Here is a 70307-nt window from a genome sequence, read left to right on the forward strand (position 1 = left end):
CTACCTGTACAGTTCTACGTGCCAAGTGTGGTGTAGTGATAAAAGTCTCAGAGCAGAAACGGAGAAATGCCAGTTAAAATCGAGCTGTGAAATCTCGGTGATGTTGCGCCGCTCTCTTCCACACCGCAACCTTCTTTACGGGGCTTTTCTGGGGTGAAAACTGGAGGGGAAAAATGTTGCCTTGAGCTCTCCTGAAGGTATAGAATGATGATGGTGATGATTTCTTGTACCTTAATTGGACAGTAATAAAAAAAACGGTCCAGGCAGAGCTGGGGAAACATATCTGCGGTCCACGGAGGGAGGTCTTTCAGGGAACTTTGGGACATGAGGTTGAATTGGTAGGAGAGTGAGGAAAAAGGGGGTCGGCTGGAATTGGGGCCGTCAAAATCATTTGATGAGATAAAGCCAATGCTCAGGAAGACGGCAGAAGAGGTCAGAAGCCACAGGTTGTTGGGGAAATGGGTGGGTGGACTGGATCTTGGTGATGCTGGAGGCTGGAGCTTCGCAAAGTGGAATTTGTCCATCTCAGTTGCCTCTGGGGACCACTTCTCCCCGTCCTGAATACAGGCAGTCCTCGACTTACGACCACAATTGAGGCCCAGAATTTCTGTCGCTAACCCATCTTCCCCACTGACTTTTCTCGTCAGAAGGTCGCAAAAGGGGATCTCGGGACCCTGGGATGCTACAGCCATCGTAAATATGAATCAGTTGCCAAGCACCTGGCTTTTGATCATGTGACCCCGGGGGATGCTGCGACGGTCGTCAGTGTGAAAAACGATCGTAAGTCGCTTTTTTTTTCCCCAGTGCCGTTGCAACTTTAGACAGTCACTAAGCAAACTGCGGTAGGTCGGGGACTACCCGTATTCCGAACCCTCCCATCTTCTCCCCTGCAGCTGCTCCAGCGCGATTAAGTAACCTTGTAATGTAGTCGCTGAGATATTTTGGTGCCTCAGATTCAACATCCTGATCGCACCCCTTCCTTTCCCCGGGGTCACAGTGCCATTATAAATTAAGCAATCACCGTCTGCTGCCCTTTAACACAACTGAATGCATTAGGCAACGGCCTGGCTCGGCCTAAATGGCTTCTCAAGAGGTCCAAACTCAAGCCAGCCTGGCCAGGTCCGTTCTCTACACCCCGTCGCATGCCCGGAAGGAGCAGAGGTTTCTCCTGCGGAAGGACAGTGCTGATTTGGGGAGCCAGCAGGCGTTGGGGGTGAGGGGGTACAACTCTGCATCTCCGGGTTGGATGGGAGAAGCAGGAAGGAAGAATCGGGGTGCAGTTCTCCCCACCCATCCGTCGTAGGCGTTTTGGTGACCTTGGCCGAGTTCCGGTACCTGTACGCTGGTGGCGGTTACTGAGTTCTTTGTCAATGGCTACAAAGGCTAGTGAGGAAGGTTTGGGTGGTTTTTTTTTTATCTCTTGGTTCTCTACTGTGTGTTTTAATTTAATGGGGCTGGGGGCGAGGGGTGGTGGTGGTGGAGTTGGGTGAAAGGAAAGAAACCCAGCTGTTCCCCCAGGTTTTGTTGCTGTTATTGCTTTTAAAAAATTATTATTACTATTATAGCTTTGGCAAGGCATGCTGAGAACTGCGAAATTGTGACACAGAGAGAGAGAGAGAGAGAGAGACCAGACAGGGTGGGTATGTCACCTCCTCCCCCCATTCCAAGCAAACCCCCCCCCAAGTCTGCTGCAACGCAGAAACCAGGGAATGGAATAGGAAAGAAAATGAAATGCGTCTGAAGCGAGGAGAAGGGAGAATTCGCTGGGTGGAAAGGTGTGTGGGGGGGGGAGGGAGGGAGGGAGGGAGAGAGAGAGCCAGCAAGTGAACGAGAGGCCTGGCCCTGCCTTAGCCAACAGCCCCCTCTCTCTCCCCCCGCACAGTATCGATCGGGCAGCCGTGGCTTGAAACCATTTTCATTGTCAGGCGCTTGGGCTGACGGATGCCCCCCCCAGCACAAAGCGCAGCCGCTGGGGGATGGAAAGGGATGCTGCAGCTCGGGGGCCGACTCCCCACGCCCCATTATATTAATCCTATTTATCATCCTGGCTTCAGTTTTATCCTTCCAAAATAATAATATCTCACTGAGAATTCCAGGGTCCCCCCCCCCTCTGTATTTCTCTTTCTCCCCTGTCCTTATCCATGCCACCCCCCCCCCAACTCGGTTCGTTGAGTAGAAGCATTGTTCGCTGTAAGGTGCGCCCCTCCCCACCTGCCCTTCCTGTGTTTCTGAAATTCCCCTTATCGGGGGTGGGGTGGGTGGGGGGCACACTCCAGATCCCTTAAGGTAAATTAGTTGCCTCCTTAAAGCATATTAAGCATCCTTCCTTACTTCCGAGCAGAGCTAGTCACAGTGGTGAAGAGGTCGGGACATGCAGTTGCCCACACAACTATACGGCGTGTGTGTGTGTGTGTGAGAGAGAGAGAGAGAGAGGGAGAAGAAGGGAGGGAGCGGAGAGAGAGAGAGAGAGAGAGAGAGAGAGAGAGAGAGAGAGAGAGAGAGAGAGAGAGAGAGAGACTGTTTCAGTGCTTCAGATCCTATATGATCCTAATCAAGTCTGGAGACTGCAAGTATAAAGCCAGGAAATAATTCATTGTAAAATTAACCTGAAGGCGAGTGTGAGAAGATGCAGAGATGTTCTCTGAACCCACCATGCATGATGATATGATGGAGTGTTTTCCAGTACTAATCCTGCCCTGTGTGAGAATGAATATGTAACTTGACTGAAGATTTATGGTGCTGAATCTGTGCGTAGAGTTTTCAGGGGTAGATGGTGCCGTGCTTCCAGACCCAGGTTAAAAAAAAAAGGTGCAGCTTTGTGAGGACTGGAAATAAAAGAAAATGTTGGAAGACAGTAAAAATGGAGGTTTTGTAAAAGCAAGTTTGGGACTTCGAGAAGAAAAGGGAAACACTCAAGTATCGTCCATGCGGAGACGAGAGCTCGTGTCCCGTAGTGTCATTTTTACAATCAGTGGTACACACTGTGTGGAGATGCAACTATTTACAGCTCATTTGTGTTGTGATTAAGCTTAGACAGAAATGAAAAGGCAGGATAAGTATTGTATTGTCAGCTCACCTTTTTCTCCCATCTTCAGAAAAGTTCTCAGCATGGATTGTTTTAATGAGATATCAATACCGTCTTCAAACAATTCAGGAAATTTACATCCTTACAGAGGAACGGAGGGGTTGGCTTGCCACCTCACCTTTCAGCCAGAAAGCATTTGTGTGAATTGACTCTGGAACGTGCTTCTCCTTTCACACGGTATTTTTTGGAAAATTCTGCATCTGTATTGATTTGCTTTGCAAGGTTTAGAATTTGTCTCAATATTGGTAAACTCGAAGCAAAATAAAATACAAACCAAACGTCAACAGTAAAAATAATGTCATAAAAAAAATATCCGTAAGATTCCGTGCCTCTTTTTCCTCATTCAACATGATGTCCAGTTAAATTCTGACACCTGCCTTCCCTGTGATATGTACGCTCCCCCAATTCCATACCCCATTTGTTCATTCATTCTCCCGGTGAATGTATTGTAAACAGGTGGTGGCCCTTTTGAGTTCCCTCCTTCATTTGCACTGGTGCCGATGACATCGTCAAAACATTTTTTTTTTACGTGGCAATTATTCCTGTGCACACAAAGACCATGTCTGTGTCTGGCACTCTCCCAGCTCCACAGACACCGTCCCACAGACACGTCGTCAAATCACGTTGTTACTTTTACCGCGCGAGAGAAGGTACAAAAATTATTTTTGTTCACTCCCTACGAACACAAATGTTGTAGATTGCTCTCTCTCTGTGTCTCTCTGTCTCTGTCTCTCTCTCTCTCACACACACACACACACAGACACCATTTCTGTACTTACAAAAAACATTTGCCTGGCGGTACTTTTTCACCACATTTTAAAAACACATCACAATGAGGAAAAAGACTTTCCTCCCTTGAAAAAAACAAGAAAGGAAAAAAAGAAGCTATTGAGGATTTGTGTGAATAGGCACGGCATTGACAAACAACTCAGTGCTCTGAATATAATATAGGGGAAATGTGGGATTGTTACATCTTAGAGATTCTTTTTTTGTAAAAATGGAATTTATTGTAGGTGTCGAGCCCCCCCCCCAGTCTTCTTAATCCATTGTGTCTTCATGGAGGAGGTTTTAGGGGTGTCTCACAAGGAACGAATCACTGTCATGTATTCACTTCTAGAACTGGGTACCGATAGGCTGACTTGGAGACCCCTCTGATCCAAGCAATTTTGGAGGAGGAACGGGCTGCGGTTTGTTCTTTGGTAAGGGGAAAAGCACTTAGACCACGTTTAGGCTCGATCTTTATTACTGAGCCAAGCAATGAAACGAGAGTGCCAATTCTGGATTCTGATTAATGTCAAATTATCTTGTGTTTCACCCTCATCTCATAAATCCCCCCACACACACACACAAACATGGCCTTAGAATTTGTCTCTCCGAGGAGTCGGCGTTCGTTATTTGTTATTCCTCTAGTTTTAAAATAAACAGAGCATTTCAGAGACCCTGGGAAGAAAAAAAAAGACACGTTCTTTATAATTATTGACAAGGTGCAAACGGAAAGAGCGCGCCGAGGGAGATTAAAAAAAAAAATCTAATAAATGTCATTTATACACACACAGCAACTTGATGACCCCTTTTCTTTCTTCCGTCTTTCGTTACTATATAAAAATACTGCAAAAAGGAGAGAAAGGATCAAAAGTATTTTTTTACAAAGAGAAGATCGGGAGAGACTTGGGGAAAAGCCAGAGAAAGCCTCCAAGACAAATGAGCTTTTTTCCACTTAGCTAACAGGCGTCTCCCAGATGTTAGGCGTACGCAAGGCTGAATATAAGGAAGACCATTTATGTTTATTACAATAAGAAGAGGCTAGCACGGATGTAAAAAGATAACTTAGGTGCACACAGGTTGTCCTCGACTTACAGCCGTTCACTTAGTGATTCGTTCGAAGTTAACAACAGCACTGAAAAAAGTGACTTACGACCACTTTTCAGGCTTTCGACCTTTGCGGCATCCCCAGGGTCGTGTGATCAAAATTTGGATGCTTGGCAAGTGGTTCATGTTTAGGACAGTTGCAATGTCCTGGGGTCATGTGATCCCCTTTTTGTGGCCTTCTGACGAGCAAAGTCAAAGGGGAAGCCGGATTCGTTTAACAACCAAGGGATTCACTGATCAGCTGTGGCAAGAAAGGTTGTAAAATGGGGCGAAGTTTACTTAACTGTCTCGCTTAGCGATAGAAATTCTGGACTCTGTTGTGGTCGTAAGTGGAGGACCGCCTGTATAAACGTGTAACATATGAGTGTGTAGGTCTGTGCCAAATGTGTGTGAAAAAGTTGGGAACTAATGTGAGTGCAAATGCAAAAAAAAACCAACCATGCATATGTGTGCAAAGTGAAGCATTTTGCATAAGGTATACTCACTCAAAGTGTAATATCAAGATGGATATATTTCCTTCCATGTTTGCTTTGTCTCCTGAGCCCTGAAAATCCCGATGGGCTTGATGGTAAGACTCTTCAAGTTCTACAAGTCCATTCAAATTTATCTTGGTTGCAATAAGGTCTAGAAATCTGCTTTTTGATTTGTGGAGGATCTACAGAACTATGGACATTCTATGCAGCATTCCTGGCCAATTTTTTACTGGCTGAAATTAATCACTAACTATAGTTGTTCCCAGTTGCAATGTGTGGCTGTGAAAGTTGGACCATAAGAAAGGCCGAGCGCCAAAGAATGGAGGCTTTTGAACTCTGGTGCTGGAGAAGACTCCTGCGAGTTCCTTGGACTGCAAGGCGATCAAACCGGTCAGTCCTAGAAGAGATCAACCCCGAATGCTCTTTAGAAGGCCAGATCCTGAAGCTAAAACTCAAGTACTTTGGCCACCTAATGAGAAGGAAGGACTCACTGGAGAAGAGCCGAATGCTGGGAAAGGTTGAGGGCAAGAGAAGAAGGGGACGACAGAGAATGAGGTGGCTGGATGGAGTCACTCAAGCAGGAGGTGTGAGCTTAAAGGGACTCCAGAAGATGGTAGAGGATAGGAAGGCCTGGAGGAACATTGTCCATAGGGTCGCGATGGGTCGGACACGACTTCGCAGCTAACAACAACAACAACAACAACATAGTTGAGATTAGTTTTATGTCCTGCACAAATGGGTAGGTCAAATGTGTTGCTTTGCAACTTAGCAGGCTCCAAGAGCTGTTGCATAGGTGTGCAGCTGGAATCATCAATAAACTGCTGGTTTATTGCCAAAATAATATCTTTTAATATTCATCTGTACCCTGACATGGAAAGCTTGCATCAGTTGTCCTGAAACTGATGCTCTCCTGATGTTTGCATTGCAGTTCCCTCATCCTCAAACAGCAGGACCAACACACCTGCAGTGCACCACACAACATCAAGTCTATTGAAATATTACAGTTTATGAAAATATTACAAGTTTTGAAAAAAAAGTGAAGATGTATTTCTCCCATCACTCCTGTTTAACAGCTCAAGAGTTTTTTTTCATAGGCCCACAATTTTAGCTAAAATACTCCTAATTGCCAATTATTTTCTCTCTTCTCATCATGATAACCATGTCTCCCTTTTGAAATAGTTACATCTCTGCGATTTGATTTTCCACATCCTCTTCAGCCTCTCCTTCCTTAAGATCTTCCAGGAACATCTTCACCTTCTCTTTTCCTGAATACTTTCTTCCAGGCTAATTCTTTCTTTATCTTTGCTGTTGCATAATCCCCGTAACAAATGCTTTTGATTCCCCTTTCTCTCTAAAACTTTTGGGCAGAGACTCTTGTCTCTTCTCTGCGCTGCTGCATCTAAAACCGACCAACTTGGTGGTCCTACCTGCTTGAATGTAGTGTGGCTTGGTCACTCAGTCCTTTAAAATATGGAGCGGTTCTTTTATAGTCATCACACCTCAAAACAATTGGCACTCTGTCTTTGGTACTACATCAGAATAACAATAAGAGAGTTGGAAGGAACCTTGGAGGTCATCTAGTCCAACCCCTTGCCCTATGTTGTGTCATGGTTCCAACAAATGAAACTCTTTCAGGCAAATGGCTGTCCAATCTCTTCTTAAAAACGTCCAGTGTTGGAGCATGCACAACTTCTGGAGGCAAGTAGTTCCACTGATTAATTGTTCTAACTGTCAAGAAATTTCTCCTTAGCTTCTCTCCTTGATTCCTTTCCATCCGTTGCTTCTTGTCCTGCCTTCAGGTGCTTTGGAGAATAGCTTGACTCTGTCTTCTTTGGGGTAGCCCCTGTGATAATGGATCCTATGACTCCACGTGGATCATATCCTATCATCAATACCACTTGATATTATTGTTATTCATGATTTGTGCCTAAGGGCCAGAAATGAATGCTGTCTCCAGATGGTCATCTCCTGCCTGTAAGGCTCACCAGTCCTGCCCTTATTGTCAGCGGAAACTCTTCCAGACTGAGTAGTTTTTGGTGTTACCTACTCAGGGACATGGTGGCTCAGTGGGTTAGGACGCTGAGCTTGTCGATCAGAAGGTCGGCAGTTTGGCGGGTCGAATCCCGAGTGCCGCATAACAGAGTGAGCGCCTGTTACTCGTCCCAGCTTCTGCCAACCTAGCAGTTCGAAAGCACGTAAAAATGCAAGTAGAAAAATAGGCACCACTACGGTGGGAAGGTAACAGCGTTCCGTGTGCCTTTGGCATCTAGTCATGCCGGCCACATGACCACAGAGACGTCCTTGGACAAGCGCTGGCTCTTTTTGAAACGGAGATGAGCACCGGCCCCTAGAGTTGGAAACGACTACCACGCATGTGCGGGGGAACCTTTACCTAGTCAGGCAATTTTTCTGCATTCTTAATGTATGTGCTCAAAGGCAGATATTCCTGTGATAAGAATGCAGAGGCCCGCAGATAAGCTCTAGTTTACTTAATCTAGGTTAAGTTGACATCTCTCCCACCCCCAAATCTGCTGGAATGGCAGTTTCTGGTATTTCTGCCCCGGAAACAACCAGAAAAAAATATGGAGAAAAGAGCTTCAAAAAATAAACAGGAGGCTAGAAAAATTCTACTCTGGAGACATTTTACGTATAATATCTTAAAAACAGAAGAGGGATCATAATAGAAGCTTATACAAATTTTGCATAGTGTGGGAAAAATGAATGTGTTTACATTTTCTCCTCTCCTAACAGACTCCTCAGCGGAAAGTGAATAGTAAAAGGTTCAGGACAGACAACTTGTTTTCACAACATACAGACACAGAGTTAACCTGTAGAATCTCATAGGAATAGGTTGGTGAGAAATGCTAGCTTCTGAGGCTTTAAATAAAGGAGAAATAGAATATTCACGGACAATAAAGTGATTGTCATCGGCTCATCAGGATGGCCAGATCTACTTCCTGGATCAGTGCAAAATGTCCCTCGATGAGTCCATTGGCCATAGGTCCTTGTAGATTCCTACTACTTTGGTCACCATGGGAACAGATGATAATGTGGAGCATCCCTCATCTGACCCGGGAAGCTTCTGCCCAGATTCTCATGTAGCCTACCTGAGAGAGTGGTGAAGGATAACACCCCGTTGTAAAAAGATTCTATAAATGGGCATGAAGGGAAATCAAAATAGCTAAGGAAACTTTGTCAGATCCAGCTGCAGTGGTTTTACCTGGTTCATTTTGGCTAATGCTGTAGCTCAACGGTCCCCAGCCTTTGCGGCTTGGCAGCCCAGCCGGGGGTGGGGTGGGGGAGAGGGGATCTGGGCCGCGAAAGCAGCAGGCCGCCGTGCACATATGCAGCTCAACTTGCCTGAGCAGCAGGCTGCTACACACGTGTGCAAGTGCCCACTGGGCCGCCGCTCACACGGGTTGAGCTGATAGTGGGCCACGGCCTGGGGTTGGGGACCCCTGCTATAGATGCAAGAATTCCATGTTCAGTCTCCAGCAGTGTCTCCATGGTTGGGCTGACAAAAAAGTCATGTTTAAGAATCTGGGGAGCGCTTCCAGCCATTGTGGAGCTGAGGCTAGTCATCTTCATACTATAAAGGCTTGGAAATTAGTGTCACTATTTCCATTTGTGGTTGAAGATGATGAGCATTGCCATCTGTCTCATCTGGAGGGCTTTGGGCTGGGAAAAATGTACATCCTGAACTAGATGAATTTCCTTGTGACAGGGTACCATAAAGAGGGGCGTGTAACCAGCTGAATCTTTTGGATATCTGCAGACTCCATTTCCAGAAGAATATTGACGGAATTGGAGAGCATTATGAATCAGGAAACAAAGATGACTTCAAAGTAGTTTAGGGCATGCACTATATGGGGACAAGCTGAAGGACCTTGAGATCTTCAATAAGATACATAGACTCAGCAAAAACGGAGACATAAAAGTCATGTTTAAATACATACAAAGGGATGGCTCCAGGGAAGACGGTCACGAACGGTTGACCCAAAGGTGCTTTTTAAAGAGGCAACTGGACTTTTTCTTCTTGTTGTTTTTTCTTTTCTTTAAAAACATTTTGCTTCTCATCCAGGAAGTTTCTTCTTCTCCTCTGAATGCTTGTAGCTGAAGAAGCTACTTGGATGAGAAGTGAAACGTCTTCAAAGACAAACAAGAAAGTCCAGTTGCCTCGTGAAAAAGCGCCTTTGGGACAACCATGACCTGGATGACCGAGAATCTCCATAGGCATGGTCATGAACTGTTTTTCGCGCCCTCAGAAACTAGCACCGTGAATAACAGGTACCAGTTGCAGCTACCTAGACTTCATTTGACTACCGAAGCATCCTGATGGTAAAAATCTGCTCAACCCTGCAATAGTACTTCTAAATTGTGGCTGTCTCATCTCTAGAGGTTTTTAAGAAGAGGTTGGGCAGTCCCCTTGTCCCAGTGAGTTGAAATGCTTTTCTTGTACAGTGTAGAGTGTTGTGTAGTGGGTCCGACGCAAGGAAGAGACGCCAGCCGGTGTGTGAGTTCAGCTCTTTATTGGATGGGGGGGTAGCGAACTGGGGAATGAGGGTTACCTGGCCTCCTTAAATACCTAGCCAGGTAAGCGGACAGCCAATGGGGTTGGCCCTAGGTTTCCCGCCGAAACTGGGCTTCCTGCCAAAACCGTTCAGGCCAACGCCCCCTGGTGGCTGTTGCTATGCAGGTGCCTGCATACATAACATAGAGAGAGAATGTTGACTAGTGCAGACATGTCAAACACAAGGCCCGGGGGCCGGATCCGGCCCGCAAAGTGGTTTTATGTGGCCCGCAAAGCCATCCTGGAAACATTGAGGGAACGGCCCCCACTGCCTTAGCCCTGAGACCCTCCTTCTGCCAGAGACCCTCAGATCTGTCCCACTCCTGCCCAGGCCCCCATAGGCACCCTTGATGCGAACGATGTAGAACTGGCCACGCCCACCCAGTAGGCCATACGCGCTCTAGCCACGCCCACCCAGTAGGCCACGCCCACCCTGGCCATACCCACCCGGCCCCTTGAGGGCAACCGCAATGCTGATGCAGCCCTCAGTGAAATTGAGTTTGACACCCCTGGCACTAGTGGATCTTGGTGGTCCTTTCCAACTCGATAATTCTGCAGTTCTGTGAGAAGAGAGAGAAACTAGGAACCAGGAGGAAGGTTAAGCAAGAATTCCTACCGATGGGATTCCCGGATCACCAGAGTTTCTAATAGAAAATCGGCTTTGCAGCTGAGTGAGAATAAATTGGCTCAGTTGCCAAACATAGAAAAGCAAAATAGGATTGCACCAATGCAAAAGCTCATTTGGAAGCTGAAGACCCCCCTCCCGCCCCCTCTGTAGAGTACCTTTCGTTTTGTTGCTTGGGTTCTCTTTTTTTCATTTCATGTTATTTCTAGCATGAATCTCCCACCCTTTTATTCACAGTGGCTTTGAGTAGAAATGCCAAGGCCTGAGCTTGCATTATTCCAGAGTCACTTTGCTGAGAGATGGGTGGTGTAGAAATGTAATGAAATAAATACATAAATAATTCTGCGTGCAAATTCAAAGTCAGCCAGTGAGCTATGGACATTGGCATAGATTCGGTGAAAGTCTCATCCAGGCAGGTGACTTTATAACTTTACAATGAGTAGGGGACTCTGAAAAGAGCTCCCTTGCTTATGGACTAGCGGCTTAGGTGAGAAGGGTGGGGGGATGGTGTGTGTGTGGGGTCTTCTAAAAGAGTGTTAGCCTTTTAGCTTTCCTCCTATCTGTTCAAGAGACTTAACTTATTTCAGCCCTGAGAGGATCCTTTTTTTTCCCCTTTAAAAAGTAAGGAGCTACAGTTGCAGCTTTTTGGAAAAGTGGATTTGGGTGAGAATCATGGAATCGTCAGTTTGGAAGAAGACCCTTAGGCTGTGAAATCCAACTTGCAGCTTCGTGCAGGAATCGTTCTTGAAGAAACTCCAACGTCAAGAGATTTCTATAGTTGGCCAAAAGGGGTTTTTGCGTGCCACTCTTAAAATAATGAAATACTTAATCAGCTTTTGGGCTTTTTCCCCCCCCCCTCACATTTCCAGGTTCTGGCCACTCACCGATGACCACTCTGATGGAGTTAGAATTGTCTACCTCAGGGGTGTCTAAGCTCGGCAAGTTTAAGACTTTTGGACTCCAACTCCCAGAATTCCTCAGCCAGCCATGCTGTTGAAGTCCACCAGTCATAAACTTGCCAAGCATGGACACCCCTGAACTGCCTTTAGTCAAGGGTCAACTTCTCAGGCAGGAGAGCCCATTTGCCAAATGCCCCTTGTGATGCATAACCCTTCAAAAGTGCCCAGAGATTTCTTTTTCATGTTGATAACCCTTAAATCTACAGTGGGATGCGTATTTCCGCACACACACACACCCCGCTTTTCTCTCTTTAGGCATGATTACTTTACCTCTGACTCCATCTCAGATGCGCGAGAACATAGTGAGGTTGTTGACGGGTTCTGCACATGCTTAAAAGTGACCTTTTTTTCACAGCCTCTGATGTTCTGTCACAAAACAAATCTGTCAACACAACTGGGCAGACCTGAGCCACAAAGCTAGTGTGATGATGAACTGGTTACATAGGTATAAAAAGAGGACAAGTGTTAAGAGTAAGACTGCCTAACTTGCATATAAATAGCTTCTTGTTGACCTAAGAAGACAAGGGGTTGGGGGATTGGGGAAGGGAGAGTTGTTGCTGCCATTTGCAGCATCTGAGCAGGCTTTAAAATTAGGATTAGGCCACATTCAGGCAAGCTAAAGCGTAGTTTAGTGGCTTAGGGGGAAAGACTAAACCAGATTGAATCTTGGAATCCTGCCCTTCTCAAAGCTGCTTTTTCAAAAGGCAACTGGACTTCGTTTTTCCTTGGAGACATTTCGCTTCTCACCCAAGAAGCTTCTTCGGTTTTGAAGCTTCAGTTCAAAACTGAAGAAGCTTCTCGGATGAGAAGCGAAACATCTTCAAGGAAAAATAAAAGTCCAGTTGCCTTTTGGGGGAAAAAAAGCATCTTTGGGACGACCTGGAGACTCCGCCTAGGCATTCTTGCCCTTCCTTTCTTCTCTGGCCTAGCCACAAAGATGCATTGGGAAGCTGTCACGTGCCTTTCACATTTACCATATTGTCGGAAGCTGACAAGCCATGTCCATCTTAATTAAGAATCGTGGAAACAACGACTTTTAAACCACGCTTGGTGAAACTGGTTACTTTCAGCCGAGCCTCGTTAAAATTAATCACCATCTCAGTTTGGATGGCACGCTGAATTGTGCTTACTGCTCAAAATGGAAGCAGAAACGGCGTCAGAGGAGCGAAGAAGCGTGCTGTGGATCAGAAGCAAAAATTGGAACGGCAATCTCACCTGGAGCAGATCTTGACGTGTGTGTTCCCTTAGAGTTGGAGTGGGGAACTATGGCCCCCGTTATGACCCGTGGACATCAACTCCCAGAATTCCTGAGCCAGCATGGAGCCCACAGCTCCTAAAGGGCCCATAATTCCCCACTCATGCCATAGAGTGAAATATATCGGTGGGGGGGGGCGCTCTTTCAAAAGGCAACTGGACCTCCTTTGTTTTTTCCCTTGAAGACATTTCACTTCTCATCCAAGAAGCTTCTTCAGTTCTGAAGCTCGGATGAGAAGTGAAACGTCTTCAGGGGAAAAACAAAGGAAGTCCATCTGCCTTTTGAAAGAGCGCCCGTGGGACAACCGTGAGCTGGATGACTGAGAATCTCCATATATTGGGGGAAATTACAAAAATCCCGAAGTGCTGAGCGAAATTTCCCCGCAAAGCTTCTGAGCGTTCCTAGTTTGCCACTTAGCAAGGCTTGAATTTTGAAGTTTGGGCATGGATCCTTAGGTGAAATCCAGGAGCACCTTTTAAGGAGGGCCAGATGTTTCAACACCTGGAGCAACACTTAAGGGACTTTTGCGCCGGTTTAAATGAGAAGCGCAGTCACGACAAGTCCTTGTGGGCTGTATTGGAAAAACTCATTTCTCCTTACAGGCAAGAGAAGACACAAAGGTTCTGTACTTTGTTCCCCCCCCACTTCCGCCCCTTTTCAAACTTGTCCTGCCATCCTGCCCCCCTCCCAACATTTTCTCTACCTCCCCCCCCTCTCTTTCCCTCTTCTGCCCACCCTGCTCCTTGGTCCCCTGGGAGCGCACTCTAATAATGTATTTGATCGACTGGCGGCCGCGGACAAGCGATTATTGTCTTGTAGGGAGTCAAAAGTATTGATCGGGGGAGAAATATGAGCAGCGCGATGGAGCCGGCGCGTCACATACAATAACCACAGCCCCGGGGGAGCGCCCGCGACACCGGCCGTCTCCTCTCATTACCGCCTGCCTCAGCCAGCCATGGGAACAGGGAGACGGGCTGGGCAGGGTGCCTGCCTCTTGGACCTTACTACTGACCTGTAGGCCTATTGCTATTCTAGCCACAGGTTCCTCATATACTGCACTGGGGAGGGAGGGTGGGGAGGAAACATGGGCCAGTTGTTTAATGCAGCTCCCCCTTTCGCCCAAGACGCAGCTCCGCTCTATGCCTTACACGGGGCTTCCAACCTGTAGCTAAGTCACCAGCCAAATACCGAACAGAAAGGCACCCTCATATTTTGAGTGGGCAGCAATTCCGAATGGCGAAGGGATGATCCGTGGAGATGCGCACGGAGAAAGCGTCACCACAAGGCCGATGAGCCAAACCGTAGATCAGAGGAAGACGTGGCTGAGATCGCTTTTCCGAAAATTGCTCCACGTCTGTCTAATTCCCTTGATCTATAACTTTGATAGTCAACTCAAAACAGCTTTCTGTGCGCTTTGGGGGTGTTGGGTCATTGCACAAGAGTCCCCAAAACTTTGGGTGAGATTTCTTTTTAGCCTGCCGCTAGGAAAGCAGCAAGGCTGATCTCAGCATGGGGTCTGTCTTCACAGCAAAGTTTTAAAATAAGCATTGGAAGAGTTCAACTATTAGATCCTAGATTGTTCTCTCAGAATAGAGCTAGGTGGCCATCAGTGGCTTATACTGCAATCCTAGACATCTGATTAAGACATAAATCTTAGAAGGATTGGTTTCCAGGTAAGTGTTTTAAAATTGGGCTGCTAAAGCCAAAATTGGTTTGTTTTAGTTTTTCTTTCTTTCTTTCTTTCTTTCTTTCTTTCTTTCTTTCTTTCTTTCTTTCTTTCTTTCTTTCTTTCTTTCTTCCTTCCTTCTTTCTTTTTTTCTTCCTTCCTTCCTTCCTTCCTTCCTTCCTTCCTTCCTTCCTTCCTTCCTTTCTTTCTTTCTTTCTTTCCCTCTCTTTCCTTCTTTTCTTTTTTCTTTCTTTCCCTCCCTCCCTCCCTCCCTCCCTTCCTGTCTTTCTATCTTTCCTCTGTGGAGATCAGCAGTGACCAATTTTACAGGCCTAAATGGACCAGAAACATTTCCCAATTCACAGATAGTGGACTGAGGTGATTAAGCTGAATATATAAATATGGGAAGCTATCTCATGAGAAGGCCAATAAGAGTTCCTTCCCAAGTTTGCAAGCTTTAAATCTTTAAACAGGAAGACGTGGGCATTGGGAGAAGGGACTACACATTGTTTTCCTCAGGACAACATATGTTTTATGCAAGATGGATTATTACCGATTCTGTAGCTTGGTAAATTTCCCTGTTACTGAGTTAAACTGCTCTCTATCCACTCTTGAGTCAGCGAAAATTATAGCATAATACAATTTGAGGTTTCCATTGCAGATCCCCATCCTGCCTCTGTCGCCTCTGTAGCCAAGCGCATCAGTCACTTGACTTCCTTTCAGGTTAATGGGACATAAAGCCTCACAAATTTTAGACACCTTGAGGCTGCCCTTGACTAATGTTGGAAGAGAAGAATAACAACACTGGTACTGCTTAAGGACAACTTAAAACTGGCTTATCATGGGTTGTGGACAACAGCATGGCAACATCATCGGGACACAGCAGGAAAGATGTTGCCAGGTGTGAGTGTGGTTAAAGTCCCTGAGTCTGAATGCTGTGGGCATAGATAGCAGATTTGCATAGACGTGAGCAGCTGTACGTGTGAGCCCCCAGTTGCCAACTTCAGTAGAAAATACAGCATTGTATAAGTCCACTACTATATGTGCCACACTGAGATGTGACAATTTGGTGTGCACAGGCCAGTGGACCTGGTCTTGTGTACCTCTGAGTTGTCAAACGGCAACTGGATTTCTTTGTGTGTGTGTGTTTTTTCCTTGAAGACATTTGGCTTCTCATCCAAGAAGCTTCTTCAGAGAATTGAAGATGCTTCTTGGATGAAAAGCAAAATGTCTTCAAGGGGAAAAAACACACACACACAAAGAAATCCAGTTGCCATTTCAAAAAGCACCTTTGGGACAACCATGGCCGGAAAACCTCCATCGATACCCTCTGAATTGGGTTACATCTGCAATGTGGTTGTTTCCCAGATAGGCCTTTTGTGCATTTTGTGGGTTAATTCTGAATAGGACAACTGAATGCTCCCAGCTAGAAACCCTTCTGTTTCTACATGTAGTAGGGGAGATCAGGAGTAAAATTTAGGGAATACCGTAGAGGCCTCCGTGTCTGATGTTGAGAATAGACGTGATGATCATAAGTCTGCTGCTACTAACATGGTGTTGCTGTCTCTGGACTGTGGCGGATTGTACGGCCACAGGTGAGTTGGAGAATCTGTGGCGTTCTGCTTCCCCCAAGTGTTGAGTGGACAAAAATGCAAGTCTAATCGCTAACATACAGCTGTTCTCAATGGCCGTCTTACAGATGGTAAAGACTGGGGCGGCTTATCGGAACTTAGCTCCAAACCATGTTTTAAATGCTGGAGGTCAGCCCTAAGGTGTATGAAGTAATAAAATGTTCCATGGAGCATGAACAGAGAGCTTTTCTCCAGCCCAGCTCCTTCCCATTCGATCTTTTAAGATTTCCTGTGCTGAAATTTCCCCAGATACAAAAGACAGGTGAACAATTCTCTTCTATATACTATAAATATTTTAGATCTAACAGAGCTGAATCCATTTTGGGTCCTATGCTATGAGTTGTGTGGTTCTCTGCAAGGAAGATATTCATGAGTAGGGTTTTTTTTGTATAAGCGATGGGGATGGAGTTACTAGGGCTGCCAGTACAGAGTTTGTGGGGAGAGTGGTTGAGTTCATGCACCATGCTAAGTTGTGAGGGTTGTTGAATAAGCCACAGTGACTGGACCCACATAAGCCAAGCCATAAACCTGATTTATATGCTACACCAGCTGGGTTTCCACAACACACTAAGCCGGGGTCAAACAGATCAAGGCGTGCGTGCTAGGCTAGGCTATCGGGACCACCATTTCCACTGCTAAGAAAATGGCTTGTTAGGCAAGTTGTTCCTGATTTGGCAACCTTTTTTTGCCACAAAAAAAAAGATCACGTCATTAAGCGAACACGCCTCTCAGAAGCCCTCTTGGAAGGTGAACACATGCTGCAATTGCCATAAATACACGCCAGTTGCCAGGGACCTTGAATTTTGATCATGGGGATGCCACAAGGGTCATGAGTCCGAGGACCGGTTCCATTGCTGTTGTAACGGTTGCTAAATGAATGGTTGTAAGCTGAGGACTCCCTGTAGCTCACAACATGCTAAGAGCACTCACTGAAGCATAAAATGCCCAGCCGCATTTTAGCCTGAATACACGTCACATAGATCCTGGGTCGTGCCGATCCTTTGAACTCAACTAACTGAGCTTTGGACGCAGCAGACTGAAGCACGGGCACCTGTGGGTACCATGGCAATTGCACACGTATATATATGTATTTGCCGTATGGCAGCCCTTGCAGTGTTCTTTGCTCCCCCCCCCACACACACCCTGCCATGTCTTCTTCCTCCCAGCTGCTTCCTGCCACATTCACTGTTCTTGCTTCTCAAGCGCCCGGGGACTCCCCAGACCTGCCCCTAAGTTTTGAGGCCCTTCCTCCTTCTGCCACCTGCGTTTTCCTCCCTGGAACAAGTACCATCCGTCACTGGCAGGCAGGGCCCTTTGGGGCTGTCTCTTCCACATCCGAGGAATTATCGCCATGGTGAACTTGGGCCCGTGGGCAACAGGTAAGCGATCAGGGGTGGTACTGCAACTGGGGAGGCATCTCCAGTTCTCCCTCTCTCCCCCGCTCCCCCACCCCCACCCCCAGCTCATGCATTGACAGCTTCTTCTGGAGATATCTCGGATGCCAATCAAAACCTGAATATGAGGATGGGCTGGCGAAAGACAGGGGTGTGTTACAGGACCGAAGCAGTGTTGCCTATTCTGGCTGCCCCTCCTCCCGCCGTGTCCAAAGCTCGGGGGGGAGGGGGGGAGGGAGGGAGGGAAGGGGCTTAGTTGAGTTCAAAGGATTGGCATGGCACAGGATCTCTATATCACATGTATATCAGCTAAAATGTGGTTGGGCTCGTGATTGCCCTGTCTTAAGCTTCAAGGCTGATTGAAACACAGCCTGATCTACAGACAAATAAATAATACATTTTGACTGCCTCCCATCCTGAAGGGAGAGAGGGGAGAACGCTAGTAAACCTAAGATCGTGGGGAGGGGAACAGGGGGGGAGAACAGGGATAGGAAGTGGGTGTAAAGGAAATTGCACCACGCAGTAATGCCTGAGGAGGAGAGGGCTTGGGGAGAATGGAGCAACCTTACCCTAAAGATCTGCTAGAGATAAAGCAAAGTGGACAGCTCTTACCCAGATAGCAGAGGGCAAGTTATCTCTACTGGATTCCTATTGAAATCGCTGGGCCTCTGGTTGGAAAAGGGAGGGTCCCAACGAGGAGCACTGCCAAGGGTTTGACCAGCTTGTAAACCAGCCCCTGTCCCTGTGCTTTAAAGAGCGTTTCAGTAAACAGTCACGCTTCCTTTCCTTGCTGTGAACTTTTGCTGCTGATCTCTGCAGATGTGGAAGTTTGTTAAGGGCACATCAGCAAGTCAGATGTTGCTCTGTAGGCAAGCTGCCTCCTACGAAACAACGGTGGTCTTTCGGCAGAGCAGTCAGACTGCTTAAGGAGAAGGCAGAGGGTTTGCCCTTTGGAAGATAAATCATTTGAGTAGCAACTATAAATATTTGGGGAGGCAGGCAACAGTGGAGGTTTTTTTGGGAAAGTAGATAAGGACCTACCTCCTTACTGTTGCTCCGGTGTTTTTATTCCCAGCTGTGTCTGTCACTGGGCAGCCACAGAAAGCAAGGCAGAGGAACTAGGACGGGCAGGGCAGAGGAGGGGAAGGAGGAGCTCTGCCCGGAGCTGCCAAGGGCAAAGGGGGGGGCTGGTTCTGGGGCTTCTGTTTTTAGTTTGAGTTTCAGTAAATGGGAGGCTTTTTTTAAGCTATCTAAAAATGTGAAAGGGAAGCAGAAGTGAAAGCCGACAAAGAGTGGCCAGCAGTTTTGAAGAGAGGGGGGGTGGTGGTGGTGGGAATAACAAACTGGCCAGCACTTCCTGTATTTTCTGGAGAGAGGGGGGGAAAAAAACCACACACACCCTCTTAAAAAGAAAAAAAAAACCCACCAGATTACAGGTTTTCCAACCTGTGGTGTATTCCACCAAAAATAATCCAAACCCAGTCGATGCAAAACTGAAGGTCTCCAGGAACTCTGGATTTCGTCACAGACGTTGCCGCTTTGCTTTTAGCCTCTCCGCTTGTGATTTGGGACCCTCGCTTGATTTTCAGACATGTTCAAACAGTGTCCCCCCATCTGGCCATTTCAAAAGAATGGAGGAAGCTCCACTTGGTCTGTCTATGCCTGTCAGACCGGTTGCTGCTCAAGGCTCAGGAGCAGAGCGGAAAAAACGGCCTAGTGAAAGCATCTGAATTAAGAGACAGCCCTCGGCGTAACGACTGAGCCCCAAATTTCCGTTGTTAAGTGAGACATTTGTGAAATGGGTTTTGCCCCGTTGGATGACCTTTCTTGCCACAGTGGTAAAGTGAATCGCTGCAGGTGTTCAGTTAGTAACAAGGTTGTTAAGTGGATCTGGCCTGTTCCTCATTGACTGCTTGTCAGAAGTTTGCAAAAGGTAATCGTATAACGCCAGGACACTGCAACGGTCATAAATATGAGCAAGTTTTGATCACGTGACTAAGTGTGGCTTAAGTCACTTTTTCCCCAGTGCCGTTGTAACTTTGAATGGTTGCTAAATGAACTGTTATAAGTCCTACGTTTTCGAATCTGAATACATCTACACAGGTTCAGCCCAGTGACCAACCCTAACCTACCATTTGCTTATTTAAATGATGTGGGGTCCTTCTTTAGAGAAAAACCTTCACAAGGTGGCTTACGTGATACAAAAATACAACTAATGCTCATAGTTAAGGGATAAAAGTGTGAGAAATAATAATAGTATAGGAAGGAAATCCACAATATGGGCAACTACGGCACAGAAATAATGACATTCAGTTTTAACTGAAAGCAGTTGCTGCTGACCTTCCTCAAACCAATCAACATCCTTCTAATGAAACAATGAGCTGTTTTGTGGGGGGTTTTTTTTAATCCAGAAAGAGGTTGAACTAGTATGGGAATTCCAGAATGCAAGGGGAAAACATGTAGCCGGCGTTCAACTTTTGCTGCATTTCTGTTTTGTTTTTTTTTAAAAAAAAATAGTACATTGACTTTTAATAGTGCTGTATTGCAGACTCTAGTGAAAAATGAACAAAAGATTCAGACACATCCTAAATTCAGCATTCTAATACTGAGCCATGCTTTAGAGAATAACATCATTTGAAGGGGCTTCTGACGCGAATAAAGAATCTGCACTGATAGTCCTGCTCAAAGAGCAGGTAGCAGCTGTAGCAGAATAAAAGAATTAACAGCTGGAAGGGACCTTGGAGGTCTTCTAGCCCATCCCCCTTCTCAGGCAGGAGACCCTATACCATTTCAGGCAAATCTTTGTCCAAGCTCTTCTTTAAAAACCTCCATTGTTGGAGCCCTTCCGAAGGCAGGTTGTTCCGTTGATTAATTGTTCTCACTGTCAGGAAATTCCTCCTTAGTTCTAGGTTGCTTCTCTCCTTGATTAGTTTCCATCCGTTGCTTCTTATCCTGCCTTCAGGTGCTTTGGAGAACAGATTGACACCCCCCCCTCTTCTTTGTGGCAGCCCCTTAGATATTGGGACACGGCTATCAGTGTTCTCCAATCAGGAATCAGCTCTCCATTAGTTTTCTGCGTCTCAAGAAAAGCTTCCGCCTGTTGAATGTCTGCATGTTTCAGAAATCTTGAGCAAACAAACACACAGTTCCAGATGAAAAATTTGCTTAAGAAAATCCACTGCTGGATGGTGCTTTTATCCCAAATGATCCTCAGAGTCACGCTTGGATTTCTTTCAGCTCTGAAAAAAATGAACAGTTGAGGACATTGCCGATGAAAAGAGGAGTTTAACTTGAAAAGAGGCTCCATTCTATTGTGACTGTGCATTAAACAATATTCACACCTAAGAGGTATTTTCATATCTCTCATAAAATCCTCCCGTTCAGCATTTATTCAGAATCTCATAATCCAATTTGATTCTCATGTGCATAACGCCTCTCTATTATCTTTGATCACAGATTATAGATTGACATTTCTGGGTGTGTTTCCCCCCCCCCCCCGCCAGCTGTTATCGTACCTATGATCGCTCCCGTATTACCAAACGCTTGCAGCAATAAATGCCAGCTGTGCAGATTGTGGTGGATATATGAGAATGCCATTTGCCCAGCGTTACGTGCACTGTGTCTTTTGTGTGGGCTTGAGAGAAAGAAAGTGGAGTATGAACTTTTACCTTCATTATACCAGGAAAAAGCTCTCTTGTTTGCTATCTCTCTTGGGGTCAGTTAAAAAGATAGCAAATATAATTCCTTGTGTTGCTGAAGTTCATTTATTAGGTGGATTCATTTCTTCCAACTACGGGGCCAGATTGGCCGAATTACATTAAAGAATGGGGTGACGTGGTGGATCCAGGTAGGATTCTGATAGGGAGAAGAGCAGAAATGTCTCCTATATCAGCTGTTAGCTTTCCGAAAGAGAAGTGAAATGGAAAACCAGTCCGGAAAAGGAATAAATCTGAATATCTTAGAATACAGGTAGTCCTCGACTTACGGCCACAGTGGTGCCCAAAATTTCCATTGTTAAGCAAGACAGTTGCTTAGTGAGTTTTGCCCCATTTTACGACCTTTCTTGCCACAGTTGTTAAGTGAATCAGTGCAGTTGTTAAGTTAGAAAGAAGGCTGTGAAGTGACTCTGGCTTCCTCACTGACTTTGTCAGAAAGTCACAAAAGGGGATCACGTGACCCTGGGACGCAGTGACTGTCATAAATATGAGCCAGTTGCTCAGCCCCTGAGCAGGGGGTTGGACTAGATGACCTCCAAGTTCCCTTCCATCATCATCATCATCATTATTATTATTACAATTATTATTTCAATCACATGACCATGGGGATGCTGTGGCGGTTGTTAAGTGTGAAAATGGTCATAAATGACTTTTTTTCTGGTGCTGCTGTAATTTGAACTAAAAGTCACTAAAAAAACTGTTGTAAGGCGAGGACTACCTGTACTCAGGGCAGAGTGGGCTCTGGGTAAGAATAGTTTTATCTAACAACCTTTAGTTACATATTTCAACCCTTTAGTTGCAAGTTATGAAAATATTTTGCTGCTTCTTTTTTTTTGCATGGTATAACCTGAAAACTACTACCGGTAGAAAAGGCGGTGGGGTGGGGTGGAGCATAGGAATGGCATTATCTCCTAAAGATTGCATATTGGTACGAAGTAGTTGAAGAAATGTAATGGGAGATGCTGAAAAGGATTGGTTCTTTCTTTACTGCTGTGTTTTTAATAGGTGCATGTTTGGCTAAACCGGTTGGGCTTACCCTTCTCATTATATGAAGGTAAAGTCAGCGGTGACACTGCTTGAACTCCTGCTCTGATGTCCAATTTTTTAAAAGTTTGCTTATAGACCAAGTGGGATTCCGACTGGCATTGAATGAAAACACAGAGAAGCATTTATCACATTGAACAAGTGACCTTCCTTCCTTCCTTCCTTCCTTCCTTCCTTCCTTCCTTCCTTCCTTCCTTCCTTCCTTCCCTCCCTCCCTCCCTCCCTCCCTGCCTTCTTCCTTCCTCCCTCCCTCTCTCCTCCCCGTCCTCCGTTCCTCCCTCACTATCCTTCTTCCCTCCATCCCTCCTTCCCTTCGTCCCTCACTATCCTTCCTTCCCTTGCTTCCTCCTTTCTTCCTCCCTCCCTCCCTCGCTCCTTCCCTTCCCTTCCCCTTCCCTTCCCTCCTTCCCTCCTCCATTGTGCTAGGTTTCAAAAAGTGGCTATGAAACTATAAAACGGAAGATCATCTTTGATGGAAAGAGGGAATTATCATGGCTGACGATGACGTCACAATACTAACCTGTAGATTCTTTTGCCTCTAATGGATCTTGAACAGACGTTTGGTGGATTCTACTGGTAGGACGGTGCCCTTTTCCAATCCTGGTACTACTCTATTACAATGCATAGTTTAGATTAGGCTACAGCAGGTTATTTAGCATGCAGTGTATTATTAATATCTAAAACAGAAGAACAGCCAAGACATCCAAGCTGCTGGATAACCAGAGTTGCCCACCTCCAGCATCTGCTGCCAGAGACCATCGTCTTACTTTATCTTTTGAAAGGACCAGCAGTATGGACAATATCAATAACCAGCTAGCATAATTCCTTGAAAAGAAATCACCAAACGAAGCTTCACGAAGTCCATGTTCAGGGCTTTTATCTCTACCCACTGAGATGAGCAGACTTAGTGTAAAAAAGAGGCTTATTTGGTATAAATTCCCTGCCTCAGAAGGGGAATAAACCTGGCTCCCAACCATGGAAGCAACCTGCCAGGTTAGTTTTCTCAACGTAGGGTATAATGGGAGAAGATGTTTTAGAACAAGGATCTCCAAGCTTGGCAACTGTGAGACTTGTGGACTTCAACTCTCAGAATTCCTCAGCCAGCTTCTGGGAGTTGAAGTCCACAAGTCTTACGGTTGCCCAGTTTGGAGACCCAAAGAGCAAAGATATATCAGGGCCAGAGTTCTCTGGATTAAGTAACCAGATAATTCGGGGAAAACCCCAAGTAAGACTTGAAGCAACAACCTCATCCTTGTGTTTCCTCTCCATCACTAATCTTAGTGCCATTTGACAAAGCTAATAGGCAGTGACATAACTTCCCTTCTCCAGGGCGGTCTTAATCCTCTGTTCAAGTCAGTGATTGTGACTCTTATTGCACAACCACAGGTTCCTGAAAACAGAAGTTGTCCTAGGACGGGTAGGCAACCTTGGCTCTTTTATGACTTGTGGACTTCAACTCCCAGAATTCCTGAGCCAGCCTGGCTCAGCATGGAAACCCCTCCCTTTCCCCTCAGCATGGCTGGCTCAGGAATTCTGGGAGTTGAAGTCCACAAGTCATAAAAGAGCCAAGTTTGCCTACCCCTGTCCTAGGAAGATAGCAGGCAATGCTTTCTAGAATAGGATGTGTCCATTTAGTCCTGATATATGGAGAGGGCCTGTTGAGGGGTTTACAAAATCGTATGGGGTGTGAACCAGACAACAAGCCTTCCAAGTGCTGGCCCCCATGTTTGGGGTACCCTCCTGCCAAAGCTGTGGATGATCCCAATCCCTGCTTGCATTTCACAAACAACTGAGAATTATTTGGTTTGAGCATCTTTTGATTTGGGTGACTTCTGAAGCCACTGGATGTTATTTTATTTATTGAGGTTTTGTATTATTTTCTTGCATTGTTATCTGCCCACCATGGAGGAGGTGTTTAGATATTGCATGCATGCATGCATGCATGCATAAATAAGTAAGGAAGGAAGGAAGGAAGGAAGGGAGAGAGAAAGAAAGAAAGAGAGAAGGAAGGAAGGGAAAGAAGAAAAAAGAAGAAAAGAGATGGAGGGAAGGAAAGAAAGAAAGAAAAGAAAGAAAGAAAGAAAGAAAGAAAGAAAAAGAAAAGAAAGAAAGAAAAAGAAAGAGAAAGATTAACAAATTCTTGACAAAGTTACAGGTACCCTAAGTGATCTGCAATAATTTAGATAATTGCTGCATGGCAGCAAAATCTTATGGTGCTCTTCCATATTTCTGTTTAGCCTTTGCCAAATATACATTCATTTCTGTATGTTCCTTTTTCCCATTTATCCATCCACGCATTCATTTGCCCAAATGTTTTAGAACATTTAATCTTTTAAATATCTGTCATTCTGGGCTCAGCAAAACGCTTGGATTTAGGCGAGGGTCTCTAATGGGGGGTGAGAGAAAGAGGTCTCCTTTCTTCCAAGCAGGAATATACGGCGTAGCCTAGATCTCTCAGGGATTTTTTTCAGCTTGCTTTGCTGAATTACAGTTTTCATTAAAAGAAAACCAAGATTAAACCATTTTATTTCTCGGAAGAGATTTAGAGAAAAAAAATATGCAGGCAATAATCTTTTTTTTTTAATATAGCTACCCATCTCACACCAGTGACTCTAGGCAGCTTACAAAGATTAAAACACTGAGAACTCACGAGCAATAGTTTGGGAAGTTTTGAAGTTATGGGATGTTAGAATAATTTGACATCTATGAGGCATTCATTTTTGGATTTTATGCGGTTTGAATTCTGCAGTGTCACATTAAAATGTACCAATGGGAGAACCCAACAGTGTCAAGCTTTTTGTTTCATTTCTTCCTTTTTAAATGCATGTGTTGGCTTCTCTCCATTTCTCAAGTTTTCCATTGGTTGGTTTGGTGCGAGTCATGTTATGTTGCATAGATTTGGCACATAACACAGGCATGGTGGTGCAGTGGTTAGAATTGCAGTATTGCAGGCAAACTGTGCCCTAAGCCAGCAGTTTGATCCTGACTGGCTCAAGGTTGACTCAGCCTTCCATCCTTCTGAGGTCGGTAAAATGAGGACCCAGATTGTTGGGGGCAAATATGCTGATTCTGTAAACCGAGAAGGCCATAAAGCACTGTGAAGCAGTATATAAATCTTAAGTGCATCTGCTATTGCCCTTCCTTCCTTCCTTCCTTCCTTCCTTCCTTCCTTCCTTCCTTCCTTCCTTCCTTCCTTCCTTCCTTCCTTCCTTCCTTCCTTCCTTCCTGTGGTGGTGAAGTGGTTAGAATACGGTATTGCAGGCAAACTGCCCATAGCCTGGATTTCGATCCTGACCGGCTCAAGGTTGACTCAGCCTTCCATCCTTCCGAGGTCGGTAAAATGAGGACCCAGATTGTTGGGGGACAACACGCTGACTCCGTAAACTGCTTAGAGGGGGCCATCAAGCACTATGGGGCAGTACAGGTAACCCTTGACTTACAACCACAGTTGAGCCCCAAATTTCTGTTGCTAAGTGAGACATGTGTTAAGTGAATTTTTTCCCCGTTTCACGACCTTTCTTGCCATAGTTGTTCAGTGAACCACGCCAGTCGTTAAGTTAGTCACAGAGTGGTTCAGTGACTCTGGCTTCCCCAATGGCTTTACTTGTCACAAGGTCACAAAGGGGGGGGGGAATCACATGACCCCGGGACACGGCAACTGTCATAAATATGAGTCAGTTGCCGAGAACTCTGAATTTCGATCATGTGACCATGGGGATGCTGCAATGGTCATTAAGTGTGAAAAGTGGTTTACAAATCCCTTTTTTCCCAGTCCCGTCGTCACTAAATGACCGGTCAGTAAACGAACTGTGGTAAGTCAAAGACTACCTGTATATAGGTCTCTGTTGGCACTGCCTTTATGGTCTGGTTCGACACTCACCTGCGTTGTCCTTTCCGTTTTTTTGGGTCCCTTCCTTTTTTTTTTCCTCACAGAAGTAAGAATGTCTAAGCCTTTGGAACTGGAAAAGATGCGCCTGGAGCTTCAAGAAGACCACACAGGTAACTGGGTTTGATGGGAAGGCTAAGAATGTACCTATTCATTCATAGAAAGGCTCTTGCAGAGGCTGGTTGGAATAAGAACCGCTGCAGCGGTGGCCTCTTCGAAGCTCATTCATTTTCTTTCTCTTTTTAAATTTAGGTAAAGGTAAAGGTTCCCCCGCACATGCGTGCTAGTCGTTTCCGACTCTAGGGGCCGGTGCTCATCTCCGTTTCAAAGCCGAAGAGCCAGCGCTTGTCCGAGGACGTCTCCGTGGTCATGTGGCCGGCATGACTAGCCTGGAACGCTGTTACCTTCCCACCGTAGTGGTCCCTATTTTTCTACTTGCATTTTTACGTGCTTTCAAACTGCTAGGTGGGCAGAAGCTGGGACGAGTAACAGGCGCTCACTCTGCTACGCGGCACTCGAGATTCGACCCGCCAAACTGCCGACCTTCTGATCGACAAGTTCAGCGTCCTAACCCACTGAGCCACCGCGTCCCCTTTTAAATTTAAGAAGGTATTAAAAATACAGAATGCAAGTGAATGAATAAATAAAAGAAGATTCCTGTAGTAGGGTCACACCCCCTTCTTCCGTGGGAGAGCCTTAATCGAAAAGTCAGTCTTGAAGCAAGAAATTGGCTTTATATATATATATGAGCACGGAGACATCCTCGGACAAATGCTGGCTCTTCGGCTTTGAAACGGAGATGAGCACCTATACACACACACACACACACACACACACACACACACAATTTTTTCCCAGTCATCTTCAAGATATAAAGGAGCCATTAGGCCTAATAAATAGTGTTAATATACTCCTGAGACAACTCGGTGCTACTGTATTGCATTAGCCAGTTTGGGCCGTGAATCAGAATTCGTATCCGAAGCAGCGGGCGAAGGGGAACAAGAGAAAACGATGAAGAATGGGAGAAACCAAGCAGTGGGGGGGAAAACCCGATTAAAAGTTACTGTTCTGTGAAACATAAAGGCACTAAGCAAAGGAGAATGGACCAAGTAGAGGCATCAGGCCAGGTTTAGTGTAAAATATTGTTATTCAGAAGAAAGGGCAAGGAAAGAACACACTGGCTTGAGAACATCAAATCTGGTGCAAAATTGATCATCCAACAATTGAAAGAAGCTATTCTTGACAGGGTAGCATGGCGAGCACTTGGTTATAAAGCCAGCAAGAGTCAAGATACGACTAAATGGTTAAAAACAAGCCAACCAACTAATTGGTATTCATTGGTTTGGGTGCCACTTCAGCCGTTGAAGCAGCGATGAAAAATCGGCCTCTGGGCCACCATCAGCAAATAAATAAAATAATAAAATAATAAAATGAGGGGCTGCCACAAAGAAGAGGGGGTGGGGTGGGGTGTCAGGCTATTCTCCAAAGCACCTGAAGGAAGGACAAGAAACAACGGGACAGACAGAAACTAATCAAGGAGAGAAGCAGCCTGCAATTAAGCAGAAACCTCCTGACAGTGAGAACAATTAACCAGTGGAACGACCTGCCTCCAGATGTTGTGAATGCTTTATCACTGGAGGTTTTTAAGATGAGACTGGACAGCCGCTTGTCTGAAATGGTATAGGGTCTTCTGCTTGAGCAAAGGGTTGGACTAGAAGACCTCCAAGATCCCTCCCAGCTCTATTCTGATTGAAGTAAATAAGGCAGTTCTGCTCCCTTGGGCAGTCCCCATTCTCTGGTCCGTGGCCCAGTCCCGATGATTTCACATGTTGATATAAGGCTGCAATCTGGTAGAAACATCTTCACCAAAAACGGAATTCTTCCGGTCACTGTAAGCCGCAGAGGTAGGCACAGGATCTATCCAGAGATGTGAGAAAGAAACAAATGGATCAGCTTCTGAGAATCTCTTATGGAGATTGGGAGACAGGTGGATTGTTCAGATCAGGCTGGGGGTTCTTGAGGGTCCCTATTTTAGTATGGACCCTATGTGATGAATTTAACTTTTTTGCTTCTAGATACAGAAAGAAATGGACCTGACACAAACCATCAGGTGAGAACATTTGGACAGAAGCAGTAGGATTATGGAAGCATTTGTTTCTTGAGGTGGGCCACAGGTGGTCAGTTGTGATGTTGCATTGTGTTCTTCCTTCTAGACTCAGCAGAGCAAATCTTCCCCGTTCTCCCCATCCCCAACCATCACGGGCACCAAGGTAAGTCCCACCTTTTCTCTGCCTACCTGCAGATCCACTAGGCCAGGGGTAGGCAACCTTGGCTCTTTTATGACTCGTGGACTTCAACTCCCAGAATTCCTGAGCCAGCCACGCTGAGGGGAAAGGGAGAGGTTTCCAAGCTGAGCCATGCTGGTTCAGGAATTCTGGGAGTTGAAGTCCACGAGTCATAAAAGAGCCAAGGTTCCCCACCCCTGCACTAGGTGATCTCATTTCTTCTCCGAATTCCCAATGCTTCTCAACCTTGAGTGCTTTCACACGGGTGGACTCCAACTCCCAGAATTCCTCACCAGCATTTCTGGCTGGGGAATTCTGGGAGTTGAGGTCCACATCGCTTAAGGTTGCCAAGGCTGAGCAACATTGCTCTAAAGGCATCTGGCATTCAGACTGGCTTGGACTGACTTGGGGTCAGAAGCTGTGTTGAGGTGGTCTTCAACTTCAGTCCAGGGCAGAGGAAAATGGTGGACTCTTGGGGACGAGATGATAGGAGTGGTCACCTTTTGTTCTGGGGAATTCTGGCAGTTGAAGTCCACCCATTTTCAAGTTGCCATAGTTGAGAAGCACTGGTCTAGGCTAATGCTTCAAAACTGTAACTGTGCACTAAGTGTTTATGACAGAGACATCTTTATGAACAAACATCATATTTGTCAATGATTATATACATAATCTTTTAAAGTCTTGGAGGTATGATGAAAGGGGAGATCCTAGCCCATGATTCAGCACCCCAGTTTTTAAATTGCCTGTCTAGGGTCTGTCAAGCTTTAAAATGAGACAAAAACCGTTGAAGCTTGCTTAAATGATGCTATGACAAAACTATAATCTCTCTCTCTCTCTCTCTCTCTCTCTCTCTCTCTCTCACACACACACACACACACACACACACACACACACACACACTGGATTAATCACTTGCATTTTGATTAACTGATTGCACAGAAAAAATTTGCATATTGCCCAAACCACAATTTGTTCCCTTCTTTTCTCTCTCTCTCTCTCTCTCTCTTTGTGACATAGAATTAGGTAACTTCAACTGCTCAGCTTTTAACATAATTTTAAAAGTTGCCCTTTCTGCAATATTGCAAATAATTCTGGTCTGGCCCTTCAGGCTGCTCCCCTGGAAATCCCGAAACTCCCCCTCCCAACGAGGGCCAGAGCTGGACATTGTAGGTCAAAATCACGCTTACAAAGAAAGACCCCAATGGGAAGTGCGCTGCGCTTTTGTTATCAGCTTGATAGGAACTTGTGAATCGAGGCTGGTTTAAGGGGGGGAATTCCCTGTGCCCCAAGCCTGCCAGCAAAACAGGAAGTCAAGTAACGATAAATCATCTTGCATTGGTCAGTGGGCGGGATGTGAATGTATTGCAGTGCATTGTTTCTCGTCCCTACAAAGAGCCCCCTACTCAATTTCTGCTGTGCAGCAGAGATTTAAGTTGGAGGGTTTGGATCCCCTTGCTTGGAATTCCTCAAGTCGAGGCGCACAGGATTTTGGCTGAAATTCAGAGTCTCCACTGAATCGCCCTCTTTTTCCTGCTGCTGGGAGAGAGGGCTGAATCCATCCAGTGCAAGATCTTTCTGACAGCTACCTCATTTCCTTTCTTGAGCCTTGGTTCTAGATTGAGACGTAGCTATTCACTTCAGAGGAGGGTTTTTAAAAAAAAAATACCAGAAAAGAGCTATCTGTCCTTCTAATAGTGGAGTTTGGGCACAGCAAGAAAAGAGTAGTGTCAGAAAGACGTATGGTATGCGGGGTTGGAAAGCAAAATTGCCTTTATTGGGTAGCCCTTGCCTTTACAACCACAGCTGAACCCCAAATTTCCGTTGCCAAGTGAAGCATTGGTTCAGCCATTTTGCCCCATTTTATGACCTTTCTCGGCACCGTGGTTAAGTGAATCATTGCAGTTGTTAAGTTAGCAACACGGTTGTTAAGTGAGTCTGGCTTCCCCATTGACTGCTCGTCACAAGGTCCTAAAATGGGACCACGTGACCTCAGGACACTGCGACCGTCCTAAATAGGAGTCGGTTGCCAGGCATCTGAATTTTAATCACATGACCATGGGGGAATGCTGCGGCAGTCGTAAGTGTGAAAACGGTCATGTCACTTTTTTCAGTGCCATTGTAACTGTTGTAAGTCGAGGACTATCTATATTGTGGTTGGTCCCACAGTCAGCCAGATGTTTGGACTGGATTTGGCATTTTTATCTACCTATCAAGTCCTTCCCAAGGACCCGAGATAGGCAGATGTGGATGGTTGATGATGTTTGAAGTTATCGTGGCAGGAGGTCAGTTGTTCCCGGTAAAGCTGCCTTTTGCAATTGACTGATGGCGATTGTGTCAATGCTGAGGGTGTTCAAGTGGTGCTCCAGATATTTTATAATTGCATGCAAGGCGCCTATTGCCATTACGCTATATGGGTAATCTACAGTGAGATTCACAGTCTGGTGGAAACGCAACACTTCAATGAAGAATAATAATTAATTAATAACTAATGGATCATTCAACTCAAGATTATTATTATTATTCTTCCCTTCCAGATCAAAGCTGAAGACTCTGCAGAAATGCCTCCAGCTCCAGCGTCAGCCCCAGCCTCTCAAACTCAGCAGCCACACCTTCCCCAGGCCCAGCTCATGTTAGCAGGCAGCCAACTCGCTGGGGTAAGTGCAGCTGGCAATTTGGGCAATTCACCTCTGGGTGAAGTGAGGCGAGGTGGAACAGAACAATACTGAAACCTCTCGAATTATTTCTGCCCCGAGGATCAAAGGTTGAGGAAAGTGGAGGTTGCAATCCAGGCTGGCAAGTTCAGACATTCACTGTAGGATTATTAGATCATACAATACGTGCAACCTTCTGAAAGGAGAATGTCCATGCTGAGTGTACTTAAATAGTGCATTGTTATCTACAGTAGACATTACTTAAATAGATGTTTACACAAGTATGATATCCTCGACTTACAGCCACAATTGTTCCCACAATTGCTGTTATTAAGCGAGACGTTTGTTAAGTGAGTTTCGCCCCATTTTGCCCCACTTTTCTGGCCACAATGGTTAAGTGAATCACTCACTGCAAGTTAGTAAGTTAGTAAAATGGAGGTTAAGGGAATCTGGCTTGGCCGTTGACTTTCCTTGTCCGAAGGTCACAAAAGGGGATCACGTGATCCTGGGGCACTGCGACCATCAAAAGTACCAGCCAGTTGTCAAGCGTCTGGATTTTTTGATCACGAGACTGTGGGGATGCTGCAGCGGTCATAAGTGCGGAAAAATGGTCGTCTGAATCACCTTTTTCAGTGCCGCTATAACTGGTCACTAAACAAGTAGCAACAGCCCTTAGACTTATATACCGCTTCACAGGGCTGTACAGCCTTCTCTAAGCAGTTTACAGAGTCAGCCTGTTGCCCCCAACAATCTGGGTCCTCATTTTATCCACCTTGGAAGGATGGAAGGCTGAGTCCGCCTTGAGGCAGTCAGGATCGAACTGCAGGCAGCCGGCACTCAGCAGAAGTAGCCCGCAGTACTGCATGCGAACAAATGGCTGTAAGTCAAGGACTGCTTGTAATCCCCAAGTACCTGGCCTACATCACGCTGGGAGAGGTTGTCTGACCTACACAAGGAAGGGAAAGAAATGGGTAGTTTGGGCACCCCTCGTTCTCTTCCGTTCTGCTCTGGGGGGGGGGATGGATGGAGGCTGGGGAAGCAGATGGAGCGAACTTAGCCTCTGACCCGCAAGGCTGTTGGAGAAGGAGATACGATTCCACCCTGCCTAGTGACACTCGGCTGATGCTTCCCTCTGATTAGCAACCCTCCCCATCCCTCCGGTGCCTTTTCCAATGGACAAGGAGGAATCCAACAGGGACACCTTTCCTTGAACCTCCACACATGGCCATGAGCAACACCCCCCCCCTTCTCTCCCTGTTGTGCATGAGCCTCTGCCCAAAGAAGAACTGCCTGGCAGTCTGTCTGAGAAGGTTTCTGGCTCTGCTGAGAGCAGGGAATGTAGTTGACTAACTTGCTCCTTCCTTCCTTCCTTCCTTCCTTCCTTCCTCTTTTCTTTTCCCTTTTTTCCTTCCTTCCTTTTTTCCTTCCTTCCTTTTTTCCTTTCTTCCTTCCTTCCTTCCTTCCTTCCTTCCTTCCTTCCTTCCTTCCTTCCTTCCTTCCTCTTTTCTTTTCCCTTTTTTCCTTCCTTCCTTTTTTCCTTCCTTCCTTCCTTCTCTGACACTTCCTCCCTTCCTTCCCTTTTTTCTCTCCTTCCTTCCCCTTTTCTTTTTCCTTCCTTCCTTCCTTCCTTCCTTCCTTCCTTCCTTCCTTCCTTCTGACACTTCCTCCCTCCCTTTCCTTTTTCTCTCCTTCCTTCCTCTTTTCTTTTTCCTTTTTTCCTTTCTTCCTTTTTTCTTTCCTTCCTTTTTTCCTTCCTCCAATTTTTCCTTCCTTCCTTCCTTCCTTCCTTCCTTCCTTCCTCTTTTCTTTTCCCTTTTTTCCTTCCTTCCTTCCTTCCTTCCTTCCTTCCTTCCTTCCTTCCTTCCTTCCTTCTCTGACACTTCCTTCCTCCCTTCCCTTTTTTCTCCTCCCTTCCCCTTTTTCTTTTTCCTTCCTTCCTTCCTCTTTTCTTTTTCCTTTTTTCCTTCCTTCCTTTTTTCCTCTCCCCTTCCTTCCTTCCTTCCTTCCTTCCTTCCTTCTCTCTGACACTTCCTCCCTCCCTTCCCTTTTTCTCTCCTTCCTTCCTCTTTTCTTTTTCCTTTTTCCTTCCTTCCTTCCTTCCTTCCTTCCTTCCTTCCTTCCTTCCTTCCTTCCTTCCTTCCTTCCTTCTCTCTGACACTTCCTCCCTCCCTTCCCTTTTTCTCTCCTTCCTTCCTCTTTTCTTTTTCCTTTTTCCTTCCTTCCTTCCTTCCTTCCTTCCTTCCTTCCTTCCTTCCTTCCTTCCTTCCTTCCTTTTTCCCGTCCCTCCCTCCCTCCCTGTCTCTTTGCCTCCTGCTTGCTGCCCGCCCTGCTGCCCCCTCTCTCGTACAGCTGACTGCCCTGATGCCTGCCCAGCAGCAGCTGCTCCTGCAGCAGGCGCAAGCACAGCTTTTGGCAGCTGCCGTGCAGCAGTCTAACGCTGCTGCGGCTGCCGCGGCCTCCTCTCAGCAACCTGGGGCTGAACTGCCAGCGCCACAGAGCCAGCCCCAGACGCCCCAGCTGGCCTTGTCCCAGCCAATCCAGCTGACGGCACAGGTAAGGGCTTGTGCACGAAGCAGGGCGCTTTGCGGTTCTCTACGTTGCCAGGTCACCTGCCCTTGGAAGGGAAGGAGGGATCTTTCAGAGGAAAAACCGCTCCTCCCATGGCCTGAGACATGGCCACCCTTGCACTGTCCGTTGAAACTGTTCCCCTAGTCAGCACCTCTCTTCTGGGAAGCTCATGGGAGCCGTGGTTCCAGGGGAGAAAGGTGACTAGTGGTCTCAGGGCAAGTATAATTCTCAGGAATCTCTCCAGAAGTTCAACCGCGTTGAAAATAGGGTATCTCCGTGTTGTGGCGGAGATGTTTCCGCCATGTTTCTCCTCCCGGTTGTTTCTCTTCTAGGATATCCAGCAGCTGCTGCAGCTCCAGCAGTTAGTCCTTGTCCCAGGGCACCCCCTCCAGCCACCTGCACAGTTCCTGCTGCCACAGGCCCAGCAGGGGCAGCAAGGTGAGAAGATCATCTTTTTTTTATTTTTAAAAATCATCCCTCCTTTATTATTTTAATAAATAACTTGAGGTGGCAGACGTACCTAATTCCTCTTCCTATTTCCCACAACATAACAACCCTGTGAGGTGGGTTGGACCGAGAGAGAGTGATTGTTTCAAAGTCACCCAGTCGGCTGTCATGCCTAAGGTGAGACTAGAACTCACTGTCTCCTGGTGATTGGCCCAAAGTCACCCAGTCACCTTTCATGGCTAAAGGGGGACTAGAACTCACAGTCTCCTGGTGATCAGCCGCAAAGTCATGCCTAGGGCGGGACTAGAACTCACCGTCTCCTGGTGATTGGCCCGAAGTCACCCAGTCAGCTTTCATGGCTAAAGGGGGACTAGAACTCACCGTCTCCTGGTGATCGGCCCCAAAGTCACCCAACTGGCTTTCATGCTTAAGGTGGCCCTAAATTTTAAGCTGTTGCTGCTTATCACTTCACTGGGCTGTAATTTGGCCCACAAAGGACAAAAATATGTTGGGTCTTTCCAGAGATAAACCCAGTCTTTTCCTCCCTCACTTCCCCCACAGGGCTGCTTCCGACACCAAATTTATTTCAGCTACCTCAGCAAAATCCAGGGAGCCTCCTGACGAACCAGCCTCGTGCAGGACTCCCAGCACAGGTGAGCAAGGAAGGAAAGAAAAAAAAAAGGCTTCTCTGTGTAAAACGCTCGTTGAGGTAAAGAAGGAAATCAACGCCATGCAAATATTGTGGTTTGCCCTCTTTTTGTTCCCTTTACTGGTTCATTTTCTCCAGGGTTAAATTAGTTGCAAGCATTGAAGCCCTGAATCTCAGAGAGCAAATAACATCCATTCCTAACCCGCCAAAGACTGAAAGAAGTAAACGGCTTTTGCGGCTCACGAAGGGGGGGGGGCGGGAAGCGCCTCCCGCCTTAGCCCAGGCATCGCCTTGGCTATTAAATAATCCGTTAGATTTATTTTTGCGCTTGAGTTTGGTCATACGGTCTGCCTGGACTTACGTTCGGTCCTTCAGGGGGTCTATTGGATTTCCATCTTATTTTTTTTTTTATTTCTTCCTCTTCGCCAGCAAGTGACTCGGCCTGGCCTCCCCGAGTCCCACCTCACTCACTCACAGCCGCCCAAATGCCTGGAGACCCCTTCGCACCCCGAGGAGCCCAGCGACCTGGAGGAGCTGGAACAGTTCGCCCGCACCTTCAAACAACGCCGCATCAAGCTGGGCTTCACACAGGTACAGCTCGGACTGCTTGGCTGGGAGGAGGAAGAGTAAGGTGTAGCTCTGCCTAATGAAAGAAGAAGAGTGGTGCGCGGAGTGGAAATATATTTGCAGGGAATCGTGGAATACACACGGGGTTGGCATTCTCTCCGTGATTGCCTCTCTCCTTTTTCTTCCCTCCATCTTTCCCAGGGCGATGTGGGGTTGGCTATGGGGAAGCTTTACGGGAATGACTTCAGCCAAACGACCATCTCGCGCTTTGAGGCACTGAACCTCAGCTTTAAGAACATGTGCAAGCTCAAACCTCTTCTGGAGAAATGGCTGAATGACGCCGGTAAGGAAAGCCAGGTGGAGTGTGATAAAGCTGAGCTCTGCTCAGGATGATCCTCCTGGGAGTTGGGACAAAGGAGGTTTGTGAAGAATGCCAGAGAAGGAAAAGAGAGTTTGGTCAAGGAGGTTATTCTGAAAGTGGCAGTGAAGATAACAGGGAAGACCCAGCTGCATTCACCCATAAGCTATTGCTCCAGTTTTGGTCACCACAATATACAAAAAGGTGTTGCGGGCCTGGAAAGAGTGCAGAGAAGAGCAGCAAAGATGATGAGGGGGCTGGGGGCTAAAACATATGGAGTACTGTTGCAGGAATTGGATATATCTAATCTACTGAAGGGACGCAGTGGCTCAGTGGGTTAGGACGCTGAGCTTGTCGATCAGAAGGTCGGCAGTTTGGCGGGTCGAATCCCGAGTGCCGCGTAACAGAGTGAGCGCCTGTTACTGGTCCCAGCTTCTGCCAACCTAGCAGTTCGAAAGCACGTAAAAATGCAAGTAGAAAAATAGGGACCACTCCGCTGAGAAGGTAACAGCGTTCCGTGCGCCTTTGGCGTCTAGTCATGCCGGCCACATGACCACGGAGACGTCTTCGGACAAGCGCTGGCTCTTCGGCTTTGAAACGGAGATGAGCACCGTCCCCTAGAATTGGAAACGACCAGCATGCGTGTGCGGGGGAACCTTTACCTTTACCTAATCTAGTGAAAAGGAGGACTAGGGGAGACATGATAGTATTGTTCCAATGTCTAAGGGGCTGCCACAAAGAAGAAGGGGTCAACCTATTTTCCAAAGCACCAGAAGGCAAGACAAGAAATAATGGTGCTTGCTCCCTCGACAAAGGATGCAGTCATACATACATAGCTCCAATTAGGTGGGAGAGAAAAGTGATGCCAATTCCTGGAGTGGATGAAGGTTGAGGAAAGCAGGCAGCTGAAAAGAGGGAGATGGAAAGAGGAGGGGTCGAGTCATAGGGGCGACGTGCCTCGTGGCTGTTACTCAAGAGGTGCGTCAATGTTTGTCCTCAACATGTTACAGAGACAATGTCTGTGGACTCCACGCTTCCCAGCCCCAACCAGCTGAGCAGCCCCAACCTGGGTTTTGATGGGCTGCCGGGCCGACGTCGTAAGAAACGGACCAGCATTGAGACCAATGTCCGCTTTGCATTGGAAAAAAGCTTTCTAGCGGTAAAAACAATCCCCCCCGAGCAATCTGCCTTCCCTCGTCTCTTCCCTCTTCAAATTAATAGGCGTTGCGCTGGGCAGTGGAGAAGAAACTTAAGTAAAGTTTTTTCTCCTGGGCTGCTTCCTTTAATGCTTCCAGTTAGAGTGGGCCATTTAAAATGGGTTTCCTATACAGGTGGTCCTCGACTTACAGCCGTTCATTTAGTAACCATTCAAAGTTAACGACGGCACTGAAAAAGGGACTTAATGACCGTTTTTCACGCTTGCAACCACTGCAGCATTCCCCCGCGGTCACATGCTCAAAATTCGGATGCCTGGCAACTGGTTCATATTTATGACGGTTGCAATAGTCCCGGGGTCATTCGATCCCTTTTTGTGGCCTTCTGACAAGTAAAGTCAACTGAAGCCAGTCTCACTTGAACGGTCTTGTTATTAGCTTAGCAAGTGATTCGCTTAACAACCGTGGCAAGAAAGGTCATAAGATGGGACAAAATTCCCTTAACAAATGTCTGGCTTAGCAACCGAAAGGTGGGGGGGTCCATTGAGGTCATAAGTCGAGGACGACCTGCATTTATTTAAAACATTTACATAGTTGCCTATATTATACAGGTAGCCCTCGATTTACAACCACTTGTTCAGTGACTATCTGAAGTTACAACGGTAGTGAAAAAAGTGACATGACTGTTTTTCACACTTACCACCGTTGCAGTTATCCCCGTAGTCACATGATCGAAATTCAGAGGTTTGGCAACTGGCTCATATTTATGACGGTTGCAGTCTCCCGGAGTCTCATATTTATGACGGTTGCAGTCTCCCGGAGTCTCATATTTATGACGGTTGCAGTCTCCTGGCGTCGTGTGATCCCCTTTTGCAACCTTCTGACAAACAAAGCCAGTGGGGAAGTCTGATTCGCTTAACAACCACTAACGGAACAGCTGCAGTGACTCACTTAACAATTGTGGCAATAGAGGTCATGAAATGGGGTTATACTCACTTAACAAGTGTCTTGCTTAGCAACAGAAAGTTTGGGCTCAATTGTGGCCCTAAGTCGAGAATTTTTTTTTAATACAGGTAATATGGGCGGCTATATGATCAGTTTTATCCATTTTGCAGACCCTGAAAGAATAGTTCCCTGTCCTGCTGCTCGCTATTCACTTCTCACTTCTTATCCTTCCCTCCCCCCTGACAGAACCAGAAGCCTACCTCAGAGGAGATCCTACTTATTGCCGAACAGCTGAACATGGAGAAGGAGGTGATTCGTGTCTGGTTCTGCAACCGCCGCCAGAAAGAGAAACGGATCAACCCTTGCAGCTCTGCTCCCATATTGCCTGCCCAGAGCAAGCCTGCTGGCTACAGCCCTCACTTGGTAAATTCCCATTTTTCCCTCCGATGTGACAGCAGCTCTCCGTTGACCCGCCGTGTGGCTTTCTCACGGGATGCTGGCATTTGCAAAAGTCCCTCGAGGGATACGTCTTACATTATTTTTGCCTGCTGTCTTCTCGTTTTGTACTTCCCTTACCCCTTTCTTTGCCCTTCTTCTACAGCCCTACACACACACACACACACACCCCAAAAGGGGTACGGGACTACAAAACGAACAAGTGGCAGGTGAGCATCTGCACCACTAGACCACCATGCCACTTATTCAGAATCTGTCTGTCTGTCTGTCTGTTTGTCTGTCTGTCTATCTGTCTGTCTGTCTGTCTGTCTGTCTGTCTGTCTGTCTGTCTATCTATCTATCTATCTATCTATCTATCTATCTATCTATCTATCTATCTATCTATCTATCTTACTATTTGTTTATTCTATATCTATATCTGTTTATTCTATCTAATCTATCCATTTTATCTTATTGTCTATCTATCTATCTATCTATCTATCTATCTATCTATCTATCTATCTATCTATCTATCTATCTATCTATGCCAGGAGTGTCAAACTGCTGGCTTGCGGGCCAGATGCGTCACGCTGAAACCGTGCCTACCCCATTGCCAGCAATGTAAAAAAGCCGTGATACATCGAGATACGTCACGTAACGTTGCGAGTTTGACACCCCTGATCTATCCTATCTATCTAGAGTTTATACTGCATATACTTTACACACACACGCACACTCAAACCAAATGAATGAGCAGCTGGTGGTCTACTGATGAAGACGCTTGCCTCCCACTTGGAAGGCTAGAAATTTCAATCCCACGGTAGGTAGCGACAGTTATTTCTCTCCTAGGGTGAAAAGGAAAAATATCTGCTGTGAACTCTGCCTAGGTGTCAGGAAGGGCATCTGGCCAGTAAATGTTCAACTCCATCCAGTCATCCCAACTCTACCCCAATTAGGGACTACAGGGTCATAAAGCAGGGCCTATCAGTGCAGATACTTTATTCGTGTTAGAAGCACCTTCAAATTATAGACATATAACGTTCAACCCTGAGCAAGTAAACCAGTGCAGGTAAACCCCCAAACTCCATGCCACTTCCATCTGGGGAAATGCAACCCAAGAGAAAACTAAGCTTGGAAAATCGTCAGTACTGACTGGTCCATGAACCTACAGCTACTGAAATAGAGGTTAAGCCAAATGTGCCTCCCCATCCAGACTCCCAACAGCCTCCAGGCCCTAGGACAAGGGTAGGCAACCTTGGCTCTTTTATGACTCGTGGACTTCAACTCCCAGAATTCCTGAGCCAGCACGGCTCAGCTTGGAAACCTCTCTCTTGTCCCTCAGCGTGGCTGGCTCAGGAATTCTGGGAGTTGAAGTCCACGAGTCCTAAAAGAGCCAAGGTTGCCTGCCCTAGGACATGGCTTGGCAGCATCTCTTGGCCAGCCAGGGTTTCAGAGATACAATTGGTGGTCATCAACGTGCTCTCCACTATGGCTGATGCTTTCTCCTCCATTCAACAAGTCCTGAATAGCACTTTTGGAAAGTCATTCCTGCCCCCTGGTGGTGCACGAGAGAAAGCTTGCTAACGGTTACATGTGTCTACCCATTATGTCTACCCAGTGACAGATTCTCATCTCTATATTTCTGTTCCTCAGGTGACCAGCCCAGGCACCGGCACAAGTTTGCCCCTCTCCCAGGCTTCCAGTAGTCTGAGCACAACAGGTACACGTTCCCCCTTTTTTGAGGAGGAACCTTATTTGCCTTTCCTTTATTTCCCTTTAGAATAAGTTTGCCGGGGTGGAATGTTGGGACTGTGCAAAAATGATGTTCATTAAACGCAGGCACATAAGAGCATCCTGATTTTTGACCCACAAAGGGTTGAGGGGCTTTTGAGATGGTTGGGACCCTGGACTGTAAGAGGACAAAAGCAGAGGCTGATCGTGTTGGATGCCTGAAACCAAGGGGCGGGGGATGGGCGCTTGGTTGCAGTCTTCTGGAGGTCATCTGATCCCCTTTTGCAACCTTCTCACAAAGTCAGTGGGGAAGCCACATAACAACTTGTGTTACCTGCCACAACTGCAGGGGTGCACTTAACACCCATGCCGAGGAAGGTCGTAAAAGGGAACTAACTCGCTGAGCAACTGTCTTGCTTAGCAACGGAAATATTTGGGCTCCATTGTGTGAAGACAGAATGCCTCGCTTGGGGTTCTCTGCGCCAAGCTCTCGTTTTAACTTCCTGTTCTTATTTTGGGACAGTTACTACCTTGTCCCCGACAGTCTGCTCCCTAACCCCCAGTCGGACAGCGGTTGGAGCAGGGGTCACCACCCTCAACTCGGTCACTCCACCCCCAAGCAACAGCACAAATCCCAGTCCTCAGAGCAGCAGCCATCCAGCTCTCAGCTTGCAAGCCCTGAATCCCAGTACAGGGTAAGTGGCACGACTGGAAAAGCTTTTAGAGGGTTGAGTTCCTTCAGAGATTGGGCTGGGATCCTCGGTGGGGCTTCTTTAACACCCCGTTAACTGAATGACAGAGATGGAAGGGACCTTGGAGGTCTTCTAGTCCAAGCAGGAAACTCTGTACCATTTCAGACAGACAGCTGTCCAGTCTCTTCTTAGAAACCTCCAGGGTTGGAGCACCCACAACTTCTGGAGGAAAGTCGTTCCACTGATTAATTTCCCCCTTAGTTCTAGGTTGCTTCTCTCCTTGATTAGCTTCCATCCCTTGCTTCTTCTCCTGCCTTCAGGTCCTTTGGAGAATAGCTTGACCCCCTCTTCTTTGGGGCAGCCCCTGAGATATTGGAACACTGCTATCATTTTTTAAAAATTCCATTTATATCCCGCCCTTCTCCGAAGACTCAGGGCGGCTTACAAGCTTAGCAGTAGCCTTCATTCTATGTTGAGTCACGGGGATGAACTTCTGGGTTTCTGTCTTTATTGAACACGTTTACAGTATACAGCCACCCAACTCACACACAGATGATGCTGGGAACATTTTAAAATCCACCTATTAACCCCACTCCCACCCCCATGCCAGCAATCACACAATCAAATCAACTTGATTGGCCCCGTCTCCATTGGAGGTCCCCAGGCCCACTGACAAACCCACATTTTTAGGGCCTTTCAGAGTGTGGGCCAATCATACGTTGAGGGGAATGATATTCCATAGAGAAGGGGCCACCTCCATGAAGGCCCTTTTTTGTGGTCCCACCAAATGTAGATTCCTAATCGATGGGACCCGTGACATGCCCATCTTTCATTTAAGGTCCCCAAACTTTTTTTTTAAGAGGCTTGGGATCCTTAACTGTTCTTCAAGATCTCTGCTTTTACATTGGGGTTTGTTGCATTTATGGGTTTATTTTTATTGCGAATTTCTATGCCACTTCGGTAACTGACAGGATAATAAGTAGGTAAGTCAATCAGTGTGAGAAAGAGGAATTATTATTTGTTGCATTTATTTGCCACCTATCTTGCTGTGAGGTTACTCTAGGCAGCTGACAACAATAAAAAGGAAGACATGAAAAGAGTGTAAAGAGAACAGCAGTAAGATAATAGAACAATGCAACAAACAGTAAAAAAGAACACAGTGAGAATGCATCAATATCATCGCTGAAAAAGATGGACGGGTGGAGAACAGAAGGGGAGGGAGGTGGAAACTGCCATCAATCCAGCAGCCACCTCCAGAAGGGAACCCCGCCATTTGAACCCCAGGCCATCCAGCAGAGCCAGGACTTTGGATAGGAGGCTGGGGGCAGACCTTACCGTAGAGCACGGGTGGGGAACTATGGCCCTTTTATGACTTGTGGACTTCAACTCCCAGAATTCCTGAGTCAGCCAGGAGAGTTGAAGTCCACCAGTCAGAAAGAGGCCATAGTTCCCCACTTTTGCTCTAGAGCAGGGGTGTTAAACTGCCGGCCCACAGACCGGTTGCATCATGTGGAGGTCGCGCCCACCCCAGCTCTGGCAATGTGAAAAAAGTCACCATACGTCACGACACGTCACGTGACGCAGCGAGTTTGACACCTGTGCTCTAAAGAATAAGATATAAAATCTCTTCTTGTAAGTTGGATTCTACCGATACATTCCTGGACACACTGGAGAGGAAAAAGGGGCATGGGGGTGACAAGAGCATGATCATCCTTGCCACCCCAAAGCCCCCACTTTAACTTGCTGCCTTTGGTTTGATTGCAGAAGCACAGTGCTAGGGGTGAATGCAGGGTTAAACTCAGCGCTAATGGCCACCAACCCACTGGCCACCATACAAGGTTTGTGAAAGAAAGACGAAAACCCTGGATGTCGTGGCTGCCATTCACTCCACGGGCTGGCTGGCGTGAGAGAAAAACTGTGCGAAGGAATGGGCGCGAGGTTGTAGAGGCTGCATGTCGAGTGCGCAACATCCGTGGATTGCTGCTTGTCTGACGAAGCTTGGGAGATGCTTGTGTGTGTGTGAGGATAAAATAACTATGGTTGCCCCACGGTTGAAGAGATTTTAACTGATTATGTATAAGGCATTTCCTATGTGTAGAATGAAGCTGTAAACTCAGGAGTGTCTCCAAGTCATGAGCTTGTTCCTTTGGGAACATCATCACCTCTTCCAGAGCTAGTGGAGGAGACATTTGGCCAGGATGTAGTTCAGGAGTGTCCGTTAATACCTGTGGACTTCCAATTTCCAGAATTCCTCAGCCAGTCGGCAATACTACCCGTATTTAACTTCTACCCCGTATAAGAAGCCAACAGGGAAGATCATCCATCAGTTTGAAGTAAAGGTATCCTCAACATGTGTGGTTTATCCAAACCCATCAGTTCTTTTTCATTTTTTCCCCTCTATTATAATTGTAAAACAACAGAGTTGTTTTGGAATCGGGCGGCTCTTAAATCAAATGAACAAATAATAGGGATGATCTCAATTGTAGATCTCCGCCTGGAATTAAACAGGAGATTCTGTGGAAGTCCTTACATGCTATTTGAAGGTTGGACTTGACCAAACAGATTGCTGACTCTTATCATCCACAAGAGCGATCAGTGCCATTTCTAACCCCCTCACCCCTGGTGTGGTAAAGCTGATTATCTGGGTTCTTTTAAGCCAGGACCCTGACCCAGCTAATTTGCTTCATCTAAGATCTTTTGCAGATCTTTTGGGAATGTGCAGATAGAAATTGTCTAAGCCAGTGGGATAAAGAGAGCACACGGTTTCTTCTGTCAAGGGTGTTCTTACTGAATTATGCCGCTAACCTACAACTTGGTCTGACCTGATGATTGTTTGGGAGCTGGTGTGCAAGTGCGGTACAGTTGCGTGAGAGTGCAGCCAGTCAGTGGAGTCCCTCACAACCTCTCCTCATTCATCTCGAGGTCCTTCTCCATTCCATCTTGAATTTGCACATAGCAGAAGGCTTCACGCTCCATGACATGCATCCTTCACATCATATATGCTAATCATTGATTGTGCAACCTGTCTTCCCACACCGTGTGTCTTTTCCGTGTGAGTCAAGTTGGGGGAGAGAAATGATAGAGCTGTGGGAGGGACAAGGAAGTGCCATTTCAATTCTGCCAGTCTTTTTTTTTTTTTTTTGACATGGAGGAAGAATCCCCAAAGAGGAAGCCTCTAAAATATTTTGTGCAAAGATAAGGACGGTTTCCTGCAAGATTATCCTCCAAGATGGCACTCTCCAATGGCTCTCTCTCTCTCTCTCTCCTTTGGACCAATTCTACATTGACCCCAAGGCCAAGGGCGAGAAGCCATTGCAGATGTGGCCTAACCAATGTTTTTTTCTCTCTCTCTTTGTGTAGCCCTGGCCACTGGTGGAAGCCTGCCAATTACCAGCCTTGATGCCAGTGGCAACTTGGTTTTGGGTACCAGTGCAGGCACGACTGGAAGCCAGAGCATCGTGACCTCGCCGCTCTTCCTCAACCACGCGGGCCTGCCTTTGCTGAGTGCTGCCCCCGGAGGCGTGGGGCTGGTGTCAGCAGCTGCTGCTGCCGTGGCTGCTTCTATGCCTAGCAAGTCCCCTACCCTGACTTCCTCCTCCTCCTCTTCCTCCTCCTCCTCCTCCTCTTGTTCCTCATGCAGCTCCTCCACTGACATGGCGCAGACAATGGGGCAAGTTGGTCCTGGATCCAGCGAACCGGATGCCAAGATGGAGTGAGGACTCAGGAGCATCCACGCTGCCTTTTCTGACACGGCGGGGGGTAGCCAGGAGTGGACGTACAAACCGACACATGAAACCAAAAAACAAAAAAAAAACAAAAAACCAAAACGAACCAAAACCAAGCAAAGAAATGTCAGCAACAGCCAAACAAAAAAAAAACCCAACAACCAAAAAATAATAATAACCTAAAGCAAACAAGCAAAGCAAAAAGGGGGGGGGGAAGGAAGAAACCAAAAAAAAAAGTTCCCCAAACCTTTGGCATTCATTTGTTTTTCCCCTCTGCAAAAGGTGACAGTCGACGGTCTGATTTCTTTTCACGATTTATCTTCTTTTTTTTTTCTTCTCATCTGCTCGTTTCCTGGACAGTATCAGAAAGGAAACCAATAAATGGGGATGATTTTTTTTTTGTAAAAAAAGAAAAAGAAAAAAAAATACTTTAAAAAGAACCTTTAAAAAATCCTTAAGGGGAATACAAATCTCACACCAAAAAATCACCAGTTCTAGCTTCACCCAAAGCTTTTTACAAACTTTTCTATCTTCAGTGTCTGGTCGAATGTCTTTCAAAATGCTTTTATTTATTCTTATTTATTCTTTCTCTTTTCCTTGGATCCAGAAAGGGTTGGGCGGGAAAAGAATGGATTGATTTAATTTTAGGATCTTCCTATAAATATTTTCTTTATTTTTTAAATGGTTAACAAATGTTTCTGCTTTTTTTTTGCTCTTTTTTTTTTTAAAAAATGGAACAAATACAAAGCTTTATACATATATGGGGATTCTTATAAGAAATGAAGACTGGGATTTTCAAAGGCAATAATGAAAATCAGACACCGGGTTCCCACTATGGAAACTGGTTTTTTTGATTGATGTCCTGCAATGAATTTTCCTGAAGTTATTTCTGCTGCTTCTTGTTTGCAAAGAGACTATTTGATTAATCAGCCATGGAGTAGGCTCCACTGAAGCAGTTTGTGATCACAAAATTCAGATTACTTGCCAGCCAATATCTATATTAGTTCTCTGGGTATTGAAGCAGGAACGAGGTGGGGAAACAGTTTACAAAATTTCTATGTGGAAGACCCTCCTGAGATATGGATGCATTGCAAGCATTTGATGCATCAAAAACCAGATATTTGCAATGCCTGTTTGTATCTCTCTCAAAAACTCCCTCACTCCTACCATAAGGATGAAGGAATTACATCCAGCTGGAATTACTTTATTAATATTAGCTGGATTTCTCAGAGGATTTATAATATAAGTACTTTTTGCAGGACGAGCATTATTGAAAGTCTCAGTCTTCAACTTTTTAAGAATAGGCAGCACTAAATCTGTACTTTTTTTCTATCCGCTCGAATCTTGTGTTTGCCAGCTTTAATTTTCTATTGAGCTTAGCTAAAAAAAATTTTTTTTAATTGGTTTTGCCTGGGGTTATTATCGGGTTATTTTTCTGAAAACGGGATGTGTGGTTTTTTATTTTTATTATTATTTTTATAGCTGTGTTCTGAAAAAAAATACTCATATACCAGTGCCTGACAAAAACCAAAACAAAAAAAAATATATGGGAATTTCAGCATTCTTTACATTTTTCAGAAAAAATAAACCAAAAATTGGTAGACATCACTACAAAAAACAAGAAAATGAAGACCATTGGGGAATATAAATAAAAGCAAAGACAGAAGAGAGATTAAAAAAAAATAAATCTCCTCAGAAAGTGGGTATCGCAGAGACTCGGAGGCGAGAGAGAAACTTTTAACCAAAAAGAACCAACCAAAACGAACAAAGGAAGCTAAAATAAATCACCACAAGAAACTTCGAAATGGAAAAGAAAGGATGAAAATGGGAACGAAGGAGAGATCTTGACTTTCTCTGGTTAAGGCAAAATGGCTCAACCGTCTTTCTCTGTCCTAAAAAAAAAAAAAAATACCTCATGGAAAGTTGTGTTGAGAAGCCAGGATTTTATCAATGTCAAAGAGACAAATAAACCAAATCAACTGAAGGGGGAGGGGGAGATCGGAAGATCCTGTAACTTTCTCCCAGAAGTCTGGAAAGCTTTAAAAATGGCTTCTCAAAACACTTTTTTTTAATTTTATTATTTTTATTTTATTGTTCTTAAACTTTTTTTTTGTACATTTCTTTTCTCTTGGTCTTCTTTTTTTTGTTTTAACTGGATGGTCTGGGTTTTGGTTTTTCGTTTTTTTGTTTTTAATACGTTGGGTGGGTTAATTGACGTTTTGGGCGCTCTTTGAATGTTTTTGTCTTTTATTTTCAACTCCTGCAAACCAAAGTTTTGCTGTTGCAGAGAAGGAAGTTAGCCATGGCATAACTGCAATCTGGTAGAAAAGAAAAAAAAACCAAACAAAAGGGACAGTTTAAAAAAAAAAAGATAAACAAGCAAACAACACAACAAAAGGACTTTGAACCTTTCTTAAAAGGACAGAAACGAAAAACCCTCAACCTCATTTTATCTCCTGCTTTTGCTGTGCTAATAAAACGTTCAGGTGGGTTTGAGATAAGAAAAGAAGGAGAAAAAAATTTTACTGTGAAACTTTCCAAAACGGAAACAAATCGACCACAAAACCACAAAAAAAAACCAACAACAACAAACCAGGAAACACCTCGTTTAAAAGATTGACTTGAAAAAAAGAAAGAAGAGTTTTCATCCCATTCTGTGCGTGAGTGAGAGAGAACTGCCAAGTATTTATTCAGCCCTTAAGATTTCAGTTATGGGATAATGGTGGACGTCTGGGGGGGGGGAAACATTGGAGAGAAATATTTCTCTCATTTTCTATTTCTCTCTCTCTCTCTCTCTCTCTCTCTCTCTCATGTGCTACTGAACGTGTTTCTAGGTGGAATGTAACTGTTTTAGTGATCTTCGTTATTTTTCTTTCGTTTTTACTTTTTTGGGGGGGTATCTATTTTTTTTTAATAGAGAAAATTCTATGTTCCGCTTTATCGCTTCTTACTGTATTAAGAAAAAACGACAAAAAAAAACAAACGCTTAAAGGTTTGCAGCCAAAAAAAAAGATAAAAAGGGGAAAAAATGAAACAAAAAACAACAAAAAATACCAAAAACCAAAATGTGTTTGTTTTTTTTTTTAAAAAAAGAATTGATTCTAGACCAAAAATGACCCTATCTCCATGCATGGAGCTGAGTGGTGGTGGTTGAATGGCATGGAGGGATACCGTCAAAAGATTTATAGGGCAGGTAAGGATGTTGGGAAATAGGTTAGATTGCTGTCAACCTGGAGACGAGGAGCATCAGCTTTTTCAGAAGGATGAAAAAGGTTTGAAAAGGGGGTGGCTGGTAATTGCTCCCTTTTTTGGGCCTTCAAAAACCAGCCAAATGTTTGGCCAGAGTGGGACAGAAGAAAATATACATCAGCACGTTGCAGAAGTGATGCCACTCTTTTAAAGATGGCCTGGCGTTAGCTTTAGGGAAGGAGATGTGGGAGAGACTATCTTAAGCCATCGCTGTCTCCCCTCCCAAATTGGTGATTTATATAAGACATGAAACAGAAAACTTATTTTGGTACAGGGATGGTTCGGGTTGAATGATCCAGAGCAAGACTGCCTGATCTTTAGTTCTAATTTGGCCGATGATTTTATGCGGCATGATAGTACAAGGTCCATAACCAACTAGGCCTCTGTAGTCCACATACTACTTCAACTGGCTGGTTTTTGTTTGGGTTTTAATTTTTTTTTTTTTTAAAGAAGATGCTTAGGAAATAGCAGCGTCTCTTTGCCCTGCTGAGCTCCCCACTCCTAGGAGTTTTAGAACGAGGAAGGAAATAAAGTAAAACCAAAGCTGTCAAACCAAATATTTGCTCACACGCCTCCGTGCCAGTGCCTGACCCAGGGCTGGGGGGGGCTCACAAGGGAGGGAGACAGGCTAACCACCCCCTCCTTCTCCTTACAGTGCCAAGACATCCACCACAAGGCTCTTTGGAGATAGCCCGCCATATACCTCATATACTTTAATGATAAACCAAATAGAAAAGCTTTATTAAGGGTGTGTGCTGTACAGGTCTGTTTGGGGTGGTGGGGATCAGGCGCAGCATCCTCACACCCCATCGAGGGAGATCCGCAGGACAGCCCAGGTCCAACGAAATCTGATCTATTCAGGTGTTATTCTAGGGTTCCGACGATATGCTTTATCTATCAACCTGGAAAACGTGGTTAGGATGGAACCATGCTAAGGACTGAAGACTGCATCCACAAAGACGCGGGGAAAAAAAAAAAAGACACACTAGGTGCTGGACATTGCTCCGTGGGCCTGGCTTCCCCGATGTAACTGGCACTTTGTACATCAGGGTTAAATTGGAGGATAGCTGGGATTCAGCTGTGATGCAAGCGCATTTTTGTATCAAAGAAAATTGAAGCTGGGCTTTTATTTATCGTTGGACACGAATCTCCTTTAGAAACCTTGACGGTGACCAGGTTCAGGTCTAATGGAGGGTCCTCTGCCTTCCATGAACTGGCTTCTCCAGGTTGCTCTCTTATCAACTCTGACCAGTATTGAGGTTATGTGAAAAAAGGGAGTAGTGTTTATATGCCCAGGAGGGTCGGTCAGTTTGATAGCCCTAGAGGAGTGGATCAAATGGGCTGGCCTTTGCATGAAGGATGCTGCACTAGAACCCAGATTCTTGCCGACACCACCCCAACATGACTGGCCTGTTGCTGTAGCCGACCTGGGAGCAGTGGGAAAATCGTGTGATAACTTTGCCAAAGGTAGTTAGTTCCTAGTATTCATTTTTTTAAAAAAGAATTTTTAATCTTCCGGGGTCTGATCCTGTCTTGTTAATTTATTTGTAACTGTGGGGCTTAGAAGTGACTTGAAAAAAAATGATGATGATAATGTAACAAATATTCTGAGTGCTTTTTTAATTTGTTCTTTCATTTGGTTCTGTCGTGGTTTTGTGTTTTTTTTTTCCCTGTCTTTTTTTAAAATTAAAAACAAAAACAAAATAAAAATCTTGCAACCAAAGATGAGTTGAAAAGTAGTTGAAAATCTGTTATGGTGACTCATTTGTGGCACAGAGCTGCAGACAACAGGATGAAAGGAAAAAAATTGTGGATCAGCAACCCGGCACCTGAAAACACTGTTCTGCCCGCTGATAGGTCTTCGCCACCCAGTTAGGTCCCAAAGATGTCACTGGAAGATAAAGTGATCTACAGCTGATTGCTTCATTTAAAGGTAAAGGTAAAGTTTCCCCCGCACATGTGTGCTAGTCGTTTCCGACTCTAGGGGCCGGTGCTCATCTCCGTTTCAAAGCCGAAGAGCCAGCGCTTGTCCGAGGACATCTTCGTGGTCATGTGGCCGGCATGACTAGACGCCAAAGGCGCACGGAACGCTGTTACCTTCCCACCGTAGTGGTCCCTATTTTTCTACTTGCATTTTTACGTGCTTTCGAACTGCTAGGTTGGCAGAAGCTGGGACGAGTAACAGGCGCTCACTCTGTTACACGACACTCGGGATTCGACCCGTCAAACTGCCGACCTTCCGATCGACAAGCAAAGTGATCTACAGCTGATTGCTTCATTTACCTTCTATTATAAGGGTACAGGTAATCCTTGACTTACAACCATAATTAAGACCGTTGCTAAGCAAGGTGATTGTTACGTAAGTTGTGCCCGATTTCATGACCTTTTTTGCTGTGGTCATTAGGCAAATCATTATTTACTCGAAGCACACCGTCATTAAATGAATCTGACTTTGCTTCTCAGAAGTGGGCTGTGAAGTTCACAAACGTTGATCACGTGATCCCTGGATGCTGCAACTGTCACAAATCCATGCCAGTTGCCAAGGGCCCAAATTTTGATCATGTGACCGCAGGGATGCTGTAATGGTTGTAAGTACGAGGACTGGGTGTCTCCCTTCTTCAGTGCTGTCCTAACTGAAGAGTGCCTAAATGAACGGTTGTAAGTTGAGGGCTACCTGTATGTTGTGATTTACCACTGTCCGCATTTTTTAAAAAAGGTATCTTTACAGTAAACTCCAATTACAGCATCGGCCTTTGTAGTATGAATTAAAGTAATACCAAGGATTAGGTAGGCTGCCCTTTTTCTTCTTTTATTGCTTAGGAGGTAGACATTAGTGATTCATTGTTTATCAATTAGTCAATTTTTCTTTCCTGCTGAGGGTTGGGGATTAATAACTGGCTTCCTTTAACTCTCCCCCTCCCCTTTATTGTGAAAAGACAGTTTGTCATTATAAAATAAAGAGGGGGAAAAATAAACAAGTAATTAAAGCTGCCATCTCCCCCTTTGTGGAGAACAGAAGCACTCTAATTAAGTGGCAAATCACCAGTAATCCCTCAACAAACTGAACAGAAGAGCAATGAAACGGGGAATAACCTGCAAGGGGAAACTTAATTGCAGAGAACCTTTGCCGAACTGTGCTTGCAGATGAGTAAACATTAAAAAAGGGATCTAATCTCAGCGGAGCAGCCTTAGAAGATAACGTGATAACGACTTTAAATCCTGTACGGAGTCATTTTTAATTCTACCTGCAACAGGGTGTAAAAGCAACCCAGGTCAGACATTTCCCCCCCCCCCAAGCGTGTCTGCACACAAGGCCTTTGGTGTGTAATTGCCTTGCTTCAGAAGCAGAGCCTTCTAACAAACATACAGTTTCCTATCATTTTTGCCAATTCGCTTTCTTCGATTTCAGTTAAGTAACACTTGGCAGTGTCTGGAAGTTCCAATTACCAGAAAGGATTACTGCACCTACCAGATGGACAGCGATCGGGTGCCATACTTTCACGCTGGACACATCTCTGACATTGCTTTAGAGGCTGTAGTCGGGTTGTGTGTGTATGTGTGTAATTTGAAACAAACACTCCTGGAGGCTCATGGAGAACCTGTTACTATTTTGTCTTCTTGTGCCCTGGAAGCAAACAGGATGTAAACTAGGGGTCCCCAAGTCCTGGTCCACAGCCCAATGCCAGGTCATGGCCCCTTGGGAACCAGGCCGCACAAGTGAGTGCACTAAACTCTGTGCAAGCGGCATGCGCGTGCATAAAACCATTCCCCCTCCTGGCGCCACCACTGGTCCACAGAACCAGAAAGATTGTGAACGGTCCCTGATTAAGTGGAGGCAACCACGCCCTATTTCATCTCCTGCTCCACCACCAAGTATGTCCTAGAGACATTTAGGATCTGATTGAGATGTGAACAGGAAGACACGCATTTTGGATCAGTATGCAAAGTAGAACAGATGATCAAGTGCAAAGCTCATCATAAAAGCACTTGAAGAGAAAAATGGATTTTGGAAGGAAAGGAGTCAACACCGTCGCACCCTGGTGCATGTAATTTGCAAGTTATTCATAAATCCTCCACACTCGTGCTTTTTTTGTAGACAGTTCTCACCAATAGAGGATTAAAGGGTTGGGTTGTATCAGGAGGCCAAGGTGCTAGAGAAGCTGGTGAGGACCGTGGTAGACAAGCCTCCTTATGTGTTCAGCCAACAAATTCTCAGCCGGCTGCAACATCGCAGCAGCATATCTTGCCATTACTGTTTTTCTACACACTGGCCTGAGAATAAGCTGGGAAATAGGGTGTGTGATAGCTAAATTCTCCAGTCAAACAATCCACTGCTTCATTCCACTGGCTGTGAAATGAAACGTATAATGAGAGCATAGAAAGAAGGTTGGTATGTCTGAAACTGATGTTTCCTATGGTTTCTGAAGTGCTATGCTGTCTTGCTAATGGAGATTTGTAAATGGAATGTGTGTATTTAGCAGCAGTAGTGTGATGATGTGGTAGACCGCAGTGTCAGGAGGACAAGTTGGAGCATGCATCATGTATACCAGGAGTAAGACAGTTAACAAACTGATAAGAAAGTGCGTTTATAGATCCAACTTCTGTTCCACATTACTATTTTAATACTACGTAATATTTGCAATGACAGATGTCAGTCTCCTAATTATAGTCACCTGATCCAAAATCACAAAGCACTGGTATCTTTAATATTTATACAGAAGTGAAAATATTTTTTTTAAAAAATATCAACAACAAAGGACGGACTATTCCTACTCCTGACGAAAGAACAAAAATATAGATGAAAAGATCGGATCAAAAGAAAGAAGGTTAAATAGCTAAGCTGCAAGCTTTCAATAAGTTTGAAAGTGGGAGAAACTTGTTTTCTTGCTGACTCAATTAGAGGTAGCCACAAGATCGGGGTCAAAAAAGGCTGGTGGCCACGACAGCGCATCCAAATCCGAAGACTATCAAGAGGTAGGAGAATGAATCTAGTACCTAGTCACCCAGAGTTGCTTTGAAACAAGACGGATGGCAAATAAATTTAAGATATATATTAATATATCCTAGTTCAGGGGTAGGCAACCTCGGCTCTTTTATGGCTCATGGACTTCAACTCCCAGAATTCCTGAGCCAGCCAACCTGGCTCAGGAATTCTGGGAGTTGAAGTCCATGAGTCATAAAAGAGCCGAGGTTGCCTACCCCTGTCCTAGTTGAATGGCAAGAAACAAACTGTTAAGTAGCTCTTCCTCTGCCTTAGCTTAGAAGACCTGAACCTGCTATTAGGACAACCTCATGAGGTTTTTCCACCAGGTCAGATCTTCGGATCTCCCTTTCCAATTTTTCCTTCTCTAAGCTGTCCCTTTGTTCACTTTCCCTCCATCTTCCTCTTCTATTTTTTTCAGAGCTTTCTTTCTCCCTTCATCTTCTCTTTTATCCATTTTTTCTTTCCTCTTTTGGTTGCTTCAACATCTCTTCTCACGATGCCTATCAAGATCTCACTTGGGCGATTTGAGTAACCAGCCTGGGAAACAAAAATATTGCAGAGGAATTTCTTTTCCTTTCCTTTCCTTCTCCCTCTTTGTTCAAATTCAGAGATGCCCAACAGAAAGAGAGCTCATCTTTCCAAAGATCCTCTTGACAGAATTGATCCTCCTTCCTTTTTTCTCCCAAGTTCAGCAACATCTGCCCAAAGGCCTTCTTTATGGAATTTTTTTGCTTTTCCTCCAAGAGCGTTTCTCAAGCTTGGCAACTTGTGGACTTCAACTCCCAGAATTCCCCAGGCAGATGTGGCTGTTCATTGGTTCATTTCGATCTTATATTTTATGTCATGTAGTATGCCTTATTTAAATTGTGATGCTTCTGACAGGAGTAAAAAAGCCCATAATTAATAATAAAACATTATTATTTGACGCATGAAGGCCTGAGGAGGTCTGTACTTTGTTTTTTTAATTTTTTATTGTTGTGAGCCGCCCTGAGTCCTTGGGGAGAAGGGCGGCATATAAATTTAATAAATCTCTCAATCTCTCTCTCTGAGGAGAGTTTCCGAGGAGGGAAGCAACCGACAGGCTCGCCTTCGCTGAGGGAGGCCATCACCGCCTTCACACCCGCCCAGCACTTTGGTTCCGTCCAACTGCCACTCTCCTTACCCCCCTTTTTTTTACGCTCCCCCCCGTCCGTTCAACGTTGGTACAGTCCAGCCGGCCGGTTCTTCCCTCGCTTTTCCTTTTCGCCCCGCCCCCTTTTCTCAAGGGGAAGGGAGCCGCCTGGCTCGAGCCTCGGCGCGACGTCATGATGACGTTGCCCCTAGGCGAATCCCGACGGCTTCGGGCAAGGGCTCGCGCGCCGCGCAGCAAGGGGGCCGCCGATTGGCTGGCGGCCGAGTAAGCCGCCTCCGGATTCGCTGCGCCCTGTGATCCAATAGAGAGACGGTTTGCTCGACCGGGAGGGTGAGAGAGAAGGTTGGGCTGTGGGGGACAGAAGGGAGGAAAAAAAGGTGAGGGGAGGGGGACTGGGGGAGAGCGCCCCTAGTGCAGGGGGGAGCTAAGGGGGAGGGAGACAAGAGGGCGGCGGGAGCCCTCCCCACCCGGGGGGGGGGGGAGACCGGCCGAACAGACCGGCCGCCACCCCAAACCCCCCCCCCCGCCGCCGGGGTGGGGGAGGGGAGCTCGGACCGCGCACCGTGAGAGTCTGTGAGAGAGAAAGAGGGGGGGGGTAGATGTTCTTTCCTCACCCCCCCTCCCAACTTGCCAGGCTGTGGGAGTGGGGGCCCTCCTGGAGCATGGGAGGGGCAGACCTTCCTGGGGGGGGCGGTGAAAAAGAGGGGAAAGGGGACGTGCCCCGGTAGGCAAAAGGGTGTGTATTGGGGGGGGGCGACAGGCCCCAGGGCAGGGGTGAGGATTGTGGGGTGTGTTTTCTTGCCTCTGAGCATGTGGCTTCCGATCCCTGGAATTGCCTTGCCAGAAATGAGTGAACCTCTAGTGCATGGGGTCTGGGGTGTGTGTGTGTGTGTGTGTTTTTTTTGTGTTTGTGTGTGTGTGTGTGTGTCTGGAAAAGCGAGGTGGAACAGTGGGGGTGAAGGGGTCGCCTGAGCTAGGGCTTCTGCTTCCTCCTGTAGCTTAACAGTTAAAGCAGGGGTCTTCAAACTTGGCCCTTTTATGACTTGTGGACTTCAACTCCCAGAATTCCTCAGCCAGGCATGCCTGGCTGAGGAATTCTGGGAGTTGAAGTCCACAAGTCATAAAAGGGCCAAGTTTGAAGACCCCTGAGTTCAAGGCTTGAAGGAGGAGTGGGACTCCTCGATTCTGAAGGGGTGTGTGTGTGTCAGAAGGTGGGACCCGAGGTGGATGAAACGATCCGCAACCTTCTCTGCTGTTCTTCTTTGTAGCCTTTTAAACTCCAGCTTTCAGGGGAAAAAGACCTCCTGCTCCGAAATGGGCTGCTGACAGAGGCCAGACTGGATGGGTTTCTAGGGTCGGAGGTCCTGGAATTTAGGCCTGGAAGGTAACCGTGAGAGAAACGATAGATAAAAATGATATTGGTTAGACCACATTGGAGCATTGTGCAAGCTGCCTGGGCATTGTTCTTTGAAAGGAGGTAGAGAGGTTGAAGGGGGTGGCAGATCATTGCTCTTAAGTTGATAAGGATTTGGAAACCGACATTAAAAAGGATTGGATTAGTTTGTTTGGAAGAAACTACTACAGTAAGCGGAGATGAGATAGTCGTGAACAAATATTTTAAAGGATGCCATGTCCAAGAAAATCAGAAATAGGAGAAAGACCAAGGGGTTGAAATTAGATTCTGGCTGAATATTAAGAGATCATTTCTTTGTTGTAAGAAGTGTTAAGAAGTAGAAAAGTTAAGTCTAGAGCAGTTCTAGGAACCTCCTTGTTAGCAGCTATCAAATGGGGACTGATTTAATAACTGCCTGCATGGATCAGGAGATTGGGCTAGATAATCTAAAAGGTCTCTTCAGTGTATGAAATTATGATTTTCTGAAGCTGGTGAAAACTTTGTATCTTCAGGCAGAAGAAGGGAGACAAGAACCTTGTGGTCCATTTAAATCAGGGGTCTTCCAACTTGGCCCTTTTATGACTTGTGGACCAATTCCCAGAATTCCTCAGCCAGCGTGCCTGGCTGAGGGATTCTGGGAGTTGAAGTCCACAAGTCACAAAGGGGCCAGGTTGGAAGACCCCTGATTTAAATGGAGCTATTTCAATTCATTTGCCAATTTAGACATTTTCTTTTGGAGCTTTTTGCAATCCCTCCATGAGTTTTATCATCCTGAATAATTTTGTATAATCCTGAAATCGGATGGGCATTCAGATTGATTTTTACTTGGTGCCATAAATATTTACTATATACTGTTTTGCTTGCTTTATGCTTCATGATGTACACTGCCCAGAGTTACTTACTGAGATGGGCAGCTGTAGAAATCAAATAAATATTGTGGGAGAACCCCAAACTAAGGAACAATAATATGTTTAATGAGAGAGAAAGTGTGTGTCAGTCTCAGTAGATAATATCAGAGAACTCAAATAATCTGAACAGGAATCAAATTATGTTCTTTTTTCTTAATTGCATATAACAATGTCCTTTTTACAAGAAAGTGACATCTTCAATGTTTAATTTTTCATATCCTGAAGCAATAATGAATAGAAGTAAGCCTTCAAAACTAATCAGATTAACCAAGCAACCCTTTCAAATAAAACCAGGTGATCATTAATCTTTTCCCTTTTAACCAACTGCAGCCTGTAGTTGATGAAGACTAGAATTCTATACCCTTATTTGAAAGTAATCTCCAGTGGAACATTCCATATTGGATGGATCTGCTCGTAGTATTTGCTTTAAAACTCAAAATTTCTTGCTGCGGAATTTGCCAACGACCTTTTTGTCCGTCTGTTTCATGATAGGAATAATATAGAAGACAGATGTTGCTGGTTCAAAAAAAAATCTTGGTTTTTAATTGAATGAGAAAGGTTTATTTCTTGCTTAAAAAGGATAAATTGACATATCGCAGCAGTTTGCAATTCTGTCTGAAAAGAATGCTTCTGCGTAGTTTCCTGCCACCCATGGATTTGAAAGTACTTGCATTACAAAATGGTTCTTTTTAAAAGTCTGTATGACCGAGGGAACTTCAGTGTTTGTTCAACTGTTAAGTCAACCAACCAGATGTTCCAAGCACAGTCTCAACCAATCAGCTGCCTAATTTTTTTTTCTTCTTCTCTTTCTCTCTTCCCAGTACACGGGGAGCCATCTTTCATGATGGCTGAGTCAGCAGAAGAAACTTTGTTGTATGTAGAGCATCGCTATGTCTGCTCAGAGTGCAGCCAGCAGTTTAGCTCCTTAGAGGATGCTTTGGTGCATCAGCAGAGTCACATGTGCTCCCAGGAGCAGCAGTATGAAGTAGTTGGGCTGGCAGAAGCTGGCTTGATGACAACTAGCGAGGCTGGTCTCTATCAAACAGTGGCTGTGCAGGAAAGCCAGTACCAGTGTTTGGAGTGTGGACAGATTCTCATGTCTCCAAGTCAGTTGCTTGAACATCAGGAGATGCACTTGAAGATGGTTACTCATGAACCTGAATCTTTGGTCAAACCTCTGAGTTCCAGTCAGATTCACTACGAATGCACAGAATGCAAAGCCCTGTTTAATAGTCAGGATGTGTGGCTTGCCCACCGTCAGAGCCACCGCAAGCCACCCGAACCTGCAGCAGCTGCTGCTCCTCCACCACCACCTCCTCCTCCTCCTCCTCCTCCTCAGAGTCAGGCCCTTGTAAACCTGGAGCATTCCTACCGTAAGCCAGAGGAAGGGGCAGATTCCTGTGGAACTGTGCAGTTATTGCTCTACGAGTGTGGCGAGTGTTTCCAGCTGTTCCAGTCAACCACAGACTTCCTAGAGCACCAGGCCTCGCATCAAGTGATACAGCCAAGCCCAGGGACACAAATTAGGGAGGTGCCTGCTTCTTGCCCTCCGGAGCCAAAGGAGTTGTTGCCGCAAAGTTTAATGGCCGTACAAAATGGCGCTGTGCCGGCACAAATCCAGACTAGTGTCACAGCCACAGATCACAGTTACGAACTGAAAAACAACCCCGGGGAGCAGCCGGCTCGTAAAGCGAAGCAGGCCGTCAAGGAGCATTTGTGCACCGAGTGCGACCAGCTGTTTCCATCAGCCCATAAGCTGCAGCTGCACATGAGGAGCCACCGGCAGGGTGCTTTCAAATGCCCGCTGTGTAGCAAGGTGCTACCGTCTCCAGCTGCTCTCGAGAAACATCGGGAGGAGCACAGTGGCGAGTCGCGCTTCCTCTGCATGGAATGTGGCTTGGGCTTTGGCACCGAGGCGGTGCTGCTGTCCCATCGGCGCACCCATTCGCCAAACCCCCTGTACCACTGCACCTGTGGCAAGACTTTCATCAACATGACCAAGTTTCTCTATCATCGGCGCTCCCACAGTGCCAATTCGGCGCAGATCTACGAATTGCCTTCCTCTCCTCCCGAGGACCAGCCCCTCGAGGAAGAGCCCCCGCAAGCCCCAGAGCAACCCGAAGAAAAGCAAGAAATTATCCCTCTGGCCCTCATTTGTTCTGTGGGCAGCAGCGGCGGCGCCTCCATCGAGGGCAGCGGTGCCCAGGAGAAAAAGCCCGACGAGTTTCAGTGCCAGATGTGTAGCAAGGCCTTTCCCAAGCAGACCCAGCTGTCGCGCCATCAGCGCTTTGCCCACAAGATGGAGCGCCGCCACAAATGCTTGACGTGCGGCAAGATGTTCAAGAAGAAGTCCCACATGCGCAACCATCTACTGACGCATACAGGGGAAAGGCCGTACCACTGCAAGGAGTGTGGCAAAAGCTTCAATTCCCCGGCCAATTTGCAGCGCCACCGTTTGACACACACGGGCGAGCGTCCCTACCGCTGTGACATCTGCCAAAAGTGCTTCACGCAGTCGTCCACGCTGCAGCAGCACCTCTTGGTTCACAGTCGCCACTATCCTTACAAATGCCAGGAATGCGGCAGCGTCTTCCACCGGCCTTACCGCCTGCTCATGCACCGCTATCACCACACCGGGGAGTATCCTTACAAGTGCCAGACCTGTGGCCGCTCTTTCTTGCTTCGCCGTTTGCTGGAGGTTCACCAGCTGAGTCACACTGGCCAGCAGCCGCATCGCTGCACCTCTGGCTGCGGGGCTGCCTTTGTCACTGCCGAGCAGCTGAAGGAACATAAGTGTGGCAAGATGAGTCGCCACTTTGAGTGCTCCGTGTGCGGCAAGAAGGTTGGCTCGACGGTGCAACTGAGAGCCCACGAACGGCTGCACGGGGACATCCAGATCCCCGAAGGGGTCGAGGTGGAGCCACCGGTGCTGGAGCCGCCCCCACCTCGTCCTCGCCGCCCTGCCTGCCCGAAAGCCTTTGAGTGTAGTGACTGCAAGAAATTGTTCAGCACAGAGACGTCCCTCCAGGTCCACCGCCGCATCCATACCGGTGAGCGTCCCTACCCTTGCCCGGATTGCGGGAAGGCCTTCCGGCAGTCAACCCACCTCAAGGATCATCGACGCTTGCACACTGGGGAGAAGCCCTTTAAATGTGAGGAGTGCGGGAAGGCCTTTACGATTGCTGTGCGGCTGGCCGAACACAAGCGCATCCACACGGGTGAACGCCCCTACCACTGCGACGCCTGCGGAAAGGCCTACCGCTCCTTCTCCAATCTCTGGAAGCATCGTAAAATGCATCAGCAGCAGCGCCTGCAGCATGAGCAGGAAGTCATGGCCGAGGCTGTTGCCGCCGCCGCCGCCGCTGCGGCTGCTGCCGCCACAGCAACAGGAACATCCTCAGCCTCGGTGGTCTCGAGCGAACCCGTCTACGGCAACACGGTCACCATTATGGAAACCATCCCTGTGGTGGAGACCATTGAAATCTACCCAACGGATGGAGGCGTTCACTTTGAGAATATCCAGATGGAAAACGTCCAGATCGGGGGCGTTTGAGCCAGGCTGGGGGGGAGTGAGGAGGGGCAGCTTGGTCTCCTGAGGTGGACTGGCAGCTGCTTCTCTTTGGCTCCCCCTTCGCAGGATCTGGTGTTTGTGGAAACGAATACCTCCGCCTTTCCTCCGTACTTCTGCTGCTCTCTGCGTTCCTGGAATGTGATTGCATCCTTTCATTTTTTCCACCCGTTCTGTAAAGGAGCTGGGTGTCGCTTTGTCCCACTCGCTTCCCACTCAGATAGCCGTGCTGTTGGCCGGGCGCCCCACACCATTCTGTGCGCTGATGCTTCCCGTCCCTTCTGGTTGGTATTGGGCCGTTTGTTCCCCCCTCTCAGCAGAACGGAACAATTTCTCTTCCGATTTGGGCAACCCTTGGCCCTAGCAATGCCCACAGCAAGCTTCTCCACAGTTGAATCCCTCTAATTCTATTTTTTTGTGTGTTGGGGGGGGGGTATTGTTGTTGATCCCCTTCCTGCTTGGGATCTAGCTGGGTCGTAAGTACCTCTTGACCGAGTCTGCTCTGTTCATTATCGGACTCTCTCCCCATTTGCTGTTGGTTCCCTTCTCTCAGATATCTTTCATGATCCATGATACGAATTAGTATAATTATTTTGTTTCTTGCTAACTGGGCTCATCCCCATGGCGGTGGGAGCATTTTGTTATTTCATATTAAAATAAAATAGAAATTAAAGTAACTGTGATTTCTTTTTTTCAGCTGAGCACTGTGTAACTTCTTTTCTTGTTTGGGATTGAGAAGATACTAGTCTGAGTGAAACGTGGTAATGAAGAACGAATAAGGTTGAATATAAAAAGAATCTACCAACCTTTGGTGATCATCTGCGTTAACGGATCACCCTGATTTTCTCAGACAAATATGTTTTATCTGATTTGATGAGAAATGCTTCATTAAAATAGGAAAGTGTGCCTGATTAACTGGAAAGTAGTTAATTATTTTAAATACATAGCATTTTATAAAGCATATTCTTCCACCCTGAAAGATAGTCCCTGTTATAACATTTATTTAAACATCCTTGGTTGAGATGAATCAAATGAAAGATTTCCCGCTGCAGAAATTTCATTCAGCCTTAAATATCTTTCTTTTTTAGAGTTAACAAACACTGACATTAATTTTGGGAAGGAAATAACAGATTCAACATTACCTTTTTAGAGTTTAAGGTAACACTAAAATATGTCAAAATTTTGAATTTAAACAATATTCCCCCCCCCTTTTCCTGTTATAATCGTCTCAAATGTTAATTTGCACACCAGAAAGTCTTGACTTTGACAGAAAGTAAAGAGCTGGTGCAAGTGTAAAGTGTATGTCATTGTGAAGGGTTTTTTTTTCGTTTTTAAGACTGGCAAAAATTTTGCCGTTGTGAATGCACCTTGAAGGCCCTGCATTATTCATTTGGGGAGAAGGGCAGTTTGCCATAATGCCCACCAGGTGGGGCTGTAGACCAGAATTCTCTTGTTGAATTTTATATTAAGAAATGATTTAGCCCAGCAATCTGCTTCCAATATTAGTCAGCGGAGTGCCCCAGAGGAGATCAAAAGCAGGATGGGCATTCCCAGGTGTCTTTTCCCAACGGCAGCTGTTTTGAATGTGTGCACTTCATTTTAACTATAATTACCGATCAGGCTCTTTGTTGTCCCATTGGAAATTTTAACACCATGACCATTCCTAAAAAAAAGAATTTAAGATTGGGGCCCTGATTAAAATGGGTCACAGAGACAAAGTTCAAATTAAAATTGCCTAGCCCTGTCTTAAGATGAGCCAGTGAAATGGATCCTGAGAGGCTAAGTAGAAGTCCAAAATGGCAATACAGCTAGAAACCGTTTCCTTTACAACCCAATGTGCTCTAGGTGGCAAAGCAGTTTGGGTTTCTGTCAATTAAACCCCGGCTCTGAGTTGTTTCTCCCCTTCTCAAATTTTCCCTTTTCTAATCTAGCCTTCCAGTTTAGCCCTAACCCTACCATTAAAAGAGCCTTGGTGGAGCAGTGGGCTAATGCCTCCTTAAGTTAAACCAGCTGCCTGCAATTCGTGCAGGTTCGACTCCCACCAGGCTCAAGGTTGACTCAGCCTTCCATCCTTCCGAGGGAGGTAAAATGAGGACCCAGATTGTTGGGGGCAATTAAGCTGACTTTGTAATAATGCCGCTTGGGGTGTGTGTGAAAGCCCTAACAAGCAGGCATATACATAGAATGAAGGCTACTGCTAAGCTTGTAAGCCGCCCTGAGTCTTCGGAGAAGGGCGGGATATAAATGGAATTAAAATAAATAAAATAAATTCAAGACAAATGGTTGTCCAATCTCTTCTTAAAAATGTCCAATGTTGGAGCATTCAAAACTCTTGGAGGTAAATCCTTCCGTTGATTACAATTGTTCTAACTGTCAGGAAATTTCTCCTTCGTTCTAGGTTGCTTCTCTCTTGATTAGTTTCCATCCACTGCTTCATGTCCTTTTTTTTTTATCCCATTTATATCCCGCCCTTCTCCGAAGACTCAGGGCGGCTTACAATCTAAAGCACAAATCAATGTGCTTAGCAATAGCCTTCATTCTATGTATATGCCTGCTTATTAGGGATTTTGCCCCCCCCCCCCAGCGGCATTTTTACAAAGTCAGCTTATTGCCCCCAACAATCTGGGTCCTCATTTTACCTACCTCGGAAGGATGGAAGGCTGAGTCAACCTTGAGCCTGATGGGACTCGAACCTGCACTAATTGCAGGCAGCTGGTGTCACTTAAGGAGGCATTAGCCCACTGCTCCACCAAGGCTCAGCCTCTCTTTTTGGTGGCAGCCCCTGAGATATTGGAACATTTTGCTTTTGCTTTTTAGTTTTATTTTTGCCCCTTCCTATCTGTTTCCACACACAAGAGGAGTGAACGTAGGTGGGAGGAGGAGGAGGACCATTGAATCTTGCATGACAAGAATAGTAGAGAAAGCTTCTTGTCATGGGATGTCCTAAGCTGGGAGATCTTACCAGTTCCTCTTCAGCTTGGCCAGCTAAGGAGCTGGCCGTGGTGCTGAGGGCACCAGACAGGGGCAGTCTGGTAAATACGGATCGGATCAAATAACATTTGCCTTTAGATTCGCATATAACAAGTATTCGCTTCTCTCAGGGTGGCAGAGCAATTGCTCTTGTGTTGTTGTTTTTTTTATGATATACTTTTGATTTTGTCACAGCCTCTGGAAGGATCCTGTTCTGGTAGTTTTTCTCATTCCTGCCGTACAGAAGCTTACGCTTCTGTACATTTCCACTTGTCTGTGTATCTTCCAGTTCAGTGGAACACATTAACATTTTTTGAAGGGATGCCTTGGAACAGATGTTACTGAGCTTGGAAGGAAGGACTATGTTCTCCAATATGTAGCAGCTTTTTTTTTTTAAAGGGATGTTCCCAAACGTGCACACACGTTTCATGTAGACACACCTGAAGGCAGGTGTGCCTGCACGCCTAGACCATCCTTACACCTCTGAAAGGATGCTGTAGTAGTTTATTATACACAACAACCGAGTGCATAATAGTGATATAAATATAATAATAATGAACCCTCGAAACATTGCTTTCTCAGTGGGCCTTAGCGCAGATCAAATGGCTTGTGCGATTGTGTTTGTGGCTGCCATGGAAGGAGGTGGGTGGGGGTTTCTGAGGACTTTATATTGTTTATTTGTAATGCTGCCCAGAATTACCGTGTGGCTGGCTATTAAATAAATAATACAGCAATACTGTATATCCCAATATTAAGACAGATTTTAGGGCATCACCCAAAGGAGGGTGTTGAGTTTATAAAAGTAATAGACATGCTGTGGTGGTGGTCCTTGGTGCGCTCTAAGATTGTTTTCTTGCAGACATTTCATTACCCAACTAGGTAACAACATCAGTGCTAGACAGGCTTCAGAAATGGACACAGAAGCAAAGTTTTCCATGAATATGTTCAGTGCCCGTAGGCAATTTTTTCTCCCCTTTCACTTCAAGGAAGATAGCAGCTCTTAACACACCTGTTCAACTTTGCCGGTCAAGGGTTAAAAGAAGTGAATTAAAAATAACACTGTTTCAGAGACACTTTAAGTCCTTCAGGCTATGGAAAACTTTAGATAATATGTCAAGTCTGAAGTGTTATGAAAAAGGGGACTTACAGTCTCCTGGCAGAATGCAGGTGTTCCATATTTGAAAAGTTGGCTTCGCAAAATTCTGTCTGCTCTCAAGAGGCTTCAAATAGCTTTTGCGCTAAATGTGATACAAAACTGGACAATGTGATCCCATTTGGTCTGGGCTCAACGTGTCGTCTAAAAGCTAAAAGCCTGGTTTGATGGGTTTAGGGTTGGATCTAATTTTAACATAGTTTTAATTATTGCATTATATTGGGCATGATTATTTAATTCTTTTTAACTTCTTTTTTAACTTTTGTATTTATATTCTGATATTTATTGCCCTGTACACCGCCCTGAGTCCTTCAGGAGAAGGGCGGTATAAAATTTTTAATAATAATAATAATAATAATAATAATAATAATAATAATAATAATAATAATAATGTTGAAAATTGAAGATACAGCGCTTCCTTTTAATACTGATTAAGTTGATTTTTAAATAGTTTTTTCCCCCTGCTTATAATTAGATTTCTCTTTTGTTTATTTCGTTTTTTTTCTTTAAAAAAATCTTTTTAAAAGGTTTTTTTTGTTCTGAGGACTTTGTATTTTGCTTTTTTCTTCGTAGAGTTTTCTTTAATGCATTAGATTTCTTTTTTTTTGACTGTGTGTATATTAATTACACTCTCACACAGACAGTACACGATGTTTTCCTTTTGATCACATAATTGAGAACATGAGACGGAAGGAGTTCTTAGATGTCTGGTCCACCTGTGATTTATAAACATCCAGCTGAAGTACTCTTTATTCCTCAAAATGAGGCAATATGCTTAGAGAATCTAGCACTGGAAGGACAGAATCTAATCCAGTGTTTTTCAACCTGGGCAACTTAAACGTGTGGACTTCAACTCCCAGAATTCCCCAGTGAACAGTAGCACTTAGGAATGCTTTTCACATAGTCACACCTCACTTTTTTCACTGTCATCGTAACTTTCAACGGTCGCTAAATGGGTGGCTGTAAGTCGAGGATTATCTGTAATCAGTAACCACACAATTCCCAACTACAGCGATTTGCTTAACAACAAACACGGCCAAAAAACGTTTGTAAAATTGGGTGCAACGCAACTGCTGCCTTGCTTAGCGATGGGAATTTCAGTTTCGATTCAGAATAGAGCTGAAAGGGACCTTGGAGGTCTTCTAGTCCAACCCCCTGCTCAAGTAAGAGACCCTACACCATTTCAGACAGGCGAATGTCCGGTCTCTTCTTAAAAACCTCCAATGTTGCACCCACAACATCTGGAGGCAAGCTGTTGCCTTGGTTAATTGTTCTGTTAGGAAAATCCAGGTTGCTTCTCTCCTTGATTAGTTGTCATCCATTGTTTCTTGTCCTGCCCTCAGGTGCTTTGGAGAATAGCTTGACCCCTCTCTTCTTTGTGGCAGCCCCTCAAATACTGGAATACCGCTATCATGTCTTCCCTATTTCTTCTTTTCTCTAGATTGGCTATACCCAAATCCTTGATTAGTTGTCATCCATTGTTTCTTGTCCTGCCCTCAGGTGCTTTGGAGAATAGCTTGACCCTTCTCTTCTTTGTGGCAGCCCCTCAAATACTGGAATACCGCTATCATGTCTTCCCTATTTCTTCTTTTCTCTAGATTGGCTATACCCAAATCCATGATTAGTTGTCATCCATTGTTTCTTGTCCTGCCCTCAGGTGCTTTGGAGAATAGCTTGACCCCTCTCTTCTTTGTGGCAGCCCCTCAAATACTGGAATACCGCTATCATGTCTTCCCTATTTCTTCTTTTCTCTAGATTGGCTATACCCAAATCCTGCAACAGTTCTACAGGTTTTTGTCTCCGGGCCTTTTAATCATCTTAGTAGCTCTTCTCTGCACTCTTTCCAAATATGCAGTATTTGGGGGGGAAAAAACTGTAAAACATGCACTTTTTCCAAATATTGCATATTTGAGGAAATATGCAAACATCTCAACTATGCAACTGTTCCAAATATGCAAATAGGGGAAGCTGGAAAGGCAGAGAAAAAAAGTTTGCAAAAGGAAAGCGGGGGGGGGGGGGGGAAGGATGACAGAAAAGAGAGGTAGGAAAAAGGGCGTGGGGGCAGGTCTTGCAGCCTTATTTCATCATTTTTCCATCACAAAAGCAAATCGGAAGGAGGCGGGGATAAAACACGACTATTCAGGGCGCTACGACTTTGGGTTTCTACCTCTATAATTCAGCATTAACGGCCGTTGAAAGACATTAGAGTGAAGTGATATCTCTGGTCTTTAATGCAGTATCCCCAGGTGGCGTCTGCTTGCACATGTCAGCGATGTTGTACAACATGGATTTCAACCTTTCCGCAACCGGCTTTAATTACCCAGATCAATGAAAGGCAGAATTCTAATATGACGTGCTCTGTTTTTTGTTTTTTTTCTTTTGCAGGCAAGCTGATTTTCCTGTCATCCCTTCTGTTCATTCAGGGCAAGATAAGCCTGGATGGTAGCCATGCTGGATGGCTTTGGAGAGAGAGGGTGCTGCAAAAGGCAAATTGAGGCTGCAAAATTGGTAGGGCCATGCCCAACGAGCAAGTCTGGGGAAGTCTCTACTAACTCTTTGAGGATTTGAACTTCAGTTTTCTTGTACTTCCTGCCTCACAAGAGCAGAAAAGTGCCACTGAGTTACAGCAATCTCGGAAGGCCTGCCTTGCCATCTGGCCTCACATTGCCTGTCAAAGATGTGGTTACTCTACAGCAGAGGTCCTCAAACTTGGCCACTTTAAGACTTGTGGACTTCAACTCCCAGAATTCCTCAGCCAGCCATTCTGGGAGTTGGAAGTCCACCAGTCTTAAAGTGGCCACATTTGAGGACCTTTGCTCTACAGGCATCTCCAAACTTGGCAACTTTAAGACTGGTGGACTTCAACTCTCAGAATTCCCCATGCTGGCTAGAGAATTCTGGGAGCTGAAGTCCACAAGTCTTCCAAGTTGCCAAGTTTGAAGACGCCTGCTCTACAGAAGAGTAGGGAGTGAAGTCTAGCTACATCCTTACTGAACTAGAACTCCCAAAATTGTGTGCACCTGGCATAACAAAACTGCATAACCTCAGCACTGAAGACATAGCCTGGTTTCCTCAACCTGATTCGTGTTGAATCTGGGTACAAGTAGTTTCCGATTTACAGCCATCATTCACAGCTTGAAGTTACTACAGGCCTGGAAAAAGAGACTTCCCACCAGTCCTCATACAACCATCCCAGCATCCCTGCAAGTCATGCACAGGCAGTCCTTGCTTTACGACCACAATTGAGCCCAAAATTTCTGTTGTTAAGCGAGACATTTGTTAAGCGAATTTTGCCCCATTTTGCCACCTTTTTTTGCCACCTTTGTTAAGCGAATCATTTTGCTTGTTAGTTTAGTAACACGGTTGTTAAGCGAATCTGGATTACCCCATTGACTTTGCTTGTCAGGAGGTTGCAAAAAAGGGTCACGGGATCCCAGGACACTGCAATGGTCATAAATATGAGCCAGTTGCCAAGCGTCTGAATTTTGATCAAGTGACCATGAGGATGCCGCAATGGTCATAAGTGTGGAAAACGATCATAAGTCACTTTTTTCAGTGCTGTTGTAACCTCGAACTAAAGAAGTTCGAAACTATCAAAGACCATCTGTAATTGCAATCCAGGCATGTGGCAGCTGGCAGGTATTCAACAACACTTGTAGCCTTCTGGGATCATGTAATTCATTTGTGACCTTCTCAGTCAGGCAAGCAACGGTGGGGAAGTTGGTTCCACTTAATGGCCATGTCACTCACTTGACAACCGCAATGATTCATTTAACCGTGCCAAAAAAAAGGTGGTAAAATCAGGCAAGCCACCTTGCTCAGTCCCAGAAATGTCGGCCCCAATTGTCGTAAGGTGAGGATTACCTGTACAGTAATGGACGTTGCCTGTATATCTGAAGGCACCACACGGACTAAGGCTGATGATTTTTTTAAAAAAATCTTCCCCAACCGTCTGCTTCTGTGCTAATGGTGCTAATGAAATGGCACAGGTTAACTGTGCCAGGTGTAAACCCCTTGATAGTAAATAGGTACCGATTTTAATCAGGACGGGCACAGTTCTTGCCTCTTCCCTGGAAGGATGCCATTTTGCACTCTATTAAAAGGTATGATTTAAAGATAAAAAAGTAAAACTCACCCCCTGCTGGACCACACAGCTGGTCAAAAGGGCTATACAGACCGTGGAATTTAATTAGATTTGAAACTCGGGGGAAGATCCACCAGGTTTGTTAAATGAAAAATGCTCACATGCTGTAACCTCAAGGGTTTTTCTCTCTTCCACTTAACCATTGTTAAAGAGCCTCGTTTGGGGCCAAATACGGATGGCCACACATATATTTACATTGAACATCAGCAAGCTGGCACCATATGACTGGTTTCGTCCTGTTTTAAGACTCATCATATACAACTAAGCAAGATGTTGGTCTCTGATATTTAAAACCCCTCACAGGAATTAAATGTCTGCATATTTATTAATTTAGATCAGTGTTTCTCAATCTCAGCAGCTTTAAGATGCATGAACGTCAACTCCCAGAATTCCCCAGCCAGCAGGCTGCTTAAGGAATTTTGACAGTTTGAAGCCCACCCATGCTGGCTAAGGAATTCTGGGAGATAAGAATTCCTTATCATAAAAATTCCCCAGTTTGAAAAGCACTAGTTATATACAGTCCATTTGTCTTAAGCTCTCAGTTCAATGTACATCATTCTGACAATGGGCATATACTTAAGAACTTACAAAAGTGCAATTAAAACATTGCATGTATTAAATCTTGTATCCTACCAGCCTTATAATTCCCTCACAAATGTACAGCAAACTGCTAGGTTTTTTTTACTCCTCTGTAATCATTTGCCCATCTGCCAACAATAAAACTGCTTTTTCTCTAGGGTCAGACTAAACTACACTATAATGTACTTTTTTTGTCACTTGCTTGTCTGAAATGTCTCTCGTCTCTAAATCTATCCGTTTGCTGCTGAAATAAAAATGCCATTCCTGGAAGCTCAGCTTAGCTCCGGGTGTCTCAGCTAAACATTTTAAATATACCAAATGGTTCGCCTAGGCCAGGGGTAGGCAACCTTGGCTCTTTTAGGACTCATGGACTTCAACTCCCAGAATTCCTGAGCCAGCATGTGGGAAACTATGGCCCCCTCATGAGTTGTGGACTTCAACTCCCAGAATTCCTGAGCCAGCCTGGCTCAGCTTGGAAACCTCTCCCTTTTCCCTCAGCATGGCTGGTTCAGGAATTCTGGGAGTTGAAGTCCATGAGTCATAAAAGAGCCAAGGTGGCCTACCCCTGGCCTAGGCGTTTTTTTTTTTTTAAGAAACACTGTTATTGCGTCAATTCATCTGTTGTGGGCTGCTTGGTGCTCTCTGGGCTTGGTGGGTTTTTTCTGTAGACGTTTCAATGCCAAACTCAGTAACATCATCAGCACGGATGATGTAATTTAGCTCGGTAAAGAAACGTCTGCAAGAAAACAACCAAGGCCAGAGAGCGCCAAGCAGCCCAGCCCTAAGCTATAAACACTCTCTTCTATCAATTCCTTTGTCACCTACCTTTTCGGAAACCTGGCTAATTAAATCTCCTAAGCCATGTTTTGCTAACATTTGAACTTACCTATTTCCTTACCTGCTCCCCTCGTGGCACACAAAAGCCTTGAAGAAGGAAAGAGGAGGATTTTCAAATTACTTTGAGCCATGCTATTTGTTCTATTAGTCATTGTTTGAATAGTGCACTTATGATTAAACATTCTGTCTTCTCGACATGGACCGCTCTGGGGGGTCCCCCGATTTGCTTATTTACCCTTCATCTCGAGGAGTCTAGGCGCCAGAGCAATAGCGACCTACCATAAAACCAAGGCATAACTTTATGCAATAGAAATAATAACACTTATGCTTGGCACCGACCACTGTAAAGCAGACAACTCTCAAAGGCCTCCTGGAAAGCTGTTTTCAGCAGCCTTTGAGGGCCGTGTGAGGCAGGGCGGGGCGAAGGCAATTGTGCCTTTGAAGAGAAGTTGTTACAAAGAAGGGGGAAACAGGGTGTCTGTTTTGGACATTTCTATAGAATTCAGATCACGTGAATTGAATCAATAGAATCACGTGGAGTTTATAACGCCTTGATAAGACCACACTTGGAATACTGCATCCAGCTTTGGTTGTCACAATGTGAAAACGATGTTGAGATTCTAGAAAGAGAGCAGAAAAGAGCCACAAAGATGATTAGGGGACTGGAGTCTAAAACATATAAGGAACGGTTGCAGGAACTGGGTATGTCTAGTCTAAAGAAAAGACTAGGGGTGACATGATAGCAGTCTTCCAATATCTAAGGGGGTGCCATAAAGAAGAGAGAGTCAAGCTATTCTCCAAAGCAGAACAAGAAGTAATGGATGGAAACATACAAGGGAGAGAAGCAACCTGGAATTAAGGTGGAACCTCCTGACAGTGAGAACAATTAACCAGTGGAATGGCTTTTGTCTGAAATGGTAGGGTTTCCTGCCTGAGCAGAGGGTTGGAATAGAAGACCTCCAAGATGCCTTCCAACTCTCTTATTCTGTATTTTATTTCTTATGGGTGGA

The 70307-nt window shown here is 45.6% G+C and overlaps 2 protein-coding genes across 2 annotated transcripts; both read left to right on the plus strand.

Moving 5' to 3' along the window:
• Positions 1 to 28191: 28191 nt before the first annotated feature.
• On the plus strand, positions 28192 to 49345 carry POU2F2 (POU class 2 homeobox 2). The gene is made up of 14 exons (XM_083369401.1): positions 28192 to 28283; positions 28387 to 28443; positions 30993 to 31112; positions 33459 to 33662; positions 34010 to 34115; positions 34686 to 34777; positions 35203 to 35364; positions 35542 to 35683; positions 36709 to 36857; positions 38044 to 38220; positions 39886 to 39952; positions 40487 to 40658; positions 42420 to 42493; positions 44016 to 49345. Exons 1-14 carry the CDS (start codon positions 28224 to 28226, stop codon positions 44369 to 44371), a joined length of 1938 nt encoding a protein of 645 aa, XP_083225527.1. The 5' UTR covers positions 28192 to 28223; the 3' UTR covers positions 44372 to 49345.
• Positions 49346 to 54075: 4730 nt separating this feature from the next.
• ZNF574 (zinc finger protein 574) lies at positions 54076 to 60399 on the plus strand. Its single transcript, XM_083369107.1, has 3 exons — positions 54076 to 54122; positions 55014 to 55129; positions 56868 to 60399. Exon 3 carries the CDS (start codon positions 56888 to 56890, stop codon positions 59597 to 59599), a length of 2712 nt encoding a protein of 903 aa, XP_083225233.1. The 5' UTR covers positions 54076 to 54122; positions 55014 to 55129; positions 56868 to 56887; the 3' UTR covers positions 59600 to 60399.
• Positions 60400 to 70307: the final 9908 nt, after the last annotated feature.

The sequence above is a fragment of the Vipera ursinii genome (assembly GCF_947247035.1).
Source record: "Vipera ursinii genome assembly, chromosome: 9".
NCBI lineage: Eukaryota > Metazoa > Chordata > Lepidosauria > Squamata > Viperidae > Vipera > Vipera ursinii.

Coding starts and splice junctions, on each gene's coding strand:
- ZNF574 (XM_083369107.1), top strand. CDS start 56,888: ATGATGGCTGAGTCAGCAGAAGAAACTTTGTTGTATGTAGAGCATCGC.
- POU2F2 (XM_083369401.1), top strand. CDS start 28,224: ATGAATTTAACTTTTTTGCTTCTAGATACAGAAAGAAATGGACCTGAC. Junction 28,444..30,992: donor CAACCATCACGGGCACCAAG/GTAAGTCCCACC, acceptor CTTCCCTTCCAG/ATCAAAGCTGAAGACTCTGC. Junction 36,858..38,043: donor TGGAAAAAAGCTTTCTAGCG/GTAAAAACAATC, acceptor CCCCCCTGACAG/AACCAGAAGCCTACCTCAGA.